Genomic DNA, 59,646 nt, shown 5'->3' with positions numbered 1-59,646 from the left:
TCGGTCACAAGAGAGGATGGGTTGATCTGTAGGAGGGAAGCTGAGAAATGTGTGGAATCAATAGTAATCAAAGATTGTGGGTATGTGAATTCTGAATATGATAATATATGAATGATTGAAATTGCTCAATTGAGAGTAGTTGCTCAATTGATGAGTTGATGATCTCGTGTTGTCAGTTTGACGTGAGATTGATAATACTGATGCCGATGATTCAATCATGATTCAGAGACTTATTTATATTGCTGGAATTTTAGACACCATGATTCCATGAAGTGTGACATTTGATGGAATCAAGGAGTGGGGAAGTGGGGATCGTGTTTGAAACCAGTTTCTCATTGTGTGGAGACTTGGTCGATTTTCCACCCACTACCTTGTGAATTCCTTCAACTGATTGCACGACTTGCTCACATTCCATCGTGTGTTTGAACACACGTGCCGTAGACCGCCAGACCAAAACCCTAAGTGATATCCCCCCAAGTGACACGATTGACGTCTCGTGGTTTTTTAGTCAATTGATGACTTCGTGGTTTGATGGGACGATGAGTCCATGTAGTTGTTGAGTTGAACATGATGTTCTGAAACTCATGAATTGAACATGTCATGAGACAGAGGTATAGTTCTTACGATGAAGTGAGCAAGTATTGCTCATTCGATGGATCGTTGAATATTGATTGTTGAACCAATATTCCTTGGTTTGAGCAAATATTTATCATCTGAGCAAGTGTTGCTCATGTGATGAATTGTGGAATATTTGATCGTCTGAGCATGTGTTGCTCATCTGATGGATTCTTGGCAGCGTACCAAAAATATTAATTAGAATACTGGTCGTTGAACCGAGCATGATTAATAAAATTAATGACCATGAGGTCGTCGTAAAATTATTAAGGTTGGAATCTGGAATGATGATCCTTGGATTCAGAAACCCTAATTTGATCAATTGATGATCGATTCATGGTTCGTCAGAAGTTTAACCATGGGACGAAGGAGGGAGCGACTACATGGGACCGTGGATCAACCATGTAGTGTCCATATGCTCACGTGAGAAAATACAAAGAACTCCTGAAGAGTTGACGATTTGTTGGTGGAAGAATGATTAAATGTTGGCTTAATTATTTATTCAAAAATGCTCGTCTGAGCCTTAGGCGAGAAAAGCTAATTAATTATGACGAGGCGAGGGACCGACCATGGAGTCATGAAACCGGCCCTGGGTTGTCACGTGACCGCCTGACGATCACTTCATGAAAATCTAAAGTGTTTGGAATAGTTTTGGACCTAATACGAGCAATTGTGCAAATTAGGTCAAAACTGTGAAAATTGATGGGACCGGCTTCCGTGAGCCAAAGAGCCAAACTTGGTCGGTCAAGATAGCGTGTTCGTGTCCCCAAGGCGTCCGCGTCTCAGTCCTGAGAATTTTGATATTTTCTGGCGTGCAATTGAGCATCCATTCGAGAAAATATGCCAAAATTAGGGTTTCGACGAAACTGAGGAAAACACCATGAGATGATGAAAAATAATTATAAAATAAGGAATGAGGAGGCATGGGACCGTCGTGGTCAAGGCATGGTCGGCCGGTCGTGACCACGGTCCCATGGTGCCTTTTCCTTACTTTTATAATATTTTGATGATTTTATGAAAAATTCATGAATTTTGAGAAATTTGATGAATTTAGGGAGTTTCCATGAATTGAAGGAGTTTTCATGAGTTCAGGGAAGCAAAAAATATTAAAATAACAAAAACAAGGGCGCGTGGGACCGTGGGAGGCATGGTCGGCCGGCTTGGGCCCGGTCCCACGAGTTTCCCTAATTTTTGTGTATTTTTTATGTATTTGTGATGAATTGAGGGAATTTTTCCTAGTTTGAGAGAAATACCATGAGATCAAGGAATTTGACGAATTCAAGGAAAACTAATAATAAAATAATAAAACAAAGGGGCGTGTGGGACCGGCTAGGGCATGGCCGGCCGGCCAAGGCCCGGTCCCACAAGTTTTCATAATTTATTTTATTTTATTATTATTTGATGATTTGTGCAAAAATACCATGAAATCAAGGAGTTTTTTCATGAAGTTAGAAAAATAATAATAATAATAATAATAAAATAATAATAAGGAACCGTGGGGTGTGGTGCCGGTTGGGACCAAGGCATGGCCGGTTGGACAATGGTCACGCCCCACACTCCTTTCCTTAATTTTATATTATTTTTTATGGATTTATGGAAGTACCATGAAACCGAGGAGTTTCCTCGAGACGAAGGAGATTTGATAAAATGAGAGAATTTTCATCAAATCATGGAAGATAATAAAAATGCATTAAAAATATAAATTTGGCGTGGGGTTGACCATGACACGGACGGTTGGTCGTGTGTCCGTGCTCCCAGCACCCTGGTCAATATTTTTAATTATTATTTTCTTCTCTATTTTGCATAGGTTCAACGTTTCGTTGTATTTTTGAAATACTCGTTCGTGCGGTGACTGTTAGTGTATCGTCGTTGAATACACCTTCACCATTTGAATCGGGGCTTACTTAGAGTAGCTCAGACGCCCGGTTGTTGATTATTTATTACTAATTGTGGAATCCAGTGGAGAATAATTCACAAAACTGAGTAATAAGATGTTTATTATTAATTCATAGGATCAGCTGAGGATTCGACTACGAATTCAGAATAATAAAGTGAGCATTACCATTCCATGGGATCGTAGATTCGACCATAGAATCGGAGTAATTAAGATTTATCTATTACCATTTATGAGACCAGTTGTAGATTCGATCATGAAATCGGAGTAATGAGATAATATAGTTATTGCTATTCTATGAGATCAAGCCGTGGATTCGATCATAGAATCAGAACAACTGTTATTGTCATTCCATGGGACCAGTCGTGGATTCGACCATGGAATAGGAGCGATTGTAATTAGGAATAATTAACTTTGTGGCTCTATACTAGTAGAGCAAGCTGTCTAGGAGCATTAATTATCCTAATACGAGCTTGTCAGTAAGTCATATCCTTTATATAGTCAGGGTAAACTCATTGTTTGTTCATGAAGACGTTATCGCTCTATACTAGCAGAGCAAGCTGTCTAGGAGCCGTCCATCTCGTGATACTATATAGAAATAATCACTGAAAGTATTCAGTATTCATGAGATATGCCGTTTTCCAGTCGTGAGACTACATATCCACATGTACTCTGAGAGAAGGTACTCTCTATCGAGAATTCGATGAGAGACCCGTGTCTCAATACTCAGGTCTGATTGCTGGATCAGAGCTTCGTATAATTATGAGTTTACGATTTTATCCCTTGTCGAAAATCCACCATCTACATTAAGTCCCCTGCTTACTGAGGAAAGCTGTGTTCCTCATTCAACATTAAATAGTGATTTTCCGGCCATAAATAATAATACCAGTAATTGAACTTAGTCGTAAGTTGAGACGTTACCGGATTTAGAGAGCATGAGAAAACCACGACTTGATGAAGGCTTCAATGTCATGATTTGAGCGTCGTTTGATGAGCATAAATTGGTGTTGAACCGCTGGTTTGGACGACGAGTCCTTGGTCGGTTAGAATTCACGGGCCGGGCCCATGAAAACAAATCCTTGTTTTATGAATATACGCTCGTTCGTTCGTTAGTTTAAGGAACAAACAAAATAGACCTGAGTCTAATGATATAAAATTCGTCTATGAGCTTTCACGAAAACCGGAATTTTATATTTTAAATATGTGATATTTCACAAAGTGGAATAAACTCTCGTTTCAAAGGTGGATGCTCGTACGAGAGAAAAGTTTTTTTTTTTTTTTTGATAGACGTGCGTCTGTTAGTAATAAAATTTTGTTTATGAGCCTTCATGAAAATTTTTATCTTCGAGCTTTCGGAAATCTTTGAAAATATACTCTCGCTTCAAAGACAGATGCTCGTGCGAGGGAGCAAAAATATATAGATATATTTTTCAAATTTACGTGAGTTTCACGTTGAATATATATATTTTTTAAAATCAATGTTTTGATTTTGAACAACTGTTGAAAGTAGACAATTATACATGGTGAAATAATGTCTATATGTGAGTTTTGACAATTGTAGAGTGGACGTCTGTACAATTTTTGAAGATCAGTGAGTATTCACATAGTAAAAATTTACATGGGTTGTTCACGGCTTTATGAAAATCAAGTCATGATTTTTGAGCAATTGCTGAAAGTAAGCAATTGTATACGTGATGAAATAATGTATGTATGAGTTTTGCGATTTAATAGTGTATGCACACATGTAGAAAATCAGCGAATGTTCACATGAAAGGTTATGTGAATTATTCATAGTTTCATGAAAAGTCATGTGCTGGTTTTAAATAATGAATTTTGCTCATCTTGACAAGTTTGAAGAGGCGAGCAAGTTTTTAGAGGGTTTTACGTTATTATCACTAAGTTCGTGAAACGTAAATAGGTAAGAGTGGAGGATTACCATTTTTGTAGACGCTGTTGTGAGCACCTTTAATCCATGATTCATTGTTCTGTCGAATCCTGCGCTTTATATGAACGATGTGCTCTGAGTGGTGAGAGATCCTTCATACTGAGTTGTATTCCTGGTTATTCTGTTAGCTTTACCATAGGATGATCGTGTAGTGAGATCCCGGATCAATGTAGACTCCATGGAAATTGAGGAAAATCTACGGGAGCGGAGAACCCAGAAGTAAGGACTATAGGGTGTTAGCAAATGACGTGCAGTCCCCAGCCGCTCCTTGTGTCATGACTTTACCCGTGTAATTAGGATCATGAGATCAAGGTTTGTTACTTCTTTTCAGACTTTTTCCCCATCGATTGACGGTCTTCAACTTGTTCCCGGGTAAAGAATTCATGAATCCAGCACTGATGAAGAAGTCGATGTAAGTACCCTTTTTCGTGCACGTGATCGTGGCATCTCCTTGAATGACATAATAATAATTGTTGTTGACGAACCCAGGAAGAAATCATGGCATATAAGCATTATGTTGATTAAGCGTGCTCTTCTTTGGGATATGAGAATATGGAGAGTTCCCAAAATCCCGAACCGAATGAAGATAATGGAGTTGCCAACGGAGATTCCAACATTGCCGAACCCTCAAATTGTTTAGAGACTCCCCTAGTAAGTATATCTCCTGTAACCTCTTTATAGAAGTATGAAATTGTTGATTTGTGAGTGAATGAATGAAAACCCATGTGAATACACGAGTAATTTTGCCGAAATACGTCACCAGGAAATTTCAGACTTCGGCCTTTAGTAAAAACGCTGTAGAATCTTCGTTTGGGGTCGTATTTTTGACATCTGAATATGTATCCCCAAGCCCAGGAAATTTCTAACCTTTAGAAAAGAATCTTTTTGAGTTTAGAGCTTTTTTGGGATCAGAAATCGACGAAACAGTAAACTTCCAGGAAACCTTCATAAAATTTACAGCTGGCATGGGGTCCAATGTTTTGGCCACAACTCTTCGCTCGTTTCTCCCATTGTTGTGAATTTTGGATATGTTGTAGAGGACATCCATACGAAGATAATGGTATATGATCCATACCTAGATTCTTCACCAATTGCTCCCAGATCGTCGGTTTGTACAGGACAGCATAAAATTATTTCAGACGGGATTGTTGTAAAACACTCATGTTGCGTCTTTAAACCATTCGCTTTTGTCTTGAACGGTTAGTGAAGGATTGATGTCATTGATTAAATTGAGATTAGTACTCCTTGATTGTCACACGAGCGTGGTGCTTGATTACCACCTTGTTTCTGTCAGTCATAGAAACATTACTTCTGAAACCTTGGTCATGGGACCATAACTGAGGTTGCTCTCAAGAGGGGATGATGTAATGACCATGGTTTCATGTCCCGGTGGTAGCATTCCTTTTATGATGAATGATTAGCACTGGAGATCCCGACACCACGAGTGTTGGGATGTGAAATTGATTGTCATAATCGGTGGACCGACAGTCCCCAGTATATTGTTGAATCTCCCTCTTTCGTTTTCCCTTCTTCTGTCAAGACCTAAATAGAGGACCCGGGTAGAAAATCGATGTAAAGACCTAGGTGGTCGAAGTTGGAGGTACCTTGATGAAGGACTTAGCGAAAATACCTAGTGGACACCGATCGACTGTGGAAGTTATGAATCCCGTCCACGAATCTCTGGTTGCGCGTTGTATGCTCTGGAAGCTGTAGAAACCTCATACGACGTCGGAATTCGATGCTTGACCCCAACTTTTGAAGCTAAGAGATTGAGTTATCACATGAGAAAATAATAACTCAACTTGGAGTTGTAGAAGTCAGCCAACGATGCGTGCATATTTGTAATTTGTAATCCCGTACAGATTTTTCAGATCTCGTAGACCTGACAGTAAAGGCCATATCTTTTAGCTCGTATGTCCGATTGATGCGTCCTTTTGGTATGTTGTAGAAGAGACATAGACGAACATCTTTAGTTGAGGAAGTATTGTCCTATTCCTCACTCATTGGTACGTTTTTGTAAACCCATGGGCTGAAGTATGTTGTACTTTATCTGTAGAACATCTTGTAGAAGACTTTGGCTTGTGACCGTCCACCATGCAAGCTTTCGGAAGATGCTCATGCTATCGTGTTTTCACGTCTAGATATCTTGATATGAATCATTAGTGCTTGGAGAAGCCCGCTTCATGTGTAACACTTCAGAGAATGATAAGTTGAAGAAGCCATGTCATGAGGATGTTTCTCCGTTGTTGATGCTAAGATCACGATTGAGTTTTCTCCATACATTCTTATTGATGCTGAGACCATGGAAGGATTTCCACTAGATATCCTTTTTGATGTCGATGTTATGGCCAGAGCTGCTCCAGAGATCGAAAAGGCTGGAACCATGATTATTCGTTGCTCCTCCATTCAGTGAGCATTTATATTGACGAACTGAGTTGAGAATCCAGTATACTGGGAGTTCAACCTGAGTGCTCTTGAAAGCATGACTGTATCGTGAAGCGGCTTTGTAAGTGAATCCACGTTGTTGTGGAAGATATCAGCAGAAATCTCCGTTCTCAGGTTTCCCAGTGTATGAATGATGTTGCATCTGCTTCAGAAGTCTTATAATGAGATAATGAAGACTTATCGAATGTAGTGTCGATCGTGCTGGTGTTGAGTCTGTCGAGATATTTGTGTCGAAGCCAGAGGTGCCATTATCGAAAGTGTACTCTTTGATTGGGAGTACAATTTGAAAGTTTCTTGAGTGTTGAAGCGTCATACCCCTTGAGCATGTCTTAGGTTTGATCTTTCGGGCCCCGATTATCTTCTGTTGATTCATCATTCCTTTCGTTACAGCAGTGGGATTCAACACTTGTGCAGAAATCATAGCTTTCCAATTTTGTGGCACACATGGACAATCCTACAAGGCTATGTAGAAACTCCCTAAGTGTTCTTTGCCATGTTTGGACATTATCTCAGCAATGAACATCTCAGTGCTCGATTCGGAGAAATGTTAGATTCAACCAGTTGGTAAAATGCTAATGCGATGAAGTTACCATTCATAACGTCTTACAGAGTTGCTAGCAGAATTAAGTCCCCATGCTAGGATAGCATGTGAGGAAATAAATGACGTAGACACGGGAGGAATGAGACTTTCCTGAGTGTGGAACCTCTTGATGAATGTTTATGCATCTTTTGCAGGTTCTTTCTTCAATCTCGTCAAAGTTCGAAATTCCTCCAAGTGCTCTGATGATGGGATGTCCGTGATGTGCAACCAAAGACGCTTTGTCAACATGGATCCACGCTCGTCTGAAGAACATGTCATATTATGGATCATCCTGATTATGTGAAACTTGGTTTCTGTCCAGTTTAAGCTTATGTCCACCTTGAGAATGATGTAGCCATAAATATTTCTAAGCGATCCTTCAAGGTCTCTGATTGAGATGGGATCGCGACTAGCTTGTTGTCGAGTGATGTCTGCGGCTCCGAGGGTTTTCAATGGAATGGTGTTGATAGCGGTGCCAGCATGGACCAACGTTCTCCCGAATTCGTTTCTTCTGAGATTGAGTATGGTAAGCAGTCCCCAGTCGAACATCTCTTGATCTGTGGCTGGAGGCTCAAAAAGTATTTCCGGAATGAACTTCTTGACACGATGTGGTTCAGTGCTGTGAACATGTCTCTCCTTTGTGCCTTCGGCGGATAGAGCAATCCACATTCGACCAAGGATTGAACTTCCTCTTTGACATGTTGTTCAGAGAGTCGAGGTATTGATTGGGAGAGGATCTGTGTACTCCTTCAGTCCCCAGTTGAATCTTGTGTAGATCAACCTTCTCTTTGAAGATGTGCTTCAAAATATTGCAGTTACTTGTTGGATGATTGATGAATCCATGAAGATGACAGTACCTGGGGTTCTCCATCTTGCTTCAGTTGGCTCTGTTTGATGAACATCAAGTTGATTATATCATCTTGCACCCAGACTTCCGGTAACTCGATCACTTCAGGGAGGTTTGAGTCTGTCCGTTCATTTACCGTTTGTTGATGCTAGGTCGAGGTTTGTGCATCTTGGTTATCCTTCTTTTGTGCTTTTGAAGGAGCTGAGGTATGCTTGCACGGCGGTTCGACTTTTCGTTTGCTCCCTTCTGCAACAGCGTTTGTGGAAGGCTGGAGGTTGTACTGCTTGTTGATCAGACGTCCGCTACCACGAGCGCGGTTCTTCAGCCTTTGTAGCTTTTGTTCTTTCCAGTAAATAGGGTGTAGTAGTCGCCGATCTCTTCGCCGATTCATGAAGCTCTGAGAAGGTATGGAAACGTAGATTTTCTAACAAAGCTCTGCAAACCGGGATCATGTTGTTGATACAGAAGTCTACCAGTTATTTCTCTGTGACGCTTGGATCATGACAGTCCAGGGTCTGGGCTCTGAATATTTTCACATAATCATTGAGATGTTCATCGCTCCTTTGAAGCATCCTTCCTATATCAGAGAGAGTGACTTGCTCTGACACGAAGAAGTATTTTCTGTGGAAAGCATTAATCATCTCTCCCCAATCGGTGATACTTCCCGGTGCGTTGTACCAGGTGTATGCTCTGCCTCGGAGACTTCGAAAATTCCTTCAGATGGACGACATGGTTGTGCTCGTGTTCACCCTAAACCGAGAAATGTGTTTTTGAGTATTGCACGTTCCATCATAAAGAATGAATGTTGGAGCGGTATAACCTTTTGGGAGAGGAATCCTCCGTATGGCAGCGGGATATGAAGGTTGACAAAGATGGACAGATGATGTCTTGTCATTTCCTCGATCTTCAAAAGAGTGCTCCAGGTCTTCACGATTGATTGATGAAACTTGCAGGTTCCATTGCTGAGAGTCATTTGCAGCTTTGCGGGATTCTTCATCATGTACAACATGGATTGGAGAGATTTTAGGATCAGCAGTTGAAGATGTTTCTTTAACTTTTCCTTTCTCGCGCTGAGGCTGAGTTCGTTCAGACGCAAGCTTTTCTGTGAGAGTTTTGGGATACGTACACAACTCTTTCTGTGTTGCAGCCACGTCAATCTGAACCTACATGAGATCAACAATGGCAGTCTGATTTCCTCTGGTTTCTTCAGGAGATCAACGAAGAGTAGATTGTTGATGGCGCAAGTGTCGTCACTTGCAGGGGTGATCACTGGAGCACCAGTGCTTGGAGCAGTAGTAGTAGAAGGTTGCGTCGGAGGAGTGGCATTAGCGGTACCACTAGAGCTTGCGATATTAGGATCGGGTTTGGACCCGGATTGGTAGACCTAAGACCGTCCATCCTTGTGAGAATTGAGATTGCAACCGAGAGAATGATCTCCCACTGTGGTCGCCAATCTGTAGATGGGGCAAAACGATTAGATGGTATTTGAGGAATTGAGGAGACGACCGTACGGAGGAGACTCCTCGAACCGAGCGAAATGTTAAACCTCACACAGATGCACCGCTGCAAAGGGGGTGCTTTAGATTCGAGAGATCAATCTGTAGTACTCCGGCCTAAATCAAGACAATGACCATTCCAGAGTAAATTCGGTCACAAGAGAGAATGGGTTGATCTGTAGGAGGGAAGCTGAGAAATGCGTGGAATCAATGGTAATAAAAGATTGTGGGTGTGTGAATTCTGAATATGATAAACTCTGAATGATTGAAATTTCTCAATTGAGAGTAGTTGCTCAATTGATGAGTTGATGATCTCGTGTTGTCAGTTTGACGTGAGATTGATGATACTGATGCCGATGATTCAATCATGATTCAGAGACTTATTTATATTGCTGTAATTTTAGACACCATGATTCCATGAAGTGTGACAGTTGATGGAATCAAGGAGTGGGGAAGTGGGGATCGTGTTTGAAACCAGTTGCTCAACGTGTGGAGACTTGGTCGATTTTCCACCCACTACCTCGTGAATTCCTTCAACTGATTGCACGACTTGCTCACATTCCATCGTGTGTTTGAATACACATGTCGTAGACCGCCAGACCAAAACCCTAAGTGATATCCCCCCAAGTGACACGATTGACGTCTCGTGGTTTGTTAGTCAATTGATGACTTCGTGGTTTGATGGGACGATGAGTCCATGTAGTTGTTGAGTTGAACATGATGTTCTGAAACTCATGAATTGAACATGTCATGAGACAGAGGTATAGTTCTTACGATGAAGTGAGCAAATATTGCAAAACTAATAAAATAATAAAACAAAGGGGCGTGTGGGACCGGAGTTTTCATGAATTGAAGGAGTTTCCATGAATTTAAGGAGTTTTCATGAGTTCAGGGAGGCAAAAAATATTAAAATAACAAAAACAAGGGCGTGTGGGACCGTGGGAGGCATGGACGGCCGGCTTGGGCCCGGTCCCACGAGTTTCCCTAATTTTTGTGTATTTTTTATGTATTTTTGATGAATTGAGGGAATTTTTCCTAATTTGAGAGAAATACCATGAAATCAAGGAATTTGATGAATTCAAGGAAAACTAATAATAAAATAATAAAACAAAGGGGTGTGTGGGACCGGCTAGGGCATGGCCGGCCGGCCAAGGCCCGGTCCCACAAGTTTTCATAATTTATTTTATTTTATTATCATTTGATGATTTGTGCAAAAATACCATGAAATCAAGGAGTTTTTTCATGAAGTTAGAGAAATAATAATAATAAAAAAAATAATAATAATAATAAGGAACCGTGGGGTGTGGGGCCGGTTGGGACCAAGGAATGGTCGGTTGGCCAATGGTCACGCCCCACACTCCTTTCCTTAATTTTATATTATTTTTTATGGATTTATGGAAGTACCATGAAACCGAGGAGTTTCCTCGAGACGAATGAGATTTGATAAAATGAGAGAATTTTCATCAAATCATGGAAAATAATAAAAATGCATTAAAAATATAAAACTGGCGTGGGATTGACCACGACATGATCGGTTGGTCGTGTGTCTGTGCTCCCAGCACCCTGGTCAATATTTTTAATTATTATTTTCTTCTCTATTTTGCATAGGTTCATCGTTTCGTTGTATTTTTCAAATACTCGTTCGTGCGGTGACTGTTAGTGTATCGTCGTCGAATACACCTTCACCATTTGAATCGGGGCTTACTTAGAGTAGCTCAGACGCCCGGTTGTTGATTATTTATTACTAATTGTGGAATCCAGTGGAGAATAATTCGCAAAACTGAGTAATAAGATGTTTATTATTAATTCATAGGATCAGCTGAGGATTCGACTACGAATTCAGAATAATAAAGTGAGCATTACCATTCCATGGGATCATAGATTCGACCATAGAATCAGAGTAATTAAGATTTATCTATTACCATTTATGAGACCAGTTGTGGATTCGATCATGAAATCGGAGTAATGAGATAATATAGTTATTTTTATTCTATGAGATCAAGCCGTGGATTCGATCATAGAATCAGAACAGTTGTTATTTCCATTCCATGGGACCAGTCGTGGATTCGACCATGGAATAGGAGCGATTGTAATTAGGAATAATTAACTTTGTGGCTCCATACTAGCAGAGCAAGCTGTCTATCAGCATTAATTATCCTAATACGAGCTTGTCGGTAAGTCATATCCTTTATATAGTCAGGGTAAACTCATTGTTTGTTCCTGAAGACGTTATCGCTCTATACTAGCAGAGCAAGCTGTTTAGGAGCCGCCATATCGTGATACTATATAGAAATAATCACTGAAAGTATTCAGTATTCATGAGATATGTCGTTGTCCAGTCGTGAGACTACATATCCACATGTAGTCTGAGAGAAGGTACTCTCCGTTTAGAATTCGATGAGAGACCCGTGTCTCAATACTCACGTCTGATTGCTGGATCAGATCTTCGTATAATTATGAGTTTACGATTTTATCCATGTCGAAAATCCACCATCTACACTTAGGTTTCTTCTCGAGACCTTGTAGGTTAACGACTTGAAGACTTCATTGGGATTGTGAAGCCAGACCCAACTATTTTCTCTGTAGTTGCGTGATCTGGTCTTGCTGTTTCTATCGTATTTGAGTACAATCGTAAGATTGGCTTGAGATTGATTTCTCCGATGGGAAAGATATAAAAGAAGTCGCAAACACCTTCGTCTCATCGTTTGTGATTCCGCAATATCTTCTTTCGCTAGTTGATTAAGATTATTGTGAGGTGATTGATAATTCTAGGTTGTTCTTCGGGAATATAAGTCCGGGTTATCAATTGATTCCTGTTCACCTTGATTTATCAAAAGACAGAACAAAAACTCGTAGGTATTTCTGTGGGAGACAGATTTATCTATTACCGTAGACTTTTTTGTGTGATACAGATTTGTTTATTAAAGTCTTCGACTTTGGGTCGTAGCAACTCTTAGTTGTGGGTGAGATCAGCTAAGGAAATCAAGTGCGTAGTATCCTGCTGGGATCAGAGACGTAAGGAGCGTAACTGTACCTTCGATCACTGTGACATTGATTGGGTTTCAACTACAGTCCAGACTGAAGTTAGTTTGTAGTAGGCTTTTGTTTGTAGCGGCTTAATACAGTGTCTGTTCAATCTGGACTAGGTCCCGGGGTTTTTCTGCATTTGCGGTTTTCTCGTTAACAAAACTTTGGTGTCTGTGTTATTTCTTTTCCACATTATATTTTGTTATATAATTGAAATATCACAAGTTGTGCGTTGAATCAAACAATTGGGAAATCCAACCTTTGGTTATTGATTGAAATTGATTGATCCTTGAACATTGGTCTTTGGTACAGTTAGAGTAAAAGCTCACCCTCGATATAACTCTTGGCATTGGCTATTGCTAGATCATAATGGACAGGACTAAGAACACTAAGGTTCAATTTTAAAAAACTGGATACATGTCGAAAAAATAATTGACATGAGAGAGAATAAGAGGAGCCGTTAATGGAAGTTTCAAACTTGAGAAGGAGAAGCTAAAAAGAAAGTTTATGAAAGTGTTGCAGAAAATTAAAAATTACTTCAACTTAAAAGTTACAGAACTTTTGTTTTCATATTGATATAGAGAAAGCCAAAATAATTCGACTGTGAAAAAGTGGGGGTACAACAACCACACCCAATATTTCGCTTAGCAATCTGTATGGACAAACTCCAATATACTTTCTAGAGAATCAACTAGACAGTCAGACTCAATCTAGATAAAAGTATATCAAAGAGTTAATATCTCAATCTCTCGATTTGATCTTTACTCAAGCAAATGGAAATCTGCGAGTCTTTATCAAATACTAGAGAGATAAACTTGGATGGTACAAAAGACCAATATCCAAGTGTCAATCAATTTAAATCAACAACCAAAAGGTCGGATATTCTAATTGCTTGAACAACGCACAACCTGTGATATTTCATTTGTAAAACAAAATATAATGCGAAAAAGAAATAACACAGACACCAGAATTTTGTTAACGAGGAAACCGCAAATGCAAAAAAACCTCGGGACCTAGTCCAGTTTCAACACACACTGTACAGCCACTAGCCTATTCCAAATTAACTTCGGTCTGGACTGTAGTTGAACCCCAATCAATCTCACACTGATCCAAGGTACAGTTATGCTCCTACGTCTCTGAACCCAGCAGGATGCTACGTACTTGATTCCCTTAGCTGATCTCACCCACAACTAAGAGTTGCTACGACCCAAAGTCGAAGACTTTAATAAACAAATCTGTATCACACAAAAAAGTCTACGGTAATAGGTAAATCCGTCTCCCACGAATATACCTACGAGTTTTGTTCTGTTTTTTTGATAAATCAAGGTGAACAGGAACCAATTGAGACGAAGTGTTTGTGATTTCTTTTATTTCTTGCCTATCGGAGATATCAATCTCAAGCCAATTATTACAATTGTACTCGTACGATAGAAATAGCAAGATCAGATCACACAATTACAAGAAAGTAGTATCGGTCTGGCTTCACAATCCCAATGAAGTCTTTAAGTCGTTAACATGGTTTAGAAGAAGAAACCAAAGGTTAAAGGAGAATCGACTCTAGCTTAGCACAACTAGTATCACACAGAAGGTGTAGGGATTAGGTTTCCCAGTTGCTAGAGTTCTCCCTTATATAGTCTTTCAAATCAGGGTTTGCAATCAATGTTAGCTTGGTAACAAAGCATTCAATATTCACCGTTAGATGAAAACCTGATTAGATTCAAGCTAATATATTTCAACCGTTAGATCGAAAACTAGCTTGTTACACACAAATGAAATGCACGCTTCTAGGCTTGTGTAACCGTACCCAAACTTGTACATTTGTTGGTTCAACAATAGTCAACCAAATGGTTAGCCATATGATCACTTTCATATCAACCATATTCTTCTTCACCATAACTAGTTCAAGTGACTCAAATGAACTAGTTAGAGAGTTGTTCAATTACAAGGAAATATTATGTAACTACACAAGACACAATTGAAGCAAAAACGATTTGATTCACTCGAAACGGTTCATGAACTATATAGCCACGGTTTGGAATTTGCATTCCTTAGTTTATATAAGAATAAGTTCACAAACATCGTTTTTAGATATAACCTACTCAAGTTCGCGGACTTAAGTTCCCGGACGGTCGAGAACTTCCGCCAGTTCGCGGACTTGGCTCACGCCAATATTCCGGTTCACTTGATCAACAAAGTTCGCAAACTTCAGTTCAAGGAATAAGGACTTATACATATATGTGTTTCCACAACAATGCTTATATCCTCCAATGGTTAAATTATTTAAACTCTCATTCCAATCATTGAAACATTCTTAGAGGACGTTGATATTCTATAGTTGTTATTTACAAACTATTTTTCGTCAAAGTAAGCAATTTTCAAAGTGATTGAAACTTGTCATGACTTTCGTCACTAGGTAAAGATTAACTTGGATAAAGCGAAAGCTTACCAACACATATTTCGAGAAATAGATAGGCGAGATAAACTCGTCTCGAAATAGCAAATGTGTATAATATAAGTCTATATAGCAAAACGACTTTTGTCTCAAGATAGGAGATAAATAGACTTTTCAGTGATAGATAAGTTCAAATCTCCACATACTTTTAGTCGATGGAGATCTACCGGTTCCTTGAGTAGTCCTTCGTCTTGTATGATGATTGCCATGGAGTGCTTGAGCTCAACTACACTTTCTATCCTAGTCCGAGACCTTAGCTATAGTAGACTAGAAATCAAGACTTATAGTTTTGATCACTAACAATGACAAACATGCTTGAGATAGCAACGCATGCGAGTTCGACCGAGCAATGCTCTAACAATCTCCCCCTTTTTCAATTTTAGTGACAAAACTATCAATACATATGGAATACAAAAAATAAATTAATTAACTTTTGTAGCTCCTATTCCACATGTCTAATCTTCAAAATTACTTGAAATCTTCGTCACTTCCAAGTACTCCAATGATCCCAAAGGTTGTAAGTTCAGCATCATCGTTGTTGAAAATCTGTAGCTATAACAACGACAAAACAAGAGTTCTCAATCATTGTTATACAGTGTCATAGTATCATTACACAGCGTCAAAGTTCAATTGTATCACAACTTCAACAACAATACTATGGTGATATGTATCACTCCCCCTTAGTCAATACTCCATCTCACATGGAAACCACTTCCCCTTACATAATTATCCGAAAACCATATGTATTTGTAGTGTGAACCACATATTAATTCTCCCCCTTTTTTGTCAATAAAATTGGCAAAGGTACAAGAACGGGATCCTAATGAAATTTACGAAAGAGACATTTCATGACCAAAAGAAAGAAACACATATCATCTTATTTAGATGCAATCATAGAGCCGAAGCAAAATGCATTCATCAAGGAGTTTATAAAGATACAAGATAACCCCTATAATATTCCTCAGCCGCACTCCCCACAAAGATTTGGCAATTAAGCACAAGTTCAATTAAGAACTCTCCCCCATAATATGTCATTCCCGAAAGAACAACAAGAGCGACCTTAATTTCGAAAGAAAAGAAGGATTTCTTTGGACATAACAAATCACATACAATTATGAATTTGAATCCAAAATACTCAATTAAATTAACCACAAGAGAACCCATGATTAATTCAATCGAAAATGCTCAACATAAGTGAACTTATGGAGACTCAAAAATATACAATTAGATTAATCACAAGAGAACCCATAATTAATATAATCGAAATACACAACCAAACTAATCACAAAAGTAATTAATTTAATTGGTCATGCTCATCATAAGAAAACTTACGGAGCAATAACTAAATAACCAAACAAGATGATTAATTTAGTTGAATATGCTCGACATAAAGTATCTCGCGGAACAACAACTAAGCTAATCATAAAAATAATCAACTTGGTCGTTTAGTGCTCAACATAAGACACTTTACGGAGCCTCACAGTAATACATAAAATATGGATCAGGGAAGATCAATACTGCGGAATACACAAGGATTCATTTTATTTTCCATCACTATTCGCATAACGACATTCAATAGACATAATCCTTGAAAAAAAAAGATTTTAACCTATCTTCCATCAATAATTGATAATATAGGCTTAACTTTTGTATTTGTCAAAAGTCCATTCATTCTTTTATCAACATATGAATATCGACATACAAAAGACTTTACTTTTGGCAAGATATGGGACGGTCAAGTTCACGGACATAAACATACACATCCCATAACACTATTGTAATATATAAAATCATAAATATTAATACTGCAAAAATCATCTTCCAAACAAAATTAGAATTTAAACCAATAAATCTAAAACATGAAGATGAAAATGTTGGACATAGCTATGTGAAATCACAATAATGGCTATTCCAAACTCTAGTTATTCTTCTAAATAAAACAAGAAAAATAGAAGATTTACTAGGCAAATAAAGGAGAAAATCAAAGTTCGTTGAGAACCTCATATCTTTCAATGAATCCATCAAAGAAGGTATCACTGATTTCCTTTATTCTCTTGACTGTAGACACACCATGTTCATGAGTTAGAATAATAACTTTGTGATGAACAACCCGAGCAAGCTGTCTAGCCTTGGCGTAGTCCATGATGAGCTTCTTTTGATTCCGTATCAGAATATTCTGATTAGCAAGGATTCTGGCATGACCATCCAGGAGTTGGTTTATTTGCAGTTGAAGATTTGCAAACTCGACCTTTGAGTCGTTCTGAACACGAATTAAATCCTTGACAGAATCATCAATCCAGGAGTTGTGATCCTTTCTTTCAAGCATCTTCTTTAGAACCAGCTCTTGAATTGACTCATATCCTTGAGCGTCTTCCTCCATATCAAGATGCACAATCACTTGAGATTTTGCAGAGTTCTCCATATAATTTTTGTTAGGGATGCAAAGACACAATATAGAGAATATATGTGTATGTAAACAGGAGAAGGAAACTCTTGTTTTTTGGAAACCCTAAGAACTCTCAAGAGGAGAACGCGGACGTTTGTGGACTGTTAGCACAAAAACTCGCACAAAACCCCAAACTGAAATAATATACAACATACTTGAGCATTTCTCAATAAATTTCCTTGCACCTCTCAAGTTAGAAACAAGGAAAAGAATACCTGGAGTTAGGTGATAGAGTGGAAATTAATCCCACTGTGATCATCGAGAAAGGAGTTGTATATATCGTCTGACAGTTTGATCTTCGTGTTCTTCGCCTTTCTTCGGTTGTATTTCATCCCGGAAGAGTAAGACACGTGTGTTTATCATATCCGTCAGAAGGCTTTCTCTGAGGACTAAATCTAGGACCTCTTGCAACTGGTTCAAGAGGATCATGATAGAGAGGAATCCATTTTCTAGACTTAGATTTTCCAGAAATAGTCTTATAAACACAGGGAATGCTTTTATCAGTAGCACAAGAATTTATCCCACTCGAATGCATTTGAACCCTGTGATGATTTCTAGGAAAGAGATCATATTTATAAGGTTTCTGGATTTATGTGGGTATGCGATTCACTGCGGTAGTCGACTGACTATTTGTTCCATTGACAGTGGAGAGAAGCAAATTAAGAAGTTTAGAAATTTGTTTCCTTTTGGAAAAATAATGGATAGCATAGTGATTCTTTTTCCCACAGAAAGTACAGGTTCGTGGAGGAGAAGCAATAAATGGCACATGTTTTAACTTCATAGCCATATGAGAAGATTGCAAGTTATGTAAATTTTTCTTGACACAACCTTCTTCCGGAAGATCCTTCATGTACTGCAATCCATGAGAATTAGTTTGTACAGAGGAATTTGTCCTTAAGACAGAGTTTTCCTTTTCCAAGGATCTGCACTGTTCATGGGCTAGAGTAAGGGATGCTTCTAGTTTCTCTTTTTCGACACGAAGCCTGTTAAGCTCTGATGAATGCGTCTCGATCAAACGTTTCTCTCTAATTGAGTCTTCCTTAACTATATCCTCAAGAACACTAATCTTTTCACGTTGTAGAGTAGTTTCTTGGAGTAGTTTTTCAATATTCTTAGAGAAGGACTCAATAATGCTATAGAGTTCATGTTCTCGATCAAGAGACTTTTCAAATTCATCAATAAGCTGATCATGATCCTGAAAATCAATGATCTCAGTAGAATTTTTTGAAATTCTGGTAAGCTCCATTTCAGCTTTTGCCATAGTGCCCAATGTCTCATCGGAGAGAAAATTGTTGACACAAGATGGAATAATCTTCTTACCTCGGGATTCGGAAGAATCAGGTAAGGAGTAACCCTTTGAGGTATTCCCAAGACATTTGACATAGTTAAAGCTTTAGAATACATCTTGGTATGCGTATATGTCAAAGATTTTGTCCTCAGACTCATATTGCCACAAACACAGACTTGTAAGGTCTTTTAAACATGTTTGCCTGCTCTGATACCAATTGAAAAAGTGGGGGTACAACAACCACACTCAGTATTTCGCTTAGCAATTTGTATGGACAAACTCCAATATACTTTCTAGAGAATCAACTAGACAGTCAGACTCAATCTAGATAAAAAGTATATCAAAGAGTTTATATCTCAATCTCTCGATTTGATATATACTCAAGCAAATAGAAATATGCGAGTCTTTATCAAATGCTAGAGAGATAACTTGGATGGTACCAATGACCAATATCCAAGTGTTAATCAATTTAAATCAACAACCAAAAGGTCGGATATTCTAATTGATTGAACAACGCACAACCTGTGATATTTCAATTATATAACAAAATATAATGCGAAAAATAAATAACACAGACACCGGAATTTTGTTAACGAGGAAACCGCAAATGCAGAAAACCCCCGGGACCTAGTCCAGTTTGAACACACACTATATTAAGCCGCTACAGACACTAGCCTACTCCAAATTAACTTTGGTCTGGACTGTAGTTGAACCCCAATCAATCTCACACTGATTCAAGGTACAGTTATGTTCCTACGTCTCTGATCCCAGCAGGATGCTACGTACTTGATTCCCTTAGCTGATCTCACCCACAACTAAGAGTTGCTACGACCCAAAGTCGAAGACTTTAATAAACAAATCTGTATCACACAAAAAAGTCTACGGTAATATATAAATCCGTCTCCCACGAATATACCTACGAGTTTTGTTCCGTCTTTAGATAAATCAAGGTGAACAGGAACAAATTGATAAACCGGACTTATATTCCCGAAGAACAGCCTAGTATTATCAATCCCCTCACAATAATCTTAATCGACGCAACGAAAAAAGATATTGCGGAATCACAAACGATGATACGAAGTGTTTGTGATTTCTTTTATATCTTGCATATCGGAGATATCAATCTCAAGCCAATTATTACAATTGTACTCGTACGATAGAAACAGCAAGATCAGATCACACAACTACAAGAAAGTAGTATCGGTCTGGCTTCACAATCCCAATGAAGTCTTTAAGCCGTTAACCTGGTTTAGAAGAAGAAACCAAAGGTTAAAGGAGAATCGACTCTATCTTAGCACAACTAGTATCACACAGAAGGTGTGGGGATTAGGTTTCCCAGTTGCTAGAGTTCTCCCTTATATAGTCTTTCAAATCATGGTTTGCAATCAATGTTAGCTTGGTAACAAAGCATTCAATATTCACCGTTAGATGAAGACCTGATTAGATTCAAGCTAATATCTTTCAACTGTTAGATCGAAAACTATCTTGTTACACACAAATGAAATGCATGTTTCTAGGCTTGTGTAACCGTACCCAAACTTGTACATTTGTTGGTTCAACAATAGTCAACCAAATGATTAGCCATATGATCACTTTCATATCAACCATATTCTTCTTCACCATAACTAGTTCAAGTGACTCAAATGAACTAGTTAGAGAGTTGTTCAATTGCAAGGAAATCTTATGTAACTACGCAAGACACAATTGAAGCAACAACGATTTGATTCACTCGAATCGGTTCATGAACTATATAGCCAGGGTTTGCAATTTGCATTCCTTAGTTTATATAAGAATAAGTTCACAAACATCGTTTTTAGATATAACCTACTCAAGTTCGTGGACCGGGTTCGCGGACTTAAGTTCCCGGACGGAGTTCACAAACTCCACTAGAATTTCTCGGGTCGAGAACTTCCGCCAGTTCGCGGACTTGTCTCACGCCACTATTCCGGTTCTCTTGATCAACAAAGTTCGCAAACTTCGGTTCAAGGAATAAGGACTTATACATATATGTGTTTCCACAACAATGCTTATATCCTCCAATGGCTAAATTATCTAAACTCTCATTTCAATCATTGAAACATTCTTAGAGGACATTGATATTCTATAGTTGTTATTCACAAACTATTTTTCGTCAAAGTAAGCAATTTTCAAAGTGATTGAAACTTGTCATGACTTTCGTCACTAGGTAAAGATGAACTTGGCTAAAACGAAAGCTTACCAACACATATTTCGAGAAATATATAGGCGAGATAAACTCGGCTCGAAATAGCAAATGTGTATAATCTAAGTCTATATAGCAAAACGACTTTTGTCTCAAGATAGGAGATAAATAGACTTTTGGGTGATAGATAGGTTCAAGTCTCCACATACCTTTTAGTCGATGAAAATCCACCGGTTCCTTGAGTAGTCCTTCGTCTTGTATGATGATTGACATGGAGTTCTTGAGCTAAACTACACTTTCTATCCTAGTCCGAGACCTTAGCTATAGTAGACTAGAAATCAAGACTTATAGGTTTGATCACTAACATTGACAAACATGCTTGAGATAGCAACGCATGCGAGTTCGACCGAGCAATGCTCTAACAGACTGATACAGCCTACTGCCTCATTTATGATTGCCACATGAAATACATGTGTATTAATAGCCCACCACCAAAAATCAATAAGTTTCACGATTAATAAAGGGTAACGTTACCTACCCATCAACTAAAATTTTCATATTTAGAAAAGGGGTGAACATCACTTCTGAAGCTACTATAAGCCGTTGTAAATCCCTTATCTCCTTTTACTTGAATAATAAATGCTTTAAGGTAATAACTTTTGAATCATGATTTTTATTAATATAATATTGATATAAAAAAGGTCAAAAATAAATTTAAAAATCTACTTAGTTGTAAATAATACTTGGCAAATTTGAAAGACCTGACTTAATATGTGAGAAAAAACGGATATACAAGCTCAAAATATCGTTAGAAATCAAAGATACCTCTTCATTTGAGAGAGAGAGAGAGGTACTGATACCTCACCTAATATACTTGAGGTATCAAACTTCCAAACCTGGCTAACGAGACCTGTTGTATCTAAGCGAAATTGAAGAATATGATATTTCAACGCTGAGTAACTTGGTTTAAATAAATCAAGTTTTAGACTAGTTTTGATTATATTTGGAGCAAATATGTATAGAAGATAAAATATAGACTGACATGACAACTGGAGAGTTCCACAGCTGAGAGCTAAGATATAACTTGAAATTCGGGTGATTGGAGACCTGAGTTATGGAAGTGAGAATGAGCTCAAAGTTTTTAGGTATAAACTTGGAGTGGAGATCGAATATTTTCCAGAGCGATCATTATATAAGGTTCCGTAACCAAACCACTGTGTATATTCTTATATGTGATTTCAAGAAAAACTTCTCACATGCTTACTTGAAACCCTAATCAAAGTTTCATCTAAACCGAGAAAGTGTTTGCTTGAATCTCAAGTTATCTTAGCTTGAAATCTAAGCTCTTGAAAAACTATAAATAAAGATGTTCTTTCAACTGGGAAATTCAGTCCCTGACACTTTGTATCCTAATTGATAGCTAGAGTCGTCTTCTATTGACCTAGGTTTCTTCTGAGAAACATAATTAGGTATACGACAAAAAGACTTCGCTTTGGGTATTCGTGAATCCAGGTACGACTATCTTTTACCTTGATAGTTCGTATATCCTGATCTTGCTTTTATGTTATCGAGGTTCTCGTAATCTCTTTCAGGCAAGATAAACAGTAATCGCAAATTTCTCTTCGTCTCAGACTTTCTGTTTCCTCAGGATAGATGTTTGAAAACTATTCTTAATTGATAAGTTGAAGATTGTTCTTGAGATGAGGTAAAGAATCCATGCATCTCATCTAAGTGAGTGTAAGTGTTTTGGATTTGTGAGGTTTGATAGCTTTGTCTATTGCAAATATATTTCCTGCCCCTTGATCTTTGATTTAAAGGGAAATCAAATAGGCTTATATGTTGGAGGAAAATTGGTATTAAAAGTCCTCACTTAGGTTGAAGCAACTCTTAGGTTGTAAAGGACGTCAGCTAAGGGAATCAATTGCGTAGAGCTTTGCGAGGTTCAAGAGATGTAAAAAGAGCGACTGTAACTGAACCTCTTTGAGGATGGATTCAGTCTCAACTACATTCCATTTCGAAGTCTGATACTAGTCTAGTGTTTATAGCGGCTTAATACAGTTTGATGTTCAAATATGGACAAGGTCCCGGGGTTTTTCTGCTATTACGGCTTCCTCATTAGCAAAAATTATGGTGTCTTGTGTTTTTCTCTTTCCGCATTATATTGTTTATCTTTATAATAGGATTTACACAAGAAGTATGTATTCAATCTTAGTAGATACGTCCATATAATTGTGATTGATTAGGAGACTTGTTTCTTATAGAATTTGTATCTTGAAAGATAGATAACAAGTTTATTACTTGGCAGAATTCCAATTGTATTATTTGGATACGACTAGATTGATCTTGGATATTAATTTTTGAAATCGTCCAACTAGTCTTCTTAACAATCTGGTTCACGGGCATCATAGTCTGTACGTTCTAATTGAGAAGAGATGGAGATATAAACTCTATATACATATTTTCAAGGATCATTAAGTTAGTTTGTTTGCACTTGTATTAGGTTTTGTCCATACAGGTTTCCGAACGAAAAATTTGGTGGTGTACTTGGTACCCTTTCCTTTTCATAAATTAACCGACGTAGATGAATGTTTATGATGATTGAGTTCACTGGAAGAATCTAACTAAGATAAGTATAATCAGTTCTTTGTGAAGGTATGTAACATGAAACAATGTGGTATCTTCAACAATATGCAAAAAAATCTTGTTAAGGGACATCACCAATTCATACAAACACATGAAATTTCCATCATTAATAACCATAAATATGACATGGCGTTTTATGATTGCTAGGAAATTGAACAAATTTGATACACAAAGTTAATTTTTTAAGTAAAAACAAGTTTATCATACCTAAGAGATGCAAAAGACAAATCATATGTTGATGGATTTAGAGTGAATTATACCCATCAATTACGTTCAGATTCAACCAATTTATTAAGTTCAAGTTAACTGATTTCAAGGTGAAAATGATTGAATATCTTCTTTAATACATGCTAATGATCAGATTTAATGCAAAAGTTAATTCTTAGTTTTACTTAAATTCCAGGTACAAGAAACATATTTCAAATATAATACGTCATAGATTAGTTTTATAGCTTAATAACTTGCAATCCACATGATACCCTGTAACTTTCTCCGGGTAATGAATTAACCTTGTCGTGTGCAAGTATGATTCTGTGATTATGATTTTAACAATGTAGTTTAGTTTCCTCGTGTCGCCAGTTTGTTCCCTCAAAAGATTAATTTTGCTTCATTTGTTGGCCTAGCAAACGACAACACTAGGTCTCTCATGGTATAAAAATATCTTTTAGAAGTTTGTATAGTACAGTTTCGACTGTGCCTGCTAATGATGGTGGTAGTCACATATTCTATATGTATCATGCTAAGTTTTATTTTTTACAATTCTTTTAGCCGCATCTTTAATTGTATTTTTGTTACCAACTAAAATACTGCGGTTAACTTAACTAAGATTTTTATGCACTATGGTTTCCTTTTTTGAAAACACTACTGACAATTCTCGTCAATGACAATTACCGACATGCCAAAAAGAAAAAATTAAAATAACTCACCACTTTGTAAAATCATAGAAATGAAACATTTAATAAAGTACCCTGTGTTTTTACTCCATCAAAATATTATCCTCGAATTATTTTTTTTTAAGTACCTTCACGATATAGTTATCCATCTTAGTTATCCAAGACTAGTTTACTCAGTCAAGGTAAGGATGGAAGTTACAGTACATCCCATTGGTAATCACCCTATAGGTTTACTAGTTTCCATATTGATCTTCTACATCGTTTTTTGGGTTCTCGAATTTGGTTCAGGATCGTTTCAGCTTTTTCAGGTTTGTTACATCACTAGAAATAACCTTTAATATGATATCTGACTGGTGTAATTTTTCTTTTTTTACGGACTTTAAATCGTGTTCCTTTGAAAGATAGTTTTCTATTTTGTTTAAGCGAAAATAATGTCTATAAATACATTGTAAAATTATTCATATACATTATCCAAAAACGAACACAAAATCATTTAAGTAATAGTGTGTATGCATATCTCACTTATGAGTTATGAATAGAAATAAACAAACAAATCTCATTTCCCATTAGATTCATCATGCCACCACTAAATCCAATTAATGCTTGTATGATGTATTATGATTTCATTTAATATTTCTTTGAATATCTTGAGTTAAGAGTTTATGCAATGATTAAAGATTAATAAATTTTGATTCATACAGAAACGACAACCGTCATATGTCTTTTGCTGGGATGAGACTAGGATGGTCGGATGCAACGTTTGTCTCTCAAAATGTTATCCGTCCGTCCAAAGCTCAAAAACCTATGTTGTTTTGTATAATAGATTACCTAAAAATGGTTCATTATTCCCAAGTGCTTGGGGTTTTTGGTTGGTGGAGAATCGACCTTCTACTACACATTTCAGGTTCGTCGAACCCGATTCAGGATCATTACAATATTTTTAGGTTCATCGATCCCTCTTCTGAATCTTTACACTTCTTTCAGGATTTCCGAATCGTTTACCCTCCCCAACAAAGAGATATTGTTCAGGGATAAACACAACTTTTAATAGGTGAGATAGCCTCCACCTCGTATTTACCTGGATATTAACCGTTATTTAAAATAAAATAACAAAAACGGTCAACTAAAAGGTACTTTGAAAAACGTTTAAAAAAAACGGGTACCCAACTTATGTACATTTCGAAATAGAGGTACTAAAATTTCCCTGCCAAATTGCCAGTATTGAGGCAAACAGTAGTGTTATCATAACTTGAACTGGGTTAGTATTTATACATATCCGGATATGCATTTAAACCCTTTCTTCTTAAAATAAAAATAGCCATTAGTTTTTACATGATAGAAATGGTGAATCAAAGAATTATGTACCATCTTCACTACTGGTTGGACAATTTGGAGGAGATGTTTCAGGTTATTTCAAGGGAAAAATCATCACAATAATACTACTAGGTTAGTAGTTAAATCATCTTCTTCTTTTTTTGAAGCGTATAGCTAAATTATTCAGATGAGACCTCTCACACATTCTTTATTGAGAGAGACTGCAGCTCATGTGAGCTACTGCCAGTTCTTACGACGATCCAAAAAAACTTCTGAATAGTTGTTTAAAGATATTTTGCGATGCTTCCTACATTGAAGATTCTGATAGTAATGGAACTGGGCTATATATAACATCCTCTACAGGAAACTACACGGGATGTAAAAACATCACAGAGGTAGCACGGTGCGCCGAAAAAACCAAAATCCTGGCCATATTTGAAGCGACTAATTGGGCAATCAGTAAGATCATAGTTACAGCTTTCATCTATAGTGATGATTTAATATATGTTACCTATTTGATGAATAATAACAACCAGAGTAGCTGATTTAGTAGCACGATTTTGAATGATTGTTTATCAAATATAATACCTGGAATTTATTTTGTTTATCTATGGTGATAAGGCTCCAAAATACCATATAAGGAATACCATTTGTGGTGAATGGATGGCATGCAACCCACTTTTCTTCGAAACAGTGTAATCTTCTCGGAATCTTAATATATTCTCTTTTCCTAGTATTTTAAACATAAAAAATAACTTTTTTTTATAGGGTAGAATTTCTAGACTATATCCAAACTCCTTAAAATGGGAGTTTGTTTCGCAATTACGGAGTTTGAACCCTTGCTTCTGCAGTGGGAGAGAGCATGAAATCCATCAGATCACTTGATGGTTCTAAGGCCAAGCACTATGGCTGGGTGTTTCGTTTGGATATAGCTTAAATGTAGCCAAGCGAAATGAGAGTGAAAGTGCACTTCACTAAGGGATACTTCCATCACTTGACCTACAGAGACGTAAACTGAGTTTTCGTGCAAACTATGCGTACAATTATCTTATTTTTAACTTTATCCGATTGATATAGATAAAATATTTGTTATGGGTTAAAAGATATTTAAAAGAAAAGAAAAAGAGATATAACAGAGAATGGGAGAATTTTAGTAAATAAAAAGAGTTAAAAGAGAAATATTATGAGTAAAAGTAGGTTAAAAAATGAGAATTGTCTTCCTGTGGTAAAAGCTCCATGCTTCTTTGAAAATCCCTTTCTTCTTGATCATCGTTGTTTCCTTCCAACTCTTCTATTTGGAATCTATTTTTTGAAATAGAAATGTCTCCAGGTAACTCCTTCCTTCTCTCTATTGGAAATCTACTTTTGCATACAGAATCTCAATATCCGTCTAAAGTGTCACGGAAACTGGGTTTCTAGCATCTGTTAACTTAAACGAGGAACAGATCCATTCCTCTTTGTAACGAATTCACCATATTGAAGCTAAGCGAAGGGCCACAGTAGTTAAATTTCGCTGGAATTAAGCTAGCTAAGCGAAAAAACCAACCATAATGCTTGGTCTAACCAAAAAAAAATAACTAAATTGAAGTCTGTTGGTCTGTATTTGGATGTGCGTAGGATTTTGATGTATCCAACAAATTTGGTAGCTCCCGCAGTAGAGTGTTGCTTAATTGATTTTTGTTGAACAAAGATTTTGATATAGTTTAGGTAGGATAGAGTTTGAGTTTTCACGATACTACACGGGAATCTTTCACCTACTCACAGAGATTGAGAAGAACGGGAAACGTCGGATTGAATTATAGGAGGTTACCTCAGCCACTACTAACAAAGGCAAAGCTGACGAGACGCACCCGAATTCAATAAGAAATCTCATGGCAAAGTTAGCTGTGATGTGTGTTTTGTAATATAGATAGATAAGGATACAACATATGGGGAGATATTTCTCTATAACTACAATTTAAGCTTCTGTGCTACCCAGCCTTTTCCAGTAAAGGGAAGTGCAAATTTGAACAGGAGAAAAAACATATAAATGAGACAAAAGGTCGCAAACCCAACCAGCACCTTCCACCAGTAAAGGTCGATACCTTTTCCTTCTCCCTACTGTCAGTCACAATAATGACCATAGATCTTTATGGCCTTGGCCTCTAGGCTCCTCAAAATCAAGAAACAGTCCGCCCGTAGCAGACAGACGCAAGATAGAGATTCTTGGCCCATTTCTCCTGCACATCCCAACCCATTAGTCATTAGAACACTTGGATCAGTCAACTAAAAAATCGACTTTGCTTTTGTTATTGAAAAATTAGGGAATCTGTGTATTTCAACCTTGAGAGATGCGTATCAGGTATCAACAACGAACCATATCACCATTCTACTAAAGAGGGATCTACAAATATAAATGTTCTACTCTAAAGAACCACATCACCATTCTACTAAAGAGGGATCTACAAATATAAATGTTCTACTCTAATAGCCAACTTTATCCTGACTCGGAGGTACATCCATGACAAGCCAAGATCTACAAATATAAAAATGCTCTATTCTAATGGTTTAAGCCAACTTTACCCTGACTCAGAGGTATATATGACAGACAAGAGATTTATGTAGTGGTGTAGAGGAGTACAACTAGTTGGTATTTTGGACAAATTCAAAACAGATGATCAAGAGAATTTAGGCAAGACAAAATTTCTTGTACGCTAATGCACAAATTATAAGCATGTCAGAATTAGTGAGATAAATGTCAATCACCTTAACATGGGTACTTGGAAATGCAGATGTCCTTAGGGTCTCTTGGGTTTCATCTCCAGGTTTACGCTTGGGCACACTCAAGATGAGAGCAGTTTGATCCCAAGTAGCAGCTGTGGAAGTTATCCGGTAACCATTATCCCACCGTCTATGGATACCATCACTTGGATAGAGAAAATCAAGCTCCACGACCTAAAAAAGAATACACAAAAGAAAGAATTATCAGAAACATAAAAAGAGCAGTTTCCGCAGTACCAATGAGTAAAAAATTAAATAAAAAAAGAGTTGATGAGTAAAAATCAGGGATCTCGAAGTCAAACAAAATTTGATGCCCAAATAGTAAAAGGCGTGAAAAACCCTGGTAGCAAGTGGCAATTATCTCAAATAATTTAATATTTGCAATGGAGCATGTAGGAGCCAGAAGAATGATAATGCATTTAAAATAATGATATGATATCAAGTTTAAACTCTACTTGGTCACTGAAGCCTGCATTGCGAGACATGACTACACCCCAGCGGCTTCCAGCAGTTGCCATTGATGTTACATGGAATCCTTCTCTCCATTTCTTATTTATCCACTTAAAGGGGAAAGCATCACTAACTTTGTAAGACTGCTGTGTGTATTGAGTTCCTGTTACAGTTAGATCATATAGAATTCAGTAACTGAAGTTGAAGACCGCACATAAAGGAAAAAAAATCTACAGATATGTGAACTACGCTGTATTAAGACATAACCATTGAATCTGAGAGCAGGAAAAACTAATTTCATTTATGTGTCTAGTAACTAATAACCGACATAGGATATCTGACAAGACGCGGAGAGACGAACCTTTAGACATCACAACAAGAGAGCTCCCATTGTTAGCACCAGCTATAGAGCTAATGTAATAGTTCTTCTCCCATTGCTCCATGATCCACTCCTGTAATAATGAAAGCATTCCGCAACTTAAATTATAGAAAAATTTAATCTAAGTGTTACTCTATATGTTCTTGAAGTTGGAGATAGCAAAACGTGAAACTGAACAAATCAATAAACCATACCTTGTGTAAGAAGTGTGGTGATAATTCATAAACTTGAGCTGTAAAACCAGTTCCTGCATCCATAATCAGCGCCCATAAGTTGGAACAAGATGCCACACAACTTATAAGAAGACCATCTTCATTTCCTCTCTCTACATGCGCTGCTAATCGTGCATCTGCAACATTATAGTGGTACCTAGTACAAAGAAAACAGCCATGTCAACATTCAGCAAGCATAAGGCTAAATGAGGAGGCTGATTTGGACTAACACCTTAGTATCTGTAAAGATGATTAGCCCTAAATGAGAAAATGATGAAAGGGAAAGGCAAAGATCTTTTCTTCAGTTACCAACTCATAGATGAATTTGAAGACACTTTTTAGTTAACAGTTAACACAATAATAATCCCTCCGAATCAATTTAAGAGATGCTTTAGGGGCCTTTTTATGTATCACAAAAAGTCAAAAGTTTCACATTTTTTCACCAAAAAGTTTCAACAAAGTCCTTGTTTATATTGAATATTGTACTCTTCGTAGGGTATTGTAAACATGAATATAAAGGGAGGGTAAAGGTTTCTCTCGCTATTTTTTAATCTGCATGCAAAACTCCAGAGTAATTAGTCTTAAGAAGAAAGCAAATTACCTCTGTTTCATAGGCATCCTAGCATTGTAAACAGAGATCCATTGTGTTGCAGGAACTCCCAACCTGACCTTCTTCTTGGGTTGCCCATCGTCTTCTTCCTCTATTGTCAACCTACCCCGTTTTTGACCAACTTGGATAATAATCTAGCAAATGATTCCATAATCACACAATATAAAAAACCAACCTTAAAAACAATTATAATCTTAAATATGACACTGAAAGGTAAAATAACCAAACCGTTACGGAAAATAGTTACAACTAACCTTCTGAGCACCATCTGTATTTAATGGCCTGACAGCAGGATTTGGTCCAAGCAAACCCTCAAATAAAGAAACTAATTTAGAGTAGTTGGGTTCCTCATCAAACTTCATATTCACAACTATTTCAAGAAATTGCTTAAACGGTGGAGGGCAGAAGCAACACAGCATTTCAGAAGATGTTGCCATCTTTTTTTTGCAAACTAAGAAGGATTTGTTGTCACCCTGATAGCCCTGCCATGGTAACCTTCCCCGGTGAAGGAAGATAAGTGTATACGCAAGGGATTCAAGATCGTCTCTTCTGCTAGCAGTTCTTCCCAGGTGAGCGTGAACGCTTGCGTATCGAACCGTTCCCCTACATTTGATTGAAAGAAATACAATATATATCATAAAAAGAAAAGATAAAAGGGTTAAAGAGTGCAATTCACAAATCATTAACAAAGAAAATTACACCACTTACCTGAAGACATCAGGACGTTGATCATATTCAACATGTTGACCACTAGCACTATCTCTCCATTTAGTTGCTGCAGGATCATATATGCCAGTTAAAAAAAAATTAAAAAAAAAAAAAAATAGTACAAAAAAATATCTAGGAATTTCCAGCAAAGGTAGGGCACTGTTCTAACCTAATCCGAGATCAACAAGAAACAACTTTTTCTCTTGTGCTGTATTGGGCTGACCGAGAAGAAAATTTTCAGGCTTCACATCTCCATGAACATAACTAATATCAGGAAGAGGCATAATGAGAAATGAAGCACCGTAGAAAATAGTTATCGGAATAAAAAAAATGCCGGATCACATCAATGCTACTTCCTTCAAAGAATATAAGGGAATAGCAAAAGTAAAACAAAATGAACATGTAGCTATTACCCTCTTAAGTGCATCTTCTCCAGGATTGATATAGACTCAACAGCAATACAAGCTACCATTTCTGAAGACATCCTGCAGATTTAAAAGCCATACAAGGCCAATGTATAACAATTAACAAGTTAATAATCAAACAAGTAAAATCAATTCCATAAATACAGTCTCCATTTAACAAATCTATATATTTAAAGAATCAGACAAACATTTATCCAGACCATCTTAAAATTCTTGTTGACCTCCTCCAGCACAAAAACCTTTTATTTTATAACCAGTAAAACTTAAGAATGATATTAAATGCATAACAGTTTTCTTTTCAGAACCCTCCCTTGACAGGCCTCCTAAGTACGCTAGCAGCAGTCAGGAGCATTCTAGATGCTCATTAGAAGGATTTGTCATACAAGTAAAATATTCAAACACAGTAACTCGAAATAGGTGAAAATATAAAACAGTCCAATACTGAGGAAATGAAAACTCACGCTTGCCCTGAAGAATTCCATGCATCCCACAAGCTAGGCCCTAACATGTCCATAACCTAATCAAAGTGCAGTTAAAATCAATAGAATGGAAAGAAAATTTAATTTGGCAACTCCAAATTATCCCACAAAAAAGCAATATAGGTTCTAGGCTTACCATTACATAGTAGTCACCTTGCCTCCCTTTATAGTGTACTCTGGGCACACCATGACTGCCGCCAAGAGTGCTAGCCAAACAAAAATTATATACTTAGCAAATGAGGATTGTGAAGAAAGAAAAAAAAATCATAAAAACATGAAAAATATAATCTGTATATTAATAACATCCAGCCGTACTTATAAACTTGCCACTCGTATGGAGGACCATAATTGCAACCTTTACTGCTTCTATGCTCAAATTTCAGAGCCACCTGCTGATGACAGAACAGGCCGAAACAAATGTCTTATTAAATCAAACCTTTATAATTAATGTATAAACCAATCACCTATCTGAATGGTATTCCAGGCAAATTACCTCCAGGGCCCCAGGACCTGTTGCTCTTTCACTACCTCCTGACACACGACGGCCAACAAAAACTTGCCCAAAACCACCTTTACCTAGCTTCCTATCAACTTTATAAATTGGTGATCCTCCAACCTGAACCTGCACCAACAAAGACGATAAGGATTAAGTTAAGGATATGATTGAGGTCAGGGACAACAGCAAAACCATAAAACAAAACAAAGCTGTAGATAATAAGGATCGCAGTAGTTCAAAAATGACTGTAAGTAGCCATATATCTCAACAGACAAACAACCCAGCAAACAAGAATCTCAGTGATGGATAAAAAGGGCAGTTTACCATACATGAGCTCAAACACTCAACAGATAGAGCTCTATAATAACAATTAGCACCAACTGCCATAGGCATGTTACCTACGCAACCTATATCTTTTATAACATTTGAACAAGCACCAATGCTAACAATTTCCGCAGCTCTAAACATTTCTCAGGGATGACACAGATGAATGAAACAAAAATCTACTGCAGATGAGAAATAAACCTAAAAAAAAGTACTTAAAACAATATAATGAACAAAACAAAATAGCTATTGAAACAACAGAAGCCAAACTAAATCAAACCCAATCCAGATTAAAATTAAAAATTAAAAAATTAGGTAATATACCCTTTCAGGAAAAGGAGCAGTACTTCCTTCTTCTTCTTGAGCAACAACCTTATTAGCACTCAAACCATCACTATCATCACCCATGATTTCTTTCTTCTTACTACTTTCTAACCCAAGCTCCTTTTCTTCTTCAGCTTCTTCTTCTTCTGGTTGTTGTTTAATTTCCTCGGGAATCACAACCACAGCAGCTTTAGCTTGATTTCTAGTTCTAGGTCCTGAAACTGATTTCAGGTTTGCTTCCTTACCACCAACGATTTTCGCAGCCTCTGCTGCTGCTGCACCAGCTCTGGTTCGTGCGTTGTTGTTAACCAGAGGTTGAGGATTATCTAGGTTATCTACAACAGTGTTTTTACGCCGTTGATGATCTAATATTGGAGCACGGCGTTTACGTACTCCACTACGGAGTTCAGGCATATTTCATCCATACAAAGTGAAATTTTTCCTTCCAGTAATCTAATCATTTCTTTTTTCACCTTCGCGCGAAAATTCCCATCATTACTGGAAAAACAATAAAAATTAATCGATTCTTTTCTCTGCAACAACACCAAAAAAACCCCTAGAAGATTTTCTGATGAGAGAGAGAGAGAGGGTTGTACGAAGACTTATTTGCCCTTTGTTCTTTTTTTTGTCGATGGAAGAGAGAAGAAATTTGAATGTCGATTTGGTTGAAGGAAGAGATCGAAAATGAAATGGAACTCCTATTCTAAAACGTGTGAAGAGATAGAGGGATTGAATGAATCTGAACTTACTTTATTCCTTTTTTTTTCTTCTTCTTCGAATTAGTTGGGGGTGGGATGGTATTATTATTAACACGTACCGATCGTGGGGCTCATGGGCTAGCTGAGGATTGCATCCATAAGAGCCTGTTTGGCAACTGTTTCTCCTGAAGTACAAGTCAGAAAGCAAAGATATATTTATAGTTTGTTTGGATACCAGAAGTCACAAGCAGAACTATTTCGCTTCAGCGTGTTTGGATACCAGAAGCATAAATACTTCTGTTTCACCAAAAGTTAATTTTTTTGCTTCTAAAAATCATTCTGAAATTGTTTGTTGTGTTTGGATACACATCTAGAAGTAGCTTTTTGACTTCTAGAAACATAAAAGTCGACTTTTTGTGAAGCAAAATATCTGGACTTCTGACTTCTGCTTATGGAGAAGCAGAAGTCAGAAACATAATTCTATCCAAACGCAATATTACCCAAACTAACTTCTGACCTTTCTGCTTCCAGAAGTTAAAAAGCAATTTCTGGATGTGTATCCAAACTTCACAAAAACCGATTTTATGTTTCTAGAAATCGATTTGAAAAATTATTGCCAAACTGACTTCTGACTTTCTACTTCCAAAAAATCGAAAAATAGTTTTGGAATGTACATCCAAATACCCTGTCACTTTTGGAGTATTATTTTTGCTTTCGAAGGCTATACTGAAATCAATCTAACTTATGACCTTTCCCTCGAAAAGGTATTTCTTGTGTGGTATTATAATGCCCTAGAACTAGCGTGGAACAATGTTCTTTCTGTATGCAAGAAAAATCTTTATATGGGTGGACAATTAAAGATAACTGAGCTCGGATCATTTAATTTACCAAAATATTAAGTTTGGGAGCCAGCTGAATTGGGGGGCAACTGTTCCTTCATCCCTCAAGTTAACTTCCCTTGCTCTCTGAGACCTTTAGAGCTTTGATCTTATTGGACTAAAGTAAAATTATATGCATTTTCTATGAGTGCACGGCAATGGAATTCTTTTTTAAGGAAAATAGGTAATTTATAAAAGACTAACTAAAAGCATTAGCATCATTCAATATTGTTAGTAAAGCCATTAACATAGACGAAGAAAAGATTTGAATCCTAATACTTTATTTATCTATTTATAGTTTTTGTGTAATGCAAAAAAAAAGATAGAATTTGATTCCAACATTACATAAAAAGGTTTTTAGATTGGTTAGCTAAGACATCTATTACACGACCCCTCAATTTTTTATCTCTCATCAAAAATGAAACTCTTCAAACCTTGAATTCACAAAACAATACAACCATGATCTCCCGTTTCTCCTACGGCTAAACATTATTATCCACCGGCCCTTACACGATGTAGTCACATAATTTCTGGGTGTGGCTCTATTCTGCAATCGGTATTCAACTGGTTTTCATTTAATTTCAACCCTAATTTTTTCGGTGTTGTATAACCCAATAACTCGATTCAATCTCATATGATTGAATCCCCATGGACACGATATCGAAGACCTTTTCCCCCTTTCATTAATGTTGGATAAAAGGTTCAATTTTTGGATTTTAAAACCTAGTTGGTTTTGTAATTATGGATTTTAGTCTGCGCCTCCATTTGAATTAAATTTATTCATCATGATGCTTTATCTCTCCCTCAAATCTCTTTGTTGCAGCTGGTCTACAAATCAATTACCAAGGTTTTATTGTTCCTCCTCTTGGATATCTCATCTTTTGCAGAAGCAATTTTTTATTGAACCTTGGAGATGCGGAAATATTAGGTGGTGAATTTACAAAAGTAAAGGTAAACCCTGATTCTCGTATTTGTTGTACCCGTTTAAAACCTCAATTGCAACTCCATGTTTCGTGCAATTCTTTTTATCCCTGTTTCATCTCTATATTAATTAATTACAATCATTCTATTCTTAATTTTTATAACCTATCCCCAAAAACCCTTATAAATACCCCCAAAATCCTCATTATCTATGTTCATCCCAGTCTCAACTATTTCTTTGTTATCTTGCCTTAATGTGTTTGTTTTCCTGTTTCTTTGGTTTTTTTAGTTTTTCTTCCATTTTTTTAATGTGAGTGTTTTCCTGTTTCTCTGGTTTTTTAATGTGTTAGGAATGCTTTTATTCCTGTTAGATAATGTAAAGGTCAATTCGTAGGTAGATTTTTAACAAAAATGGACACAAATTCCTTCTTTTTGAGAAATGCTTTAAAGTTCATATGAGAGTTATACGGTGAACTTTCTGTTAGTAAAATGGATAGAGTTTTTACTTTATTAATCTTGAATGTAAACATGAAATGTTTAAAGTACTACGACAAGGAACTAGAGTAGTATGTTGTGACATTTTTATGATTTAAATATGTAATTTCTCTATCCTCCCTGAAAATATCTCTATGTCCTTTGAGGATTTTGAAATAACCCTTCACAACATGTATCCTGAACATAATAGGATAGTAAATGTTATGGAAAACACTCAGAACTTGGGAGAACTTGTTGCTTCTAATGATCATATACCAACTCACCATGGTTACAGCTCCATGAGAATTAGGCTCAGATTAACCTTACTAATCCTCTCAAATTTGGCGCTCTTGCTTTTAATGATCTTAATAGTGTCAACTGGATTGAATTTGTGTTTCAAGAACTGCCAAGACTTTCCTGCGTCTTTTGTCATCGTTTAGGTCACCTACATGAGGATTATATTGATATGTTCCTTCTCAATATCATCAAGAGGTGTATATCCCTGCCCCTCCTCAACCTGCTCAGCAAAACCCTGATCATGTTTTTGATCCCATGAATGATGATAGCTATGGCGATGACTATTATGAAGAAATATTTCACAATATCGACGTAAAAGCACCTGATAGTGATTGAAGTAAATAAAATTCATACCATATTGTGTCTCCTGCATCCTCAGGCCAAGATAAAAATCTGCAGTCTCTTTCTCAGATGGTGAAGGATATAAGCTTCATAGATTCCACTGAGATATCTTCTGATTCTGAAAGAAAAACTTCAGATGCTTGGATTTTATGAGATAATGATAACATAGATGGAAATCAAGTTTTAGAGCAGCAATTTATGTCATCTCTAGTGTCTCCATCACAGTTATCTCCTCAACATTAAAAATTCAGCCATTTCAGTTTCTTAGTCTCAGACGTTGAAGAAACTGAGTTGATTTCTGATGAAGACATTCAAGTACTCGTGCAAGTCCGGCCTTAAAAGACAAAATCCATCAATCTAATGTTCCCAACGCGTGAATTGGTTTTTTTCAGGTATTTATAATTCTAGAAGGGTCTCCTCTGAAGAACTTGAACAATGGAATTCTCATTATCAACCTAAAAAGTTCAAATCAACTTGCATGGATCAATACGTTTTTTCATCCCTATCCATCTGCGTGGACACAATTCAACAAAATTTGTCCGCAAATGAAGGTTTTTCGCATCAAGCTTTTTCTGTAGCACATCTGCTTGTGATAACAAATAATGCCAATTCTAATTCCCGGATATAGAACTGCCACACCCAGTTTACCAAGTGACTCCTCTCAAGGGTCGATGGATCTATCTACCACTTACTTTGGTTCCATTCCCCTTAAAGTCTATTAATGTTATAGGATAATAGTCTATCTATTTCCCTTACTTTGTTTGTTGCTTGTTTTAATCTGCTTAAGCTTGTTGTATGTGTAAATAATATCTAGGTTTTTTGTCGAGTTGCTGGACTTACCGCTTTTTTGCTTTAGCTCTATGTAATTAGGTGTTATTGTAATTTGAGCTCTAGTCTGTTACAAACTTGGTTTTAATCTCCCTATGAATATGTCCTTTGTATATATATTGTACTAAACTATCACACTAGTATTAGTTTGTTACGACTGCTTGTTTTTTTCTTTCATTGTTACTTCCATCTACACTGCATCTTAAATAGTTATCCAATAACTTTACATGAACCTCTAATATCTACATATCTTGAAATCTTTTTGCTTCTGCATTTTTATTTTGAACACAACTATATCTTTATTGCATTCATAATTTTAATTAATATCAAAACATCCTTTGTTTTGTGGTTTTAACTTATTGAAATAGTCTTACTAATTTTAATAGTTTCTCTGAGTCAGGGTCGGTGTGCCTCTTTGGTTTACTTTGCTCATTGCTTCCTGATATAATTTCATATGTATTACTTTCATTAAAAAAAATTAATTCATTCAATGAGTGCTTTCTAATTCTGTCTAGTATTAGTACACAGTTATATTTTTAATCAACTATTCTCGGTAAATTGTAATTCCCTGAGTTATCAGCTCTTCTGATTTCATGTTCATGTTGCCACTCAATCTTTTAGCTGCTCAAAACTTCTTATACCGCATCTGATTTTGTCCTTAGACTACTCCGACTTGTCTGCCTCTTTTTGGTTTTTGATTGCTACTAGTAAATTCATATACTTCAACAGTTCTTCTCCATATAGGTTTTCTAGACATATTTAGCTACATAGCTATTCATCTAAAATCAATTGCATGTTTTCAGTCTGTCAGCTCATTCTTTTAGTGTTGTATGATATTTTTTCTCTCAAAATTCCTCCTCATTGACCTTAACCACACTGCCAGCTGATTCTCAGACAATATAACAACCTTGGACCATTTTTCTCTCTTACTTTCAACTAATTGCCAACTTTAGACTAGCGCACCTTCATTACCTCTATATAGATATCTAAGCACCTTCTATACATCTTCCTTAACGATTTTATCATCTCTATCTCTAATTTCTTTTTCTTCCATTTTGACGTTCTTTACTACCCACTCTTGTATCGGCTGCCATAGGCTCAACAAATTAATAAAGATATTTCCCACTAATTAACTAGTAATATAGCGGTAGTAAGAGATTGTTCCCACAAAGACCTGTGTAATTGATAGGTTATTTGTATTAGCAAAATAAAGTAAATAACAAATGAGGGTTTTGGTTGTGAGATAAATATAAAGACAATAAGAAATAAAAGAGATGATCAAGGAATCCTTCGTCGTTACCAAGCGATAGCTGGATTAGTATACTTATTTATCATTCGTAAGAACCATTCATCACCAACCGTAGAATAATAACTAGATCAGTATTATCCCCAAAAATCCTTCAATCACTGGATACGGAAGTTCTCGACTACCAGATTCTATCCAACGAACCACCAAGTAGTAGATCACTCAAGGTGTACTCCAATCGAACGCCTTAAGCTTTGTGAATTTAGGTTGATCCCAATAGTTAAACTCTTAGATCAATGATTACTTGCTGGTGTTGTCTTTACACACGATTGCTCCATAGAATCCATATATAAGGTCTCACGATTTATACCTGTGTAGAGAGTTAATTGACGATTACTTACCTCATAACTTCTATTAGCGATAGAATAATCAATAGACTAATCTAGTATGCATCCCAAATCAATCTAAGAATCACTCATAAACCCTGGATATGGTAAAGACAAACGATGATGATAAAAACTCTCAATAGATTTGTATTAATAATAAATCTTCATGCTTAGAACATTGAATGAATTCATCATTAATTAACAAAGGATTTAGCTACTCATATTACAAAGAAGATGAAGAATGGTGGTTCCCCCCCAAAGCGGTAAACCCTAGGTTTTTGATGTCGAATAAACGTAGCTTCTAATATGAGATGATTGATATTCTTTGGAAGGCCTAATACCTATTTATATAGGTTTACATTGCTTGGCCATCAAGTATCTCCGTCGGTTAAGGAACTCGACCCGAAATTACGAAGGAAATACCCTAATCGTGAATTTTGGCCTTCACAAGTATGCATACCCGTTCGCATACTTAATTTTGTAATAGAATCCAGTGAAACAAGTATGCATACTCGTTTGAACATTGAAAATCCGTTTGCATACCCGTTTGCATACTTTTTATGTCTTCGGTATTTGATAAAAAACTTGTTTTGCCCACAACTTGTTCGTCCGAACACGGAATGACCTCATTCTTTTTGAATTCTTTTCCTCTTTCAATTCTCTTCAAGATGGTGATGAGAAATTCTTAATTTGAATGAGTTAATCTCAGACTTTGGCCCGTCTCTTGATCTTGAGCGTTTTGCTCCTTTTCGTCGCACTTCTTCCACTTCTCTTGGACTTGGGCATTTGGATACTTGGAATACTTCTCTTCATAGCTCTTTTTAGCACTCTGTATCTCCTTTTTGGATGATTCACCTAATAGAGACAAATAAGAGCAAACAAGAGTAATAATACGAAAATATGCAAGAATAGTAGCTTAAACAAGTATGGAATGGATACTACAATCATATGAATTATGCACTCATCAACTCTCAACTTTAACCAAACTCTCCAAGCCCATAAATAATTTTATCAACCCCTTCGACCCGTTATCATCTACCTTACTCTCCATCCTTTTATGTCTCAATCATTCTCCTCAATTCGCTAATGAATATCCTAGATTGGAATTGTCAAGGAATAAACCGGCCAATCAGTGTCCAACACTTAAGGGGATTAGTTTCCTTTCACAGGCCCAACATACTATTTCTCTGAAACCTTAGCAAATGATCATCATACGAAAGGCCTGGCTCAATACCTTCGGTTTCATGATCATTTATGTCCCTAAAATAGGAAGGCATGGTGGTTTTTCCCTAATGTGGGGCAATAACCTCAACATCCAAATTTTAATCCACTTTTAAAATTATATCCACACAATAATCACCCCACCACCCCTGAGAAACCTTGGCTTTGTACAGGCATACATGGTCCACCATATCCGAATATAAGGAAAAACTTATGGCAAGAATTTCCATCAATTTTTAACAACATCAACCCAACTATGCCTTGCGTTTTTCTGGAGATTGAAATGACATTTTACATCAATCAGAAAGGGGAAAAAAGAGAGGAGGAAGACAAGTAACATATGCACAATCTCAACCACTCCTCATATTGATGGATCATATGTATTTTATGGGCCTAGGATTCAGAGGTGACCCCTTCACTTGGACAAACAACCAATTGGGGCAAGATAATATTCTAGAAAGACTGGGTAGAGCTCTGGCAACCCAACATTGGCGTACCGCAATTCCGCACACAACAATTACTCATCTTCTAAGAATAACATTTGATCACGCCCAATTCTATTGCAAGTGAAATCCATAAATTGGCAGGGAATTTTTTTACAAATCTGAACATCTCTGGATAACTTACCCGCAACTCAAATAAGTAGTGGATTCGTATTGAATTCAACAACATGATATCGAACCAACCCTAGACTTTCAACTAAAGCTCATAAAAACCGGTCAATATTTCTCAGAATGGAATAAAGAAACCTTTGGCCACCTACCGTCTATGATCAAGAAATCGACAGCCAAAATATGAATAGCTCAGCATCAATGTGCTACCTAAACGAGAAACGGCCTGGAATTCTGGCTAATTCGAGGAAAACAGTTAAAAAGCAATCACGCTAATCTGCTACAACGTCATGCAACATATTGATGACAAAGATACAGATCTTAACAAAACCTTCTTCCACACTAAACAACCATCCACCGGGCCTGTAACAATATTGAACAACTCCAAGATGCACGAAATAATTGGGTTAACAATAAGGATTGATGTGGTTCAACTCATTCTTCACCATTTTTCTTATTAATACACGGCTCCGCCTACAGTCATAGATGATGATCTTTTCGCAGATATCAACCCAAGATTAACTACCAGGCAAATGGAAATTCTTACTAAATAGGTGTCTACAACAAAAATCAAACAAGCTCCCTACTCTATAATTCCGAGAGTTCTCCTGGTCCAGACGGCTACACCAATAAGTTTTTCTAAGTTTCCAGTGTAACTACTCATCCTCAATTGATTGTTATGGTACAAAGTTTCTTCAACAATCTGAATATCCACATACTCATGAATCAGATAAAACTCATGTTAATTCCAAAAGTAGACCACCCATCTAAGCCTTCTCAATTCGTACCCATAGGACTTTGCAACGTCACTTATAAAATCATTGCAAAAATCCCAGTCAATCGAATTAGACCGCTCTTCCCCTTTATAATAAACCACTTCCAAAGCGCCTTTGTACCGAAAAAATTAATTCACGATAACATAAAAATTGGTGGAGAACTATTTCACCATATCAGAACCTCATGCTTCACCAAAGAACCACAAATGGCACTTAAACTAGATGTACAAAAATCCTACGATATCTTAGATTGGGGATTCATCAAAACTGCTTTCCCCAAACTTGGATTTCCAACAATATTCATGGATTAAATCATGTTATGCGTCACATACTCGATCAAAATTAATGGTATACCACATGGGTACATCACCCCAGCCAGCGAAAGTAGGCAAGGAGACCCACTATCATCCTATATTTTCATAATTTGTGCGAAAATTCTGTTTATTAACCTGAGAAACCTTCAAAACCAAAATCGAGTACAAAGACTTTGCATATATTAAAAATTAAAAAAAAAACACCACCCATCATCCACTTAATGCATGATGACGACCATTTGATCACTTACAAACCTTCTTCCCAAAGTTGAAAAGGATAGGGTAACTAGTACACCTAGAAAACCTTGTACGATCTGAACCGTATTTAGGATTGTTTTAACAAGGTGAACCTAATATATATATCTGAGCTGTTTACGAACCGAATTCCAACAAGAACAAGTCTTTTAATCTATATTTCAAGATACGAATTCAAAAAGAATGAGTCTTGTAGTTTCTTACAGTTAAGTTAATACTATCTAGGTTTAGATACGTACAACCTGTGATATTTCAATCATATAGATAAAACAACATAATGCGGCAAAAAAAAATAACACAGACACCAGAGATTTTTGTTAACGAGGAAAATTACAATCTTTTAGAATAACCCCGGGACCTAGTCCAGATTGAACACTCACTGTCTTAAGTTGTTACACCGATTACATACTACCAGATTTCTGACTAGATGTAATACCTACTTCAGTTGTATTCGTGCACCTGTAAAACTCCTAGCAGAACACCAATTTTCTTTAAGAATTCCTCTTGTAAACCTTCTAGCAGAACCCCAATTCTCTTAAGAAGCTGCTCTTGAAAATCCTCTAACAGAACATTAATTCTCTTTAGAAGATACTCCTCAACAATTAGGGTTTATCATTATGTAACCTAATTGAATCTTCCTCACAAGATTACCTAGAGATATCTTGATTTGTCAAATCCAGGGTTTATGAAAAACACATATAAATGCTTTATGATTCCCGGGTAAAGTATTTTGAAATCTCACTCTTGTTCGCGAAGAACGAAGATATGGAAAATAACCTTATGTGACACACACACAATTTTCCAATGGATAGATTTGTGGTTACATGAAACCCCTATTCATAATGAATGATCAAGATTAGGTTGCTTGGAAACAACTCTACCTTATCTAGGAAAGGGAACAACCAAATACTTGACCAAAATAGGAAGTCACATATTCACGGTTTTGGTTCGTGAACTGTTGCGAAAAGTTCGTGTACAATTTCTTATTCACGAAATCAACCTTAGCCACACTTATAACTGTTGCTTTAATAAATCACTCACAACTTCTTCTTTATAACTCGGAATTGAGTGATTCTTGGATTGTTGGATTCGTATGCTGATTCACTATAACATTGACACCTTTTTAATGATAAAGGTCATTCTCAAAAAATTCATGGTCTCAAATATCCTCGAGTGTATATATATATATATATTGAAACAAGCTCACTGCAAAAGAGATAAGATTTTCTACAGTTTTAATTGCGTAATCGCTTCTGAATTGAAAAGATCATTTCTTATATACTTCATTAACTGGAACTTTAGGAATATTCCAATTATGTAATTGTTTTTCAATGTCATGCATTATGACCTCTTCTGAATTAAGGGTTATTTTATTTTTCAAACTATTTTTCTTTGAAAACGATCTGACAAAGCTAGCCATAATTAGGGTTTATAAAGTTGTAAACGGTCAACAGGAATCAATGCTCTAATTTTTTAAAGAGGTTTTATTTTACGAGCTCACTGCGACTAATATTTAGCACTTTATCACAATAAATTCACTGATTAATTATTAGGAATTATTGAGTCCACCTTATGTGAAGGTCCAATTTATTTTAATTGTTTCCCAAATTTTTCGGTGTCTCTGTCTGATCCAGGACTCCTTAAAACTCTAACTTTAAATGTTAGAACTCAGGGGTTTGATATAGTCGCAGGGTCGCAGAACTTAGTCGTTGTGTATAAAATATATTATAAGGTTATGAATACCTTATGTCCTAATGCTCAAGTTTATGACACAAAAGGTCAGACTACTCTTTTTCATACCAATATTGGTAAAGCCCATACAGTTATTCCCAGAACCATAAAGTGGGATCAGGTTACCCTCCCTGAAAAGTGGACTTTACAGGTAGAAATTCCAGCAAAGCCTTGCCAAAACCAAAATCTCCAACAAATAATTGAATATGAAGATGGAGATGTGGAAATACAGTTTACATCTTTCAGGAAAACTAGGCTTAAGATATCAGAAGGCGAGGGAAGTGCAGCAAGGCCATCTGTAGCATCTTCTTCTTATACAGATCCTATTCATAATTTTATAAATGACCCAAATGATATTATTATAGAAGGAGTTAAACAAACCGCGCATCAGGTTAATAAACCTTATTATAAAGTAGAAACGCCAAAATCTACGGTTAGAAATATTCCTGAACAAGTAGAACCGACATTCTCCGATCTAGAATTTGAGATAAATGTGATCCAAAAACCATCATTGGATTTACAAGAACTTCGAAAAGAGTATCATAGTTTAGAAAATACAAATAAAAGGGCTTGGTTTGAATCCAACTTTAGTTCTAATAGAAGAACAAGAATATATAAAACTTATGCTCTATACTTAAGTCATAATAAAAATCCAAACCCATTTTTCACCTGGTTTGAAGATTTTACCAAAACTTACAATTTAAATAAATATAAGAGATCGCTTAATATGTTGGAAACCCAGTTTCAATCTTATACGACAAAAGATGGAAATGTTATTCAATCAATCCATCCACCAGAAGTAGTCCTTGATATCAAAGGTGTTATAGCAGCCCCATACAAATTAGAACATAAGGGAACTGATTCAGTAGCTAACCATAAATATATTGGTCAGTTAATACAACAAAATAACTACACCAATTTATATTTACATTCAATAGGAAAACAAACGACAAGAATTGAAGGCTTGTTAAACAAGGATAACATTCAACATATACAACCTAATGAGCTTAAACTTAATCCGGCACCATCTAGTGGATTATTATTTAAACCAAACCCAATAATAGATCCAAATGTCTTCAGGTTGTCCAACCCAGATAATAGCTTTGTAGATGCACTAGTAGAAAAGCTAGGAAAATTAAGCTTATCTGCTTCAGGCCCATCTAAAGCATCCAAACAATCAAAAGAAGGAATAAATGTTCTGTCCAAACACGAAGAATACAATGATATAGATATAGAAGAACTGGAAGAAATTTTTCGTTCATCAAATTATGGTAATATTAACAACAATTCTGATGACATTAATAAAATATCTTTTGGAATAAATAAATATACACCGACAGTTCCTACTAGAAATTATTACCCTAGACCAACACCGGTAGATTTACAACTGGAAGGGGATTATAATTGGAATCAGACTTCGTTTGATGGAAGATCCATAGTTGAGTGGAACATAGATGGTATGACAGAATACCAAATAGTAAATATCATAAGACTAATGTCGATGTATGCTTCTGCTTCTAGACTCATTAAAAACCCAGAAAAACAAATTGTTGAATCCATAGTTACTGGCTTTACTGGCCAACTTAAAGGATGGTGGGATTTCCATATGTCCGACCAGGCAAAATATAGCATTTATATGGCAAAGAAACCAATCAAGCTAGAAGATGGTACTGAATACTCTCAGGAAGATATTGTTAGTACCCTACTTTATACCATTGGCCTGCACTTTGTAGGAAGTAATAGCCAACAAATGGAAAGATCTAGGGAATTACTTATTAATCTTAAATGTCCTACCCTCTCCCATTATAGATGGTACAAGGATGTATTCTTCTCAAAATTGTTTAGCAGAGAAGATTGTTCCTCTAATTCTGATTTTTGGAAAGAGAAATTCGTCTCAGGATTACCCCCTCTGTTTGCTGAAAGGGTTAGAAATAGACTAAAATCAAAAAATATTCAACAACGTATTGAGTATGGCGAATATACTTTTGGCCAACTATCTTCCGAAATTGTATGTGAAGGTTTAGCTTTATGCTCAGACATAAAGCTACATAGACAAATACAAAAGAATAAATTATCTAACAGCAAGAGTTAGGTGATTTTTGTGAGCAATTTGGATACACTAATACACCATCCGCGTTATTATCTAGGAAGAAAGGTACTCGACCACCTTCCCATAACAATCCTAAGACTACTAGATATCCTAATAGGTATCCATTGAAATCTAAACGACCCAATTTTAGGAAAAACAACAATAAGACACAACAATTAAATAAAAAGACTAATAAGTCACTTCCGGTCTGTTACAAGTGTGGAAAAATTGGGCATTATAGTAATAAGTGTCGTACAAAAAAAAATAAATGAGCTTAATCTAGACGAAGGTCTCAAACGTCAATTAGAACAAGTCCTCTTAATGGACTCCGATCTATCTGAAGAGGATGAATCATCCTCCTCAGAAAATGATTCAGGGACAATTTCAGGATTGGAGGATGATGAATGTACAGATGGTTGTTCTTGTAAAAATTGTTTTCATAAACAAATATCTAGTCTAGGAATTAATGTCCTCACCAATGAAGAAAATTTTATATTAGAGTTAATTGATAAAATTGAAAATCCAGAATCAAAGCGAATAGCTTTAGAAAAATATATTGAAGTAGCTAAAAGAGCACCAAAACAAGAGAAAATCGAAACTTCTTACAAACCTTATAGTTTTAAGGAAATAATGGCAAGAGTAGAAAATCATCACATTAAAAAAGAACCATCAGTCAATGATCTTAGGGCAGAAGTTAATCAGGTTAAAGAAGAATTAAGAAGTCTTAAGCAAAGAGTCCAGATATTGGAACTTCATAAACCAGTAGACTGTGAGTATGACTCACAAGAAGAAAACTCTTTTGATGAAATTTTACAAAACTACCAGGCTCATATTACTACACATATAGATAAACCAGAATCACCTACTAATAACCAGGATATCGAAAACATGCAATTCATTAATATAATAGATAAAGTAATCACTCAAAAGTGGTACACCTTAGTCACCCTAATCATAGGAAAAGAATACCGTTTTGAAACTATGGCACTCATAGATTCGGGTGCAGATCTAAACTGCTTAAATGAAGGATTAGTTCCCACAAAGTATTTTAGCAAAACAACCCAAGTTCTTAATACTGCAGATGGAAACAAATTGATAATTAATTACAAATTATCTGATGCTGCGGTGTGTAATAATGGTATTTGTCTAGCGACACCATTTATCATGGTAAAGAATTTATCTCAATCCTGCATATTAGGGACTCCATTCTTGAATATTTATACCCGTTAAGTATTAACAATACGGGCATTGAAGCCCTCATTCAGGGACATAAAATATTATTTGAATTTGTCTCTGAACCTAGGCAAAAATTTATTAACCAGGTTCAAGAAAAAATCAAGCAAAGAAAAATTTTTTGTTCTTCTTAAAAGAGGAGATTCATATAAGCAAATAGAAGAGAAACTAAATTGCCCAAAACTCCAAAAACAAATCAATGATTTTAATGATCTTCTAGTGAAAGAAGTTTGTGCTGAAATCCCAAATGCATTCTGGGAAAGAAAACAACATATAGTAGAATTACCTTATGAACCAGATTTTTCTGAAAAAATGATTCCAACAAAAGCCAGACCAATTCAAATGAACAATAGATTATTAGAAATATGTAAATCTGAAATTCAAGATTTACTAGATAAAGGTTTGATTAGAAAAAGTTACTCTCCTTGGAGTTGTCCTGCATTTTATGTAGAAAAAGCAGCTGAATTAGAAAGAGGAGTTCCGAGATTAGTCATCAACTATAAGCCTTTGAATAAAGCATTAAGATGGATTAGGTATCCAATTCCTAATAAAAAAGATCTTTTAGATAGATTACATAATGCTGTCATATTTTCAAAATTTGACTTAAAGTCAGGATATTGGCAAATTCAAATCGCAGAAAAAGACAAGTATAAAACTGCATTTACGGTTCCCTTTGGACATTATGAATGGAATGTTATGCCATTTGGTTTAAAAAATGCTCCATCAGAATTTCAACATATTATGAATAACATATTTAATTCTTATTCAACTTTTACAATTGTATACATTGATGATGTATTAATATATTCTGAATCAATTGAGCAACATTTTAAACACTTATCAATATTCCTCAAAATAGTAAAACAGGCCGGATTAGTGGTATCTGCAAAAAAGATGAAAATATTTCAAACCCAGGTTAGATTCCTTGGTCACAATATTAATAAAGGTACTATAATACCTATAGAACGGGCTATATCCTTTGCTGATAAATTTCCTGATGAAATCAAGGATAAAAAACAATTACAAAGATTCTTAGGAAGCTTAAATTATATAGCAGATTTTTATAAGGATTTAGCTAAGGATAGCAAACCTCTATATGCAAGATTACGGAAAAACCCTGCTAATTGGAGCAGTGAGCATACAACTGCTGTTATAAAAATCAAAGCTAAAGCTAAAGAATTGCCATGCCTAACTATAGCGAATCCAACAGCCTACAAAATAGTTGAGACTGATGCTTCAGATGTCGGATATGGAGGAATCCTTAAACAAAGGATTCATAATAAAGAGCAATTAGTAAGATATACCTCAGGTGTATGGAAATCGGCACAACAAAATTACTCAACCATTAAAAAAGAAATATTGGCAATAATTCATTGTGTTACTAAATTTGAAAGTGATTTGTTAAACCAGGAATTTCTTATTAGAGTGGATTGTCAGGCAGCTAAGGAAGTATTGGTAAAGGATGTTAAAAATTTAGCCTCTCGGCAAATTTTTGCAAGATGGCAAGCCATTTTATCAGCGTTTGATTTCAAAATTGAATATAAAAGGTGAAACTAATTCTCTACCTGATTTCTTGACTCGTGAATTTTTGCAGGGGAAGCATGGACTGCCAGATAACTAGGGGAAAGGCTCCTCAATTTTCTTACCCATCTCCTAATAAAAGGAACAAAAGTAATCCTATTATGATTAAAGGAAACCCAAATAAGGGAAAACAATATTCTTCTTCAGAAGAAAAGTCGGCATTTATAATGTCCACATCAATACCGCTTTTAGCGGTAGAAACAGAACATGCTAACAGAGATCCTGCAGAAGTTGCAAGCATGTACTTAAAAGAGCATATTTTACCACATTATGGTAAAACTAGAGAGTTTTATGAAACAATACTCATAGAGACAGGATCTATCCTTTTAACACATAACACGGCCAACAGTAATGGTAATGGTCCTCCTGCGTTCTCCAAGCTTGTTATTCTTAAGGTATTATCATACCGAGATTGGGGAATGAACCCTCATGGGTTAAAAAAATTCAATGATCACCCCCATATCAAACCGAGATCATATTCTTATACTGATTATATTAAAGCATGGACACATATTTTTTGCTATCAAACTCAGAGATTCTCTCATTCCTGGTATATTGGTTTTAAACTCAATACAATCAAAGAGCTACCAAATTGGTTCAGAGCATGGCTAAGTAGCTGGGGGCCATGCCCGGAGATTTTACCTGCATATATTATAGATATGTTAAATAAGTTTATCAAGGCTAATAGCCAATCTTATGATATAAGAAGATTAATGCAGTGGTTCTTTATACTGTATGAAATCCCATGGATTCTAAGATGGAATTATTCGATTCCACAAGATAATGATCCTGATTGGGATTATATCCCTTATTTAGAAAGGCAATTATATATCAAATGGTGGGATAGATATAATGCAGCAAATCTACAACCATCTACATTTAACATGCAGTTTGGTGCAGCTCAGCTTATGGTATTGGCATCAACCACCTCAATGCCAATGGAATTCTCAACCCACATACTCGCACTAAAGCATAGGCACGAGGACTTGTCAAAGGAAGAATTTAAGAAGCAGATTTTGGAGGCACTTGATAACGAAGATTTGGGTTCCCAACCGTCCTCGTCAAAAACCTTTGAGGAAGAAGAGATAAAATCGGAAAATACAGAAGACCTAAATGCAAATGGTGATGATTTCTTTGGAATGATTTAGGGTTTAAATGGTTCGAAGAAGATAGAAAAATTCTAATTATTTTCCGGTAAAAAATTGGTCAACTTTTCATCAACAGGAAGCAAGATCGACTCCACTATTCATCAAGGACACGTATTTGCTTCAAAATAGTAAAAGTGAAAAGGTTTAATATTTTCCAAAAAAGAAAAAAGGTAAATCTTATTTAAGATTTCCACCTTAGATATGTCTTCCACTTGTCTACCACTTATAGGTTGTTGTAATTATATATAGGATTCTCAAAAAAGAAAATCTTATCTCTTTTGTTTCTTGCAAACTTTCCCCTATATAAATACCCGTTAAGGGAAAGGGAAAGAGCAAGTTTTTAGTTCTCAAGAGTCATTGTCTATAAGTTTGAGAGTGAAAGTTTCTGAGTGTTTCCTGCTTTGAGAGTGATAGTTTGTGAGTGTTTTCATGTTCTAAGTGTGAGTTTGAAGCTGTTTGGTGTGCTATCTATTAAGGAATAAAAGACTACTTTGTAAGTATCTCTACCCGTTATCTATGTTTTAAATTTCTTTTAATTATGAAGATTCCTTTTAATTTTCTATTAATCATTTTCTAAATTATCTTTCAATCACTATTTCTATTTATTAGTTTTAATAATATATTCTGTTTTGAAGTTTTATATATATATATTCTGTTTCAATATAAAGATTATATAAACAAGAGTTTCAATATATATATATTTTGTTTTGAAGTTTTAGTCGCAGTGAGCTTGTTTCAATATATATATATATATATATATATATATACCGTCGTAAGAATTGTTCCATAAAGTGAGCACTTGTTTCGATAGATAAAAAGGTAGAGTAAACAAGAGAATCAAGAGTTTATTATTAACCTTTAATGAAGTTATCCAAGATGTCTTCGTGTAGCCTTTAATCTCCATTCTTCAAGGATAACTTTGATTCCATATTCTACTTCTTAAACCTAATCTAGTCCGAAAATGCCTTTTATGATACTAAATCAAGGATGTGTTTTGTCATCTAAATTTGAAAACTAACTTGACATAGCAACACTAGTGGGTTCAACCGAGCAATGCTCTAACAAAAGTAACATTCATCTCAAGAACCTTCTTCATTCTTCTGGATCTTTAACAGGACATGTAATAAATACATCCAAATTTGTAATTATTCATCACCCGAGATTAGACCCAATCCACGTGAGTGATCATCAATATTATTTCAACATGTCGACCACATCAAGCCCTCATACCTATATAGGAGTACAATTCAAACAAGGAAGAGCCTTTATACAAACCTTTGCACCTCTAATCCAAAGACTAGCATGGAAACCAAAGGGATGGATGGCAAAATGCTTAACCCAAGATGAAAGAATGGTTCTCATTAAAACCTCTCTAACACCCACAACAAACCACATTATGCGAACACAAACCTTACCCACCGATGTTCACAAACAGATAGACCGTATTACCATGAATTTTTTCTGGGGACATGACTCATCAATTAAAAAGCTTCATCCTATTGGCTTGGATAAAGTAACAAAATCAACATCCAAATAAGGGTTGGCATAAGGAAAAGTAGTGAACATAACAAAGCTCTTCTCTTGGAAAGAATATGGAATTTGCATGATCAACTTGATTCAATCTATGAGAAACTATGCAATGAGAAATATCTCATCACCAACCAATTTTACAGGGCATCGATACCATTCCATTTTCTTCTACCGCTCAATGGAGGCAATTGACATCCCTAGTCCCCACCATGCAACAATTGATCTTCCATCGAAGCTAATTGGATCCAGCACTACCCAACCTAGACCGAACGTAATGTTAACCCATTCGAACGGTTGTTGATATCATCGATACGATCTCGCATAACTGGATACAAGAAAAAATAAACTCTCTCCCCCATCTTGCAGCCCAAAAAATCATAAATATCTACCTACTCCAAGATAGCCCCCAAGACAAAATTATATGGCCACATTCAAAAAAATGAAAGTACACTACACCTTTGGGATACAAATGCCTAACCCATCAAGTTTTTAAACCCCCTCAGACCCCCTACCAGAATTGTGGAAACTGCCATGTCAACCGAAAGTACAACTTTTCTTGTGGAAAGCAATCAATGAAGGACTACCAACATTCTCTATCTTACATCGCATACATCTGACCACCCCCGACATTAGCCCAAAATGCAACGCCAATCCAGAATTTGCTACTTCACTGCCCAATATCGGTTATATCTTGGAACACCTTACTCTCCTAGCTCCCGACCACAAAAAATCCAACCATAACCCCACAATAGTTATAACTCCTCAAACAACCATCTTCCAATTTTTATAACAATCAGCTCTAATACCTTGCATATCCTCATTCTTGAAAAAGCGGGGGTCTAACAACCACACCCAATATTTCGTTCGGCAATGTATGGACTAACTCCAATATAATTCCAAGAGAATCAACTAGACAGTCGGTCTTAATCAAGGAAATATATCCAAGAGTTATGACTCAATTTCTCAATACAATCTGCAATCGAACAGATAGAGATCTGTGAGCCTGATTGATATGAGAAATATCTTAAACGGTACCAAAGACCAATGTTCAAGTGTCAATCAATTTTAATCAACAACCCAAGGTTGGATTTACCAAATGATTGAACTACGCACAACCTGTGATATTTCAATTATATAGAAAATATAATGCGGAAAAGAAATAACACAGACACTAGAAGTTCTGTTAACGAGGAAACCGCAAATGCAGAAATACCCCGGGACCTAGTTCGGATTTGAACACCACACTGTATTAATCCGCTACAGACACTAGCCTACTACAAGTTAACTTCGGACTGGAATGTAGTTGAGCCTTGTAGATGGGGAAAAACAATTTGCTGGTTTTTTAGGGAAGTGAAGAGATGACGGTTCGAGAGAGACTCATCAACCGAGCAAACTGCTTAACCTCACACAGATGCACTGCACGGGAGTGCATTGAGTTCGAGAGATCAATCTGTAGGACTCCGGACTAAACCAAGTTAATGGTCGTTCCAAAGTCAATTCGGTCACAAAGAGGGAGATGGGTTGATCTGGAAGAGGGAAGCTGAGAATTGTGGGATTAATGATGATCAAGGATTGTGGATGTGTTGAAGGTTTCTGTAAATATGTGTAAATAAGTTTGATCGAGAGGACTTGTATATAGACGATTTTTCCTTGTTTCAGTCATCAATTCAGAACTTTTTTATATTGTCAGAATAGCGAACTCATCCCAGTAAGTTTGACGGTTTCATGAGTGAAATAGTGGGAAAGTGGGAGATCGTGGTAAAACCAGTTCCATGTCGTGAGGAGACTTGGTTAACCTTCCACCCACTACTTTGCTAACTCCTTCAACAGTTTGCACGACTTACTAACATTTCTCATCATGGATGAACACACATGTCGTAGGCCGCCAGACCAGAACCCTAAGTAATATCCCCCCATATGACGTGATTGATGTCTCACGAACGTGGAGTCTGCAAGGCAGACGTGTATTTGATTAGTCAGTCGTTGACTATTAGACAGTGAGTCTAAGTTTTGTTGAATCGAGCATGAGTGATCGAATGCTCAATGATTCATGGATTGAACATGTTAGACGTTCTTAGATATTGCTCGTCTGAGCAAATATTTTAAATTCGAGCAACTGAGCATCGATAAATTACTGAATATTGATAGTTGGATCAATATTCGAGCAACTGAGCAAGTATTGCTCAATTCGACGAATTACTGATAAATTACTGAATATTGATAGTTGGATCAATATTCGAGCAACTCAATTCGACGAATTACTGATAAATTACTGAATATTGATAGTTGGATCAATATTCGAGCAACTGAGCAAGTATTGCTCAATTCGACGAATTATTTATTGGAGACGTGACCCAATAAAATATTAATTAAAATATTGGTAGACTACCAAATATTATATAATTAATCCAGATGTTTATTTATGGATCAACATAAATTTATTAGTGTTTGAACTTGCTCGGAATGATGATTTGTGGAGCGTTTGTTCGAAACCCTAATTTTTTGATCAATTGTTCGTCAATTGATGAATTGTTGAAAATAGGTCATGAGTGAGGGAGGGACCGACCACATGGGATGATGGACGACCATGTGGTTCCCAAGTGCTCGAGTGAGCCTGCACCAGGGTCCTTAGTTGACCGGTTGGTGAAAGAATGATGATAAAATGTCGGTTTCATTATTTATTAAAATAGTTCCCTTGTGAGAGTTAGGTGATAAAACCTAATTATGGAGAAGTGAGGGACCGACAAAGGGGGCATGAAACCGGACCTTGGTGGTCGTGGGACCAACTGATGGTCGTTTGAGCAAATTCCAAGTTGTCGGAAAGAGTTTGGACCCAATATGAGCAATTGAGCAAATTAGGTAAAAATTATAAGAATGTGTGGGACCGGTTCCTTGCAAGACTTAGGGTCGGACTTGGTCGGTCAAGGAAGCATGCCCGGGTCATCAGAATGTCCGTGTCTCAGTCCTGAGAGTTTCGGTATTTTCTGGTATGCGTTTGAGCAATATCTCGGATTTTCAGAAGAGTTTGATCTTTGACTGAAATTCTTGATTTTGCTCGAATGAGCAAGTAGGACTTTGCTCGTTTGATCAAAATTTGGAAAATATTAAAATAATAATATTTGAATATTTGGCGTGAGTAGCCCAGTCGGTCATGTGACCATTTGAGTTTTTGGCCTTTTCATGGTTCGAGCAATATTTTAGAAAATATGAAGAAACCATGATTTTTGCTCAAACGGAGGAGTTTCATGAGATGAGGGAAATAATAATTATGAAAACAAGGGATTGCAAGGTGTGGGACCGGCCACGGCTAGGGCATGGCCGGACGGCTAGGTAGCCCGGTCCCACGACACCTTTCCCTATTTTATTATTTTTCATGAAACCATGAAAATATGGAGAAACCGTGAGTTTTGCTCAAACAAGGAAAGTTGCTTGAATGAAGGAGTTTTCATAAGTTCATGAAAATAAATAAAATAAGAAAAATAAAACGAAGAGGCGTGGGGGACCGGCCACGACAACATGGTCGGACGGTCGGTGGCCCCGGTCCCCTAGGCGCCTCTTTTCTATTTTTTATTATTATTTTCTCTCTCCTGTTTTGTGTAGGATTCCTCATTTCTCCATATTTTTCGAATGCTCGTTCGTGCATTTGGGTGATCGTTCATGCATCATTGTTGAGTACACTTGCACCATTTCATTGGGGCTTACTCGGTGATAGTCCATATGCCCGATTGTTGAGTAATTGTTACTAATTCATGAAATTCACCGGAGAATGATTCATGAAACAGAGCAATAATCATGAATTGTGCATCTATTACCAATCCATTGAATCCAGCCGGGGAATTCAAGGAACACGGCAATGAGATGAATTTGTTATCTATTACTAATCCATGGAGTCAGCCGGGGATTCATGGAACGAAGTAATAAGATATAATAGATTATTTTCTAGGAATTCAGTGGCGAATGTCACGGTAGAATTAATCTATTGTGGAATCGAGATATGAGATAGTTGAAGCATCATACTCATTCTGAAAGGTGCAAAGTCAGGGAAAAATCGTGTAGCGTTGTTAACGTCCTGAAGGCGTTTATCCCCCTCAACAAACAATTATGTAGGAGAGCCGCCTGAATCTATACACAGTCTCTATACATAGTCATGGAACAACGAGTGTCTCTGATGTCTTGAAGGCATTAAGCCCTCTCAACAAACCATTATGTAGGAGGACCGCCCAACCGTTCTTCTATGTAGAGGTGCGTCTCTCTATGTAGTCAGGGAACAACGAGTGTTGCCGGCGTCCCTAAGGCGTTAAGCCCTCTCAACAAACAATCATGTAGGAGGACCGTCCAATCATGTTATTCTACATAGAGGTCATGATAAAATGCGCAGCATCGAACGCTCAGCTAGTGGGAGGCCTTTCGAGAATCATATTCATCATGGCTCTGAGAGGAACTCGATCAGAGATCGTGAAACGGTTCACGAATCGTAAAATATGAATCGTCACATGTGTTCCTCAAGCCGGGTCAAAAACATGCAGCATCATGATTTTACGATTTTGACCTTTGTCAAAAATACACCATCAACATTAAGTCCCCTGCTTAGTGAGGGACAATCATGTTCCGCAGTAAGCATTAGATGGTGATTTTCCAGTCGACGAGATAAGCAGTTGAACTCGGTCGTATAAAGGTATTTTCAGAATCCTCGATTTGCTCCAATGGTGTCATGTACGAACAAATGCTCAGGTAAGGACCCTGATAGTATGATAGAGCGTCATCCCGTGAGCACGGAGAGATGAGGAACTGCTGATTTTGTCGGTCGGACGTTCGGTTTTGGTCGGGTTAGCGTTTGCGGGCCCGAGCCCAAAAAGGAAATCCATGTTTTATTAGGTTTTGAAAATAAAATTGATATAAAAGGGAAGAATCCCTAAAAATTCTTTTTAATTAATTTTTTGATTGACCGACCAAGCGTCTATTCTTCCTCACGTCCGAGCAAAGAATATTTTTTTTGGTACGCCGGAGCTCCCCATCGCCGACTGCCGCCGGCCGAATTCCGGCGAACTACGACGCCGACAAAAGGTACGTGATTTTTTTTTTTTTTTTGCTGTGTGTTTTTCATGAGTTGTTCAAAAATAAAATTCCATGTATGTATGTATGCGTAGGTTTTATGAAAATTTGTTTTAGAAAACATGTGCCCGTTCATGCGTTAGTTTAAGAAACGAGCAATTATCCCTAATATGAAAGAGATACATGAATCCTTGAATAGACATGATTTAGTTGCAGTAGATAAATTTTTTTTATGAGGTTTCATAAAAATCAAAATTTTACTTTCAAAGCATGAATTTTTCACACAAATACCTTTAGGTCCGTACGTACGTTCGTAGTTAAAGTAATAAACACTAATCCTAAGATATTTTTTGAAATAGACCTGTACTTCATGATAAAATTTTGTTTGTGAACTTTCAAAATTTTATTTGGAATAAGTGGACCTTTGCAAAAATGGAAAAGACCCTCGTTTCATAGACAAACGCTCGTTTGAGCAAAAGAATTATTTTTTTTTTACTAATAACGCACGTAAATATTTTTTTTTTCGAAAATTCGTGAGTTGCTTACTCACGTAAATTTTTTTTACGTGTTTGAGAGTTTTTTTTTTTATTTTGTTTAAAAAATCAAACTCTGATTTTTTGGGTAATTGTTGGAAGTAAACAATTGTATGTGATAAAACAATGTCTATATGAGTTTTGTGATTTTATAGTGTGTGTAAACGATAGAAAATTAGTAAAAATTCACACGAAGAGCTGATGTGAATTATTCATAATTTCGTGAAAAGTCAGGTGTTGACTTTAAATAACGACTTTTGCTCGTCTTTGCATATTTTGAAGAACGAGCAAGTTTTCGAAGTTTTACGTTATTATCACTAAGTTCGTGAAACCGTAAACATGTAAGAGTTAAGGATTACCATTAAAGCTGATGTGAGCATCATAATTATTCTATTGTGCTTTAATTCCTTTGTGTTGGCGAAATCTTGTTGTATGGATATCACAACAACTTTCCAAAGATGAGTGATTCCCGTGGTAGCGCTTCTGAAGATGATGTTTCTAGAGAGGAAACTTCCAGAAAGGATGTTTCTACAGACGCGTCTTCCAAAAATGATGATTCTTCCAGAAATGATGATTCTGGGACTTCCAAAGAGAAAGAGGAAACTCCTAAAACCAAGAACATCCCGAATACTGATGATGAATTCTTCTTGTTTCTGTATAGACCCGAAAAGCGTCCCTCAGGTTCCTCATTCCGGCTGCTCATAAATCCCAAGAGTACTACTCAGAACAAGTTAGTATCTCCTCAAGCAATAATTAGGTTCTGTTTGAGTGGGAAACACTATTTGGGTTCACATGTGGAACTTAAGCTTTCTCGAAAGCCCCTGGCACATTTCTATGGATGTTCAAGGCATATGTTGGGTCATAGTCGTGTAAGGACCATGTTGGATCGTGCACAGGCGACACGAGTTATTCAAGTTCCTGGGTATTTAGTCATTCATCACGATATACCAGGTATGGTGGCTTTGCTTGCTCGCTGGAGCGTTCCTACTCATACTTTCATATGCAGATGGGGAGAATTCACCATTACTTTAGAAGATGTAGTCGCTTTGCTGCATCTCCTAATTACTGGCAATTTCCTGAAGATCTCTCAGCATAGGAAAATGTGATATCTGACGTGTTGGAAACTACAATGCATGAATTCGACAAGTCGCACAAAACTTGCTATGCTCAATGGTTGAAACACTGGTGGCTGAGAGATGAGGTTCCTGAAGAACCTGTCGATAGTCCCTTGACCATCGCTGCTTTTTTATGCTTGTGGATCTCCAGAGATATTTTTGAGGATATCAGACATTTGTTGAAGCCATTTGTGATTCCTTTTGCCATAAAGATGGCCAAAGGTGAGAAACTTCCTATAGGCAGTCTGTTTTTGGTTCACTGTTTTCCAATTTAGACTCCTTAGTCATAGACTCCAGTATCTCCAACGGCTTTATGAAAATTGAAACATATGCTAATAATATGTTCCTCCAAGCTTTGATGTGGGAGAACTTTGAGAAATATGCACCGATTCCTCGTAGCATCTTGCAAGGGACAAATGTCGACACTCGCTATGCTTTCCTTGAGAAAAATAATGCCAGGATCATGCATTGGTCGACGAAGCAACCACAACATAAGATACGCCTCACCAATGTTTTAGACATCGAGTCTGAGTTTGATTTTTTCCCATGGGTGTTGGTTCCTCTGCTCTTCTCACAATTGACCACTTTCAATACTGCTGAAGAAAATGTCATATTGAAGTCTGGTACCAGTATGAGTGATAGAGAAAAATCTTTTATACTGAGTTGCACTCTTGGCTATTTAATGTCAGTAATGCACGGCAAGTTCCAGGTGGAAGAATATAACATTGACATAGCAGCTCGACAATTGGGTCTTGATCAGTGTTCCCCGGGTCATCGAATAAATAAGACATCATTGGATATCTTAAGGCTCATTTAGATTGCACACATGTGGAAGGAAATGATTATTTGTTTCCTTGTTCTGACCGAGCTACTTACGCGACTTCGGGTTATGTAGACTTCTAGCGTCAGCAACTTGAGTGCTTGCATAAGTTTGCAATAGATGTTAAGTCTCTGTTACGAGAGTTTCCTCCTACTGATGTGATTTCTGATCGACCAAGGTTGAAGCATCTTTCTAGTGGTGATAAAAGAAAAACGCCTCCAGAATGTTCACAGGTTAGTATTTTTCTTACTATTTTGGTAAAGGCATGATGATTGCACCTTAATTGTTTCATTAACTTTATTGTAGGATGGCCATTCTGTGAGATATCAGATTCATGTAGACTTCTCAGAAGTG

The 59,646-nt window shown here is 36.6% G+C and overlaps 1 protein-coding gene across 2 annotated transcripts; it reads right to left on the bottom strand.

The window, feature by feature from the left end:
• Positions 1-27,884: 27,884 nt before the first annotated feature.
• LOC113309608 (casein kinase 1-like protein HD16) lies at positions 27,885-33,968 on the bottom strand. Of its 2 annotated transcripts, none has more exons than XM_026558059.1 (15): positions 33,214-33,968; positions 32,563-32,691; positions 32,385-32,461; positions 32,206-32,275; positions 32,052-32,107; positions 31,579-31,650; positions 31,335-31,429; positions 31,166-31,232; positions 30,712-31,060; positions 30,449-30,591; positions 29,830-30,004; positions 29,618-29,708; positions 29,262-29,419; positions 28,792-28,980; positions 27,885-28,265 (listed from the first exon to the last, which is right to left on the bottom strand). In XM_026558059.1, the coding sequence occupies exons 1-15, from the start codon at positions 33,625-33,627 to the stop codon at positions 28,206-28,208; spliced, it is 2,145 nt and encodes a 714-aa protein (XP_026413844.1). In that variant the 5' UTR covers positions 33,628-33,968; the 3' UTR covers positions 27,885-28,205. The 2 variants fall into 2 exon arrangements, with proteins under 2 accessions (XP_026413844.1, XP_026413845.1); XM_026558060.1 differs by having other exon boundaries at positions 32,385-32,458; positions 33,214-33,967.
• Between the last annotated feature and the right edge of the window lie 25,678 nt (positions 33,969-59,646).

This window comes from Papaver somniferum, chromosome 9, assembly GCF_003573695.1.
Source record: "Papaver somniferum cultivar HN1 chromosome 9, ASM357369v1, whole genome shotgun sequence".
NCBI classification, from domain to species: domain Eukaryota; kingdom Viridiplantae; phylum Streptophyta; class Magnoliopsida; order Ranunculales; family Papaveraceae; genus Papaver; species Papaver somniferum.
Note: the sequence above shows the minus strand (reverse complement) of the source record. Positions and strands in the feature narration are given on the sequence as shown.

Bases quoted from the DNA above. Each gene is read 5' to 3' on its own strand.
- LOC113309608 (XM_026558059.1), bottom strand. From the start codon at position 33,627: ATGCCTGAACTCCGTAGTGGAGTACGTAAACGCCGTGCTCCAATATTA. The intron at 30,005-30,448 runs GTAATTTGCTTT...TCTTTGTACTAG, and splicing joins AGGATGCCTATGAAACAGAG to GTACCACTATAATGTTGCAG. The intron at 28,981-29,261 runs GTAGAGTTTAAA...ATTCTTTTTTAG, and splicing joins ATGCAGGCTTCAGTGACCAA to GTCGTGGAGCTTGATTTTCT.